The sequence below is a fragment of the Peromyscus maniculatus genome, chromosome 17 (assembly GCF_049852395.1).
Source record: "Peromyscus maniculatus bairdii isolate BWxNUB_F1_BW_parent chromosome 17, HU_Pman_BW_mat_3.1, whole genome shotgun sequence".
Lineage (NCBI taxonomy): Eukaryota > Metazoa > Chordata > Mammalia > Rodentia > Cricetidae > Peromyscus > Peromyscus maniculatus.
Genome location: NC_134868.1, coordinates 63057624 through 63129712, shown reverse-complemented (window position 1 = coordinate 63129712; position 72089 = coordinate 63057624). Strand labels below are relative to the sequence as shown.

General features: G+C 37.4%; 1 long non-coding RNA gene across 1 annotated transcript; it reads left to right on the top strand.

Moving 5' to 3' along the window:
- The first annotated feature begins 36334 nt into the window (after nt 1-36334).
- LOC121823444 (uncharacterized) lies at nt 36335-56976 on the top strand. Its single transcript, XR_006064920.2, has 4 exons — nt 36335-36419; nt 37449-37514; nt 39917-40010; nt 56839-56976. It is a non-coding gene; the product is annotated as an uncharacterized LOC121823444 (long non-coding RNA).
- The last annotated feature ends 15113 nt before the right edge of the window (nt 56977-72089 follow it).

Sequence of the window (72089 nt, the reverse complement as noted above, 5' to 3'; positions counted from 1 at the left end):
ATGCCCCCAAAACAGCTCCTCTCTTCTTCTATAGAACTCATAACTTCTTCTATAATTATTACTGTTACATATAGATGCATGTATATGTATACATATATATATATGTCTGTGTGTGTATATGCATAAATACACACACACACACACACACACACACACACACACACACACACCCTGTTGAGTCCAATCACTGTTGCTCATACATACCTGTATGTAGACCTGATAATTTAGGATTGAGAAGCCTACCAATGGGCTCATCACTGGAGAAAACTGAATCTCCTTTCCTCAGGATCCTTTGGTTGCCCATATGTCTTCCTCTAATAGTGGGGTCTTAGGAAATTTCCCTCACCCGGGTTGATATGTACGTTTGTGTGATCACTGTGCAGATTCCATGCAGGCAGTCATACTATTGAGATTTTGTGGATGCAGCTTTTGCATCATGCTTAGATGAAACTAAACCATAATGGTGGTCTTGGTCTTCCAGCTCTTACATTATTTCAGCAACCTTTTCACAATTTTCCTTTTTTCCCTTATGTGTAGGGATTGTATTGCAGATGCCCCATTTGGAACTGGGCACCTCACTGTCACTTATTCTCTGCATTTTTACCAATTTAGACCTCTGCAGTAGCCTCCCTCTACTACAAATAAGAAGGCAATCTATTTTTAATCTTCAGAAAGAAATAAAATAAATAAAAATATTTATAACTAGAGAAAAACCCAAATTCCCCAACATGGTTTAATATAGATAATTGTAGAGTTAAAAACATAATAAAAAAGGTTTTATTAAAGTTAGGATGTAGTATCTGTAAAACATTGTTTCCTTATACTTATCTACCATCCCCGGGCCTTACGATCTTTCTATCACTCTTTATTGATGATCCCTAGATCTTGAGAGGAAGGAATATGATATAGATATCCAATTAAGGATTGAGAAAGCCACATTGTCTTATTTCTTCACCTTAACTACTTCTTCGTGGTCCATTGGCCACCGGGCAAGAGGTCAGAAAGCATAGAAGTCACAAGCAAGGCTGTGTCCAGCCTGGGATAAGACAGAAACAGCCTTCCAGGAGACTACTTCAGTGTTATAACTCAACTTTTTCAAGAGTAAGGGTAGATATATAGGGTGAGGGCAGTGGCTAGGGCTCAATCTAATCTGTATTAAGCAGTAAGCTCCTATCTTAAAGCTCCTAGCACCAGTCTTTGTTATCATATGTGGAAACAGGTTCCTAACATAAGGCTCCTAGCACAATGTCTAATTACCATATGGGCAGCAGGGGAAAGCTTTTGCTGGGAACTGTGTCAGGGGTCCCACTTGAGACAAGTCAGGCATCTGGGCCTAGATACATCCTCCGAATAAAGTCAGGTAGAGAGCAGGAAGCCTCCAATGGAGTAAGGAGTGTTCTCCATGTTGTGCCAAGTTCAGAGAGAAATGCCAGGCCATGGTAGACTGCAATCTCTGACCAGCAGGGCCTCACAACACTTTTCTGTATCTCTGATAATTGTCATCTACTACAAGAATAAGCTTCTCTGATGAGTGCTAAGAGAAGTGTTAATCTGTGGATTTAGTGATGTGTCATTAGAAATTGGTTTAATATTAAGTTCATATAGAACAATAATAGTTTCAGGCTGTCCCTTAGGACCTATGAGATGTCTAGCCACAAGTTCTTAGCCTTTTAATGGCCTATAATTTGAGGTTCATCCTGTGGAAATGGCACTAAATCGACTCAGAAGGTAGTTGGTTCCTTCCATAACACTCATGATTACTCTTGCAGCAGTGGGCATATCTTCACTGGCAGGTCATTATAGCTTTCAGTGGTCACAGACTGGTTAGATTGATGCAACAATTACTTTTATCCTATAGCAGTGTGCATAGCAGTTTACAGTACCATGAAAACCAGACAGTCAGAATGAAGCTTTTCAGATCACTACCATGTTAACTTTTCTATGTTCCATGATTCAAGTATAAGACCTCTTCACTAATAGGATCTAACCATGAATTTCTGGTAAACAAACATACAAACAAAAAACCATGAGCAAAGGCAATAGCTTTTCATGTGTGAGTGTCTATTGAACCCCACTGACAAACATCTTGAAAATAGCTAACCCATTCTGGGGTGTTGCAATATGAACTCATGGCTACTGTGATGGCATGCATAAGACCTGTGTAAGCTCAAGCCAGACAAATCCCATCATGAAGACTGGAGGTGGGCACAAAATATCACTCCATAACTGGGGACTTGTTGGCAATTGGTAGCTGCTAGGAGATAGCATTATTTTTTTAATATGCTATCCTTGGTAAATCAATCAAGCTCCTGAGGATTGTCCCCATACCCAAGCATGTTTGTGAAACATAAATTTAACAAAAATAAAAAAAAAACCCACAAAAGAATAAAACATGAAGGTGGTCAGGTACAGAGATGAGGTGGACCTAAGAATTGAGAGGGGGGATTTGAATATAATCAAAATATGTTGTATAAAATTATCATATAATTAATAAGATATCACTTTAAAAATAGAACTGAGGTATAGGAAAAGTATTTTTAAAGACTGAAGTGATGACAATTTGAGAATAGGATCCAAATTCAGAATAATGAATAATTTTAAATGGGGCCAAAAATTGAATTAATTTCAATGTGAACAAATTAGTAAGGCATATAAACAACAATTAAACAAGTCACTTCATGAAGTTTATTTAATCTCCATAACAACTTTGTGAGGTTGACATTTACTATTTTAATCTCAGTTTTAAAAGCATCAAAATGAGCTTAGGGGAAATAATAAAAAAAAAATATATCCGTGTGTTTAAGATTAGGGAAAACACAGATTCTTGACTAGCCTAAATAATTTGTTTATTTAATGATATGCACTTGAAGTCACTTTCTGACTTTCAACCATAAGGAATTATGCCTGGGTTGTCTTGTTTCACCCTTATTGGGGGTCCTTAGTATAGGCATAAAAAGACACTAACTTATATCTGCGATGCTTGAGAGACCATGTTTGAAAAGACATGTCCCCGATCTTCTATCCAAGCCTACTAACATCCTCGCCTGTGGCTGGATTGTCATTGCAATCATCATGGTCATCTAGGACAGCCTTCTTTCACTGGTAAATTTTGGAGAGACCTCTACAAATGTTCATGTACCTGAACAGTCACACAAGTCAGTTTTGCCTTACCCGTGAACAAAGAAAAGTTGCAAGGTTGATGTTTCAAGCCACTGATTATAAATGGAAGATAGTAGAATAGTTATAGATAATTCCTTCACCAATAGAGAAGTAGACTCAAACCCTACTACTTCACAGAAGGATACCTTTTCTTCTCTGATACCAACACACTAAATTCAAGAAAATGTACAACAATGTCATGAGTTGGTAACAAGTATCATCATGTGTTCCTGAAGTTTTCCCTGCCCAGCCCCACAGACCCCACAGCCACTTATAAAATAATCACTCAGAAGCTTATATTAATTAAATCTGCATGGCCTATTGGCTCAGCTTTCTCAATAGCTATATCTTACATCTTAAATTAACCCATTTCTATGAATCTATACTTTGCCACATGGCTTGTGGCTTACTGGTATCTTTACATCTTGCTTCTCATGGCAGTGGATGGCAGCATCCTCTCTGTTCTACCTTTCAACTTTCTCCTCTCTAGTTGGAATGTCCTGCCTAATCCTATCTTGCCTCACCATTGGCTAAACAGCTTTATTTATCAACCAATCAGAGCAATACTTTCACAGCATACAGAGCAATACCCATAGCAATCATGAGCAAACTTCAGATGAGTTAACATATCAAGACAATATCCCGAAAGAAATATAAGATATTGTGATATATAAATACCAATGCAGTGTGTTAATGCTAGAATCAGAAGAAGAATTACTAAGAAATATATTTGAGAACTTCAGAGGAAAGAAATTGACAGTGTTTATAAAGCAGAAACCTTGGGAGACTGATATTTGAAATCATGGAGTGACCCTAAAGACAAGTTCTTCAATATTAGAATGGAACAGAGATTGAGCTCCCTCTCTCTGGGAACTCTTTAAAGGGGATTCGTCTCACAGGCAGCCCTGCAGTAGGTAGGTTGGTTCTAAATCAAGTCACACCAGGCAGTTAGCTGAGGCGTTAAGCAACTATTGAACTAATTTTCACCAGAAAGTCAAAGAAGAGGACTTGATTCTTAGAGCTTAAGGAAATCGGACCTCGTTAGACATATTCTCTTCTGTTTTTCTGTGGATTGTGATTACAGCTAAGGCATTTTCCATGGACTAGCCCTCAAGTCCAGAGGCACAGGAAGATTGCAGGGAGAGTTCAGAGGAGAAATATAAGTGGGATAAAATCATATTAGAATTGAAATATTGCAATACGTTTTGCTACAAAACACAAACAAAAGGAAAAGAAAAGAAAACACAAGCATAATAAAAAACAAAGTCTCAGAAGCATTGCCAAGCATAAGGAAATGTTGTTCATGACTCTGCAATGGTCACTTTCTCAGGAAAAGCCCAGAAGACAGTTCCCAAGTGAGGTTGAGCCTGTGGCCTCCAGTTCTGGGGTAAAGCATCAAGCTCCTTCACATTACTGTGGTCCAAATATCAAGAGCGATTTTTCAGGAGTTTAACTATATAGATAATACAAAGCACCACCCATCTCTTATCATCTTTCCCCAGTTTTGATCACACCCTTGGCAAGGCACAACAAAGCAAGGTTGACTCTTCAGACCATGGGAAGGCTCAAGTAAGATAATTAGGTACAGCTCTTGCCACAGGAAGACACCAGTTCCCACCCATCTCCACATCAATGTTAGTTTTATGATAGATACAGGGCCAGGACAATTTGTTTATGTACTTTACTGTGTTTTTATGATCTGCCTTTGGGATTGATTTCCAGCCCCCAGTTGTCTTGCTGGTATGACTGTTAGCACCCCAGTAGGTACACTGAAATAAAGCTTTGAGGGACTCACTGTTCTTATGGTTCTTATGGCCAGTGGTAGCCTGAAAACCAACTTGGCCACCTCCCGTCTCTTCCAGTAGTTTCTGATGATATGTCTTTATTTTTGTCTCTGTTCAGTACATTATCTACTCAGTCAACAAAACCCTTACTCTGTCATCCAAACAAAAATTAACACATCATTGAGTAAATAAGACTGAAAAATTACCAAAGATTGTAGGACTATCTGTGAGGTAAATTATTCACATTAAATCACGTAATCTAATTTGAAAACAATAAAAAAGCACACATACTTTTTTTTGCTTGTTTAACCAAGTTTCTATAAGTAAAATCAGAGGTATGATAAACTCCTAGCTTTTTATCCATATTTAAAAGTTCTTCAAGATTTTTACTGGAAACATCATTGTCTAATTGAATTTTCAGAGGGACTGTTCCATTGAAATTTCACTTAGTGAGTCCAATCAGAATAATATATCACGTTTTGGCTAATGATACTATTTTCCAGATATTCATCTTTTCCTTTCATTGGAGAATCTTTTACTCCTCAATGATATCTAACAAATCTGGACTCAGTAACATGAGCCATACCAGGAAGTGGTAAGTGGTTAAGGATGGCAACATACGTAGATCTTGACATGCTGTTCCAGTAAAGTACTGACTCGAGTCAAAGTACATAAGCTGATTTGAGGTTGGCAGAGCGTAATTTGGAAAATAGTAACTGGATTCGTATTTTAGGAGAGAGAAGGATTAAGGATGAGTACCGAGTGGGGTCAGAGTCTCATGATTTTGCACTTGCATTATACACACACACACACACACTCACACATACACACACACACACACACACACACACACACACACACACACACACACGACATGACTTTTGCGCTAGAAAGAGGGTTGGGAGAGCCAAAGCTAGTAGAAAAGGCATAGATTTCCTTATGGTTTGAGAGAGTTCTGCCGCCATGAGCAGATTTCAGCAAGAGCAGGGGAGGCTGTTTGATGGTAGGAAGGGAATCAAGGAGAGAGATGGGGCTGCAGGAAAAGCAGGAATTGGGGAGATGAAACAGAGTAAAGTCTGTGGGCAGCTATGTATGAAAATGTCACAATGAACCCCATAGCTGTATATATGCTGAAGAAAGAAACTGAATTTAAAATGATTATGAAAAGTTGATTTTCCAATTAAATTTGTTTCTAGAAAACTCTGATGATGTATTTCATCCTAAAAACATCAGGTAAACAAATAAATAATTTTAGAAACAAAGGTTAACACAAACATTGCAGTTTGCTCTATTCATAGCTTAAATTGGGGAAGATTATTCAAAGTTGTTTGGATTAGAATGAGCTCTTACTTTTTTGAAACAATCTTATTACACTAAACAATGATTGTAACTTTATTTAATATGCAACCATGAATGTAGAATATGTTATATGATTATTCTTAAAATATACATTTGTTCTCTTTGGAGACAGGGTCTCACCATATATCCCTGGCTCATCTGGAACTTGCTATGTAGACTAGACTGGCCTCAAACTCATAGAAATTCCATGAGTTTCTGCCTCCGAAGTCTTGGGATTAAAGGTATGTGCTGCAATAAATGTACTTTTTAAATTAACTGAAGTAAAATATTCTAAGCTTTCATATGTCTCTAAACTACAAAATAATCAGGAAGAATAAAGTCTAAAAGTACCAACAGTGTTAACAATACATTTCACCAGACAATTTTAATTTTGGCAATGTCACATACAGATAATTTTAAATTTTCAATTTAGTATGTAGTAATACTTTGATTGTGTCTTTGACAAAATACATTACTCAAACTGAAGGGAGAAAAGGTTTGATTTCTACTCACAGTTTCAAGAGGCCTCTGTCTATTACGGTGAGGAAGGCATGACCACAGGAGCAGCAGTGATGGGATGCTGAAGGGGTTGTTCACAGCACTGCAGGAGGAAGCACACAAGCAGGTTGATACCCTCCCTTTCTCTCCCCAGGTGCCTATGTCTATCAACCTTGTTTCACCTCTTCAAAGTTCCACAACCTCCTCAAACAGCCTCTAAGCTGGAAAGTACCTAAGTCTATTGTGGGAGAAGGGGTGGGGGAATCCACATGCAACCCATAACTGAGGGAAGACTTAGGATTACACATATCAGTGATTTTCACTGAAGATTTTATGAGTACACATTTGAGGGCAGCATTTACTGTTAACCAATTTGAAACCTAGGTACATGGTACCTTGTTTATATCAAATTGGAAATATTTCTCAAAAGGGAAACATTTTAAAAAATTTCCTTCAATTGCTCTGATTTTTCCCAGAGCCCACCTACAGAATCTTCTGCAAAGTCATCTTGGCTCAGAAACTACATCAAGAAGAAGAAAAAAAAACATATTTTCCCTGACATTAATGGGTTTATTTTTTTAAAGGAGAAATTAGAACACTTTCCAAATACGTAGAAATCCATTCAAAGAAATGCATGGTAGCAGCGAGACTCACTTTTATAGTGTGGCTTCATTCTTCTTGGCTGTTCTCACCATAGAAAACTAATTTCTAATTAGACTGAACACAACACAAGATCTTCAGCACATAATGACTACACCACTTCAAGTTTGCCACCGGCGTCTTGCAGCATATCTATCCAGGATAAGGAAGCAGGCAGGCCCAAGGCAACTGCAGTCAGTGGAGCTTCATTCTAACACCAAGTGCTTTCAAAATATCCTGCACCTCTAATGCCGTAGATAAACATTTTATCTCTCCACTTTTGATGGCATATAATTTTCAGCCTTTGATCTCACGTAATTTAAGGTGTGGTAAGATGGATTTTGGCAGAGCAGGCAAGGGAAAAGCAAGGTTTAGCACTTTTGGTTCCTGGAGATTCACATCCCAGACATGGGCTTGGCAAGCCCCAGGCCTGTGTAGCCAGTTCGGCTACAGGAAATAAAAGAGGTGCTATTTAAAGGAAAGAACTCGGGTTAGAAAGGAATCGCTGTTGTAAAAGATGTTCAACTCACATTGCCATATGGGGCTCTTGGAACATTTCCCATGTATATTAGCTGTATTCTTGGCACTTGGGGTTGCTTTTGGCTCCATGACATGCAGTTGCTGCTTTGAAGCTTGAAGGTATTGTCATATAGGCACACCTTTGCAGGAAAAAAAAATCATTGAAAACTTCAATAATAGGACTTGTTTGAAAAGCTCAGCTGTTTCATCTGTCTTGGAGTTCCAGTCTATAAATACACATTCCAAGACAGTTGAGCATGACTAGAACTTGAGACAGGGGCTTCCATTAGATTGCATAAGCATTGAAAAGAAGATTACATTTTGGAAAATTTCATAAAACAAACAATATCTATCAAATTCCAATGAACTGGAAGATGATACACTATCAGGTACAATTCTGTACAGCCACATAAAAATAATTTCTCAGTGTGTTCATTATCCTATGGCAGAACAAAACCCCTGAGGACAATATGCATAGTAATTCCTTTGTGCATTCATCCACTCATTCAGAAAATTACCAACCTGAGCCTGCAATGTTGTGACCACTTACTGCTCCCGCAGAAGAGGCAACATTGGTTCTCAGCACCCACACTGCAACTCTCAACCTCCTATAACTAGTTACCGGGGATCTGATGCCCCCTCTTGCCTCCAAGGACATAGCATATACATGATGCAGATGCATCCATGCAGGCAAAACACTCACGGGCAAAATAAAACACATTAAAATCTAGAAAAAAAATGTTTAGAATGAAATAAAATACCAACCAGCATCCATAGACTAGGCACCATTTCTAGTTTGGGGGATTATTTTACTACTTTTAAGTTATGGGCAATAAATATACAAACTAGATATTTTATAAATTATGGAATTTTCATTCTTGTTTCAGAAGCAGCAGAGTCCAAAATCAAGGGGTTGGCAGATTTCAAGACTAAAGAAGGTCCATCTTGTAAACTGCAAACTCACAGGGTCAAAGAGAACTCTGCTGTCTTTAACTCTTATAAGGGCTCCAGCCATGTGAAAATTACTACCTCTTTATCATCCAGTCACCTTCCCCAAATCCCAATCTCCTAATTACCATGGTCATTGTATTTCACTATCTGAATTTTAGTTGTATTTTTGGCACTTGGAGCTGCTTTTGAATCAAGGATGTGCAGCTCCTGCTCTGAATCTTATTTTTTTTATTGAGAAAAATGCTTTATTCATTTTACATATCAATCAAAGATCCCCCTCTTTCCTCCTCCCGTCCCTTCAGCCTCCCCCTCCCAACCCACTCTCCATTCCCTCTTTTAAGAAGATATGGCCTCCCACAGGGAGGTACATTTAGTAGAGGCAGGTCCAGGCCCCTTCCCCTGCCTCAAGGCGGTGCCAGGTGTCCCATCATAGGTAACGAGCTCCAAAAACCCTGCTCATGCACCAGGGATGAATTCTGATCCTACTACCGGAAGGTGGGGGAGGGGCTTACCCCAACTGTCATCATAGAGCCTTTCTCCAGGAACTGATGGAAGCAGATGCAGAGACCATAGCCACACACCAGGCCAAGCGCCAGGAATCCAGTCAAAGAGAGAAGAGGGATTCTATGAGCGAGGGCATCAAGATCATGATGGGGAAACCTACAGAGACACCCAAACTAGTGGGAACTCACGAAATTTAGATCAACAGCTGTGGAGCCTGAATGGGCCTGGATGTCCCTCTGCATAGAGAGATACTTCTGCTTCGCATCTTATATTTAATTTTTAATTTTTTCCCTCACTGAAACATGATCAGTGCTTCAGATAGTAAAATAACATTATTCTTTTCATATTTTATTTTTGTATTATATAATTTATTCAAAATTACTATCTGCCCTTATATAAATAAGATAAACAAAAAGAGTGCATTTTCCTCTTCTGTATTTATTACTATTGATATTTGATAATTAGGGATTAGCTATAAGGCATGAGGTAGGATATAAAATACATTTTATCTTCCATAACCTATATGATACTTATTTTATGATTTCTTGAACAATAATTTTTTAATTTTTCAAATGCTACAATTAGCTATTAATAAATTACTCTGTATTCAAGTACAAATTTGGATTTTATGTGTGTATAGCTTTACTTCTTGTATATTAATACACTTGAACATGATTGAGGTAATTTAATAGGATGCTCCATTTTCTAGAATGTAGCTGGGGATATTTTCCTTATTTAGTTTCTCAACTTTTTTTTGAAATTTCATTATTTAAAATATATTTTTATATAACATCATTTATACAACAATAATTATAATATTATGTATATAACATCATTTGAGAATTTCATACTTGTATTCAATATATTTTGATCATCTCTACCCATCACCCATCCAACACTTCCTTGTTTCACCAGTTGGCTCCTGTTATATTTGGTATTTGGGGGGTCTGCCACCCAGTTCCCCAATAAATCTCCCACGAGGCTTATTCTTACTTATAAATGCCCAGCTTTAGCTTGGCTTAGTTTCTAGGCAGATTTCCTTAACTTAAATTATCCCATCCACCTTTTGCCTCTGGGCTTTTCCCATTCTCTTACTTCCATAAATCTTACTCTTACTCAGTGGTTTGCCATGTAGCTGGGTGGCTGGCCCCTGGAGTCCTCCTCCTCTGACTGCTAGATTTTTTTTCTTCTCCCAGATTTCTCCCTCTATATATTCTCTCTGCCTGCCAGCCCCACCTATCCTTTCTCCTGCCGTGCTATTGGCCTGTTCTTTATTAGACCATACAGTGTTTTACACAGACACAGTAACACAGCCTCACAGAGTTAAACAAATGCAACAGAAAGAAAGTAACACACCCTAAAATAATATTCTACTACAAACTCCCTACTTTTTGTTCTCTTTATTTTGCTAATAGTTACTCAGGTTTAGGTGGGACTCCATGATCACTCACCGATCCAAGCTGAAATTTGACTAGCTTGATCTTGGGCAAGTCTTGTTCATGCAAACATTACTGTTTTCTGACCACAAATGCAAAATCCCTATCCAGGAAAAAATGTTTCTCTGCAGCAATACTTCCCAATTTCTGGCACTTATAATCTTTCTGTGTCTTTTCCTTCATAATGGAATATAGGTTTGCATGCATTTTCTACCAAAGTAATTTTGCACTTGGTAAACGAGGAAAATGACATTTCTTCTTAAATTTCGTACATTTTCTTTTGCTCATCTTTAGTTGTGTTTACTGTCTTATAATATTGAACATAAGTGAATTTGCCAATGTTCTTGTCCTGTTAATGATGCACAAATGATTTAATTTGCTAGGTCTAGATTTACTCACTTTGTATACATAGTAAGACTAATATTGACAATAGATTTCCTTTCTTCTACTATTTTTATAAACAATTGACATAATGAGGTTGAAGCAGTAGCTCAGAGGTTAAGAGCATTTGCTGTTCTTGAAGAAGACCTGGTTTCCATTCCCAATACATGCAAGGTGACTCACAAAGATCTGTATGTCCAGTCCAAAGTGGTCTGATATACTCTTTGACCTCTTTATGGTATCCATACATACAAGCAAGACAAACACATTTACAAATTAAATAAAATCTTTAAAAAATAATATGCATAAGATTGTGCCAGACATCAAAATTCTGCAAAGTTCTCTATTCATTAGTATGTATATAATACAAATTATGTGCATAGCATATACATAGATACTTAGTATATCTGCATATATACATATGCAAGATATGATTGTCTGCAAGAAGCCTTTACAGAAGGCACGTAGGGATGATTTTACCCAGAGAAGATTTTGACTACTTATGTAAGCTTTTGAATTGGCATGAGACTCTAGTTTTCCAATATGTCTTGAGTAACATATATTTAGGAATTCATCAGTTTAATCTAAAGTTTCAAGTTTATTGGCATAAGGTTTATAAAAATCTTTATTTTCTTTCTTGAGCGCACAACATTTAAGTACTGAGTTTTCTACTTCCAAATATTTGTGCATTTCTTTCTCTTTGTTCTAACTCAACCTTCTTGTGCCAATTCTGAGTCTTTTCAAGGAGCCAACTCTTGTTTTAATTGGTCCTTTCTAGTACAAGTTCTAGTTTGTAATTTAATGAAACTTTGTTCTTATATTTACTATTTGTTCTGTAGTCTTCTGATTTGTAGGTTTATATTTTATTGTTATTTGGTTAAATTCATTTACTTATATTCTTGTGCCTGTATAGGTGTAGGAGAATGTGCTTGAACACATGTGATAGGTATGGAGGTTGAAGGAGAGAGTGCAGGAGTTGGTTCTCTCCTTTTAGCATGTAGATTCCACAGATTGAACTCTGGTCATCAGACTTAGCAGCAAGAAGCTTATATGTCCAAATCCCTTCCTTAACTCTTCCCAGATCCACCCCGACATCTCTGACATCAGTTAGGAGATGGGGGAAAGCTCACGAAACCCTCCTCCATCCATGCCAAGATGTTGACTGGATTGATATTGTACAGGTTGTGTGCAGGTAACCACAACTGCTATGAGTTTCTAAGTGCTGTTAGATCCAGAAGACATTTTATACTCAGATCTTCCTAAACATGTGGATATTAGGCTCATTCTCCTCTATCTTCCTCAATGGTCCTTGAGCCCTGTAAAGTGGGCGTGGTATAAATGCTCCATGTGGAACACTCCCCAGTCATTGACTCTGTGCACTTTGACGAGTTGTGAGGTTCTGAATTAACTGTCACCTACTGCACAAAGAAACTTCTCTGATAGGTTTGAGAGTTGCAATAATTTACTGGTGGAGAGATAAGAATTTTGAGGACACTTTGACACTATGTCCATTTACCACAATAATAGTAATAGTTTTAGCCCCGAGAACCTTGAGCTAACGAACATTTTTAGAACCAGCATGTGTTTCTTCCCGTGGAGGAGTCCTTACATCAATCAGAAAGTGGGTGGTGACAACCATAATATTTATGCCATGATTGTACTCGTTGCATATATGGCTTTCTCAATCATTGTTGCTGGTCATAGGATTCACAGTTGGATAAGACTGTTGAAGACTCCTCCTACTCCTAGCAGCGTGCATCACACCTTCCAGTACAAGGAGAACAAGCCAGAAGAAAGAAGCTTGCTCATCAGTATTTAGTTGATTTCTTTGTGTTCCATGACTAATATATGTGGTGCCTTCAGCAACTGGGCCTTACCATCAAGTTCTTTGGGGCAACCAAGAGAGATGGTAACAGCCCTGTAGTATTCGGGGGGGGGGGGGTTCCTAGATATCTTTGACCAACAAATGGAAAGGAGGTAACCCACAGTTTTTATTTAGTAATGTATGGCTTCTGAGATTAGCATTGTTCCTTTTTTAGATTAAGTGCAATAATTCAAATAAACTTTTTTACTTGAGAGATAGACAATAGACAGATAGAGAGATAGTTTAGGTACTTGACAAAATAGTATGTGTTCATAATGAAATTTTCTGTGTTGACTTTGCTAAAACCCACTGAAAGACAATCCCCAGAATTTGTCAGAATTCTCTTTACCACAAATTTCTAGTAATGGTAGATTCTCCCAGCAAGTTCTAGTGTCAATTTTGCAACATACACACCCATTGTAGCTATTTTATAAAACTCTAATATAGGGTTTTTTCTATCAATGACATGCAGGATGAATTTCCTCAAATAAGTTGATTTTTGGATTGATCAGATGGATCCTGGTTAATAGTGAAGACCCTCTTTCAAATCAGGTCTAAGTGCCCCTGAACATCAAGCGATGAGTGGCTGGTGGGTCTGCAAAACTCCTTGTTTCTTTCCTGACTTTCATCTTGAATTAGAAACCTCAGTCCATGCTGTCTGAAGTTCCTGCCTGTTCCCTGCACTGCCTTCTTTTGCTGGTCTCCTAGTCTGCCTTCTCTAGTGAAAAAAAAGTCAATATATTTTAAGGGATCATTTCAGAATTATGTTAATATTCTCTATTCAAAGTTCCATGACTTATACTTAATCTATCCATCTAAAATAAACTAGTGTCTGCTAGGTGGTGGTGTCCCATGCCTTTAATCTCAGCACTAGGGAGGCAGTGGCAGGTGGATCTCTGTCAGTTAGAAACCTACTCTAAGTATAGAGTGAGTTCCATGACAGCCAGAGATACACAGTGAAATCCTGTCTCAAATAAATAAATAAATAAATAAATAAATAAATAAATAAATGAATAAATAAATAAAATTAGTGTTGTTCTGAAAATATAATGTCATAATAACTATATTTTCTTTTTTATAGCATTCACTTCAATTAGATATTGAAGTGGAAGATATTTTAATTGTATGTTTTGTTTGTTTTTATTTTTCCCATGAAAATTACTATTAACACCTGAGTGTAGAAGTTCATTGTTTTTCTACTGAATAGTTGACAGTTTTATTCTAATAACTGGAAACAAATCACCATTTTGGGTAGAGCCATAGGCTCATAATTACAGCAATTTGGTGATTGAAGATACTAGTACATTCTATTTAGGCTTATATGACTTCTCATTAGAAATTAGTGATTAGAATACTTACCATCTTCAGTTAAAATTTTCTAATACCTTTTCAGTTCACTGGTTACACTGTTTCCCACATTGAAACAATAACAAACTGTTTCAATATATATCACAATTCACTCTTTCCTTTGTCTCCGTTACTTCCTGTTCTGCTCATGTGTAATTTTTTGACCTCTAACTCATTACTTCCATCTTCGTTCATTGCCCGGTTCTATTGCTTTCACCTGTTTATCTTTAGAATTAGTTATGGAAATCTTATTAATACAATTCCTTTCTATCAGTTCCAAATATCTTGGACCATCCTGTGTGTAGTTTCTTTTTCTTTCTTTCTTTCTTTTTTTTTTTTTTTTTTTTTTTGCATATGACTCCTCTTTCCTAAAACCCAGTAGATTGTTCCTAGACTGTGTTGATTCTACTGTTGAAGTTGTTGAATTGTTTTCTAGGTTTCTGCTCACAGAAGAATCATACAAGAGTTGTCTCCCTGTATCTCGTTAAGTTGCAACATAAGCTGCGTCTCATGCCTGAAAACAAAGACTAGGGTGAAACTGCCCTGTTTTGGTGAGTGATGGGTGAGGCATATTATCAAACTGAAATCATCTTCAACAGAAGGTCAAGGATTGAAGGAAGACTTGAATTCCAAAAGGCAATGTGCACTTGGTCTAAAAATCTCTGCTTTTCTTCTGGTTCAACTTACCTGGATGGGAGATTCCTACATTTTTCAGCTTAACTTAGATAAAGTATTCTATTATGTTACTCAATTCAGAGGGCTTTAGGCAATAACTTCTATCCTTCAGTCTGATAAATCACTCAGTATAAAAATTCATTTTTTCTGAGCCAGAAACTAACCTCCAGACAATTTCTATCTTCAATTTTCCTTCAATTCTAGTCTCATAATTCCTTCATACCATTCTATCTTAAACTATTTAAAGTGGAATATCATTCATATTTCATAGCATGAATACTTATGAATATATAAATAAATAAAAGCAGGATTACAGGGTGAGAAAAGACAGAAGCAGTCTCTATAGGTAACACAGAGCTCCATGTAAGATAGTCCAACACAACCAGTTACATAATGCAAAGATATGAGAAAGCAGAACATGAAGAATAGCTAATTTCCTAAGCCAATGGGTACAAATATACATTCTAGATTTTTGAAATCTCTTAATGATATAAAATTGTATGTACTGCTTATACAATTTGGAAATTTTCTTATTTTTGTTATATCTACTACATTATCTATTCCAACACTCTCACATCCTTGATTTATATAAAAACTTATCCATGGAGGAAGCACTTGAAGAAACACTAGATATGAAAAGTGCAGTATTAACCACTTTATGACACTTTCAGATGTACGCCTCAAAAGATTAATTTCTAAGTTGCAGACAGATCATTCATAAATCAGACAATTAAACGGAGCAACTAGGGCACTATGTTTTAATAAGCTTGCCAATATCACAACTCTAATAATTGTAGTTATTTTTGAATCAATAGGAAATACTGGATCTCTGTCACTGTGCTAGCAACAGCCAACACAATATGTAAGATAGCTTCTAAATGAGCAATGGTAGAGTAACCTACACACATTGGTATGACAGAGAAAAGGACAACTCACATCCTGAGTGAAATGTAATATCATAGTGTAGGACTCTATCACATATAAATTAAAACTGAGGGATTCTTTGTTTCTCAAATTCTCCATTGATATTTTTTTTTCAGACCATGACCTACAATGAGTAACTAAAACTCAGGAAAGCAAAAACTTGGCTGAAGCTGAACTACCATTATGTGACTAACAAAAATGGGAAGAAGACGTTATTTTGCAAATATTTCCTGTATCATCTTGAAAATACAAATTTACAATATGTAAATATTGAAAATAAAGACAAATAATTGGAGAGTTGACCTCCTTTTCAAACACCCCTAGAAAAGTGATCACATTTATTTTCTCTCCTTTTCTTCCCTTCCTGTCATCCATGCAGAAGCTGATCTCAATAGATATGTTTTAGGATCCCTTCCCCTCCCCCACAGAAGAGGGCTGATTAAGGTTTATGTATTGAAAGGAAGCTATGTGTAAGCAGAAGCTGATGGAAATCTCTCTAGACTCACTACAAAATCTTTTTGTAAGGTCTTGACTTTATCCTCCATCTAGATGTTTGTCACCGACAGGCTGCAAGACAGAATTCTTATAGTTGAAAGGCTGTAGACTTCGGGGAAACTGACTACTGCCATTTTTCCTATACCAGTGTATTTCCTAATTGTAGTCTAAATACTTATCCTTATACTCACAAGTAAGTGCAGCTGTCAATCCTCATAAAAGAAGTTGACTCAATCTTACCAGAAGCAAATCTTAAATTAAATCTACAAATTTAATGCAATCCCCATCAAAATTCCAACACATTTTTTACAGATCTTCAAAAAAGCAATACTCAATTTACTATGCAAAAAAACAACAACAACAGAATAGCTAAAATAATCCTGTATAATAAAGGAACTTCCAGAAGTATCATCATCCTTCAAGCTCTACTATAGAGCTGTATTAATAAAAACAGCATGGTATTGGCTTTAAAACAGACAGGTGGATCAATGGCATTAAATCAAAGACCCTGATGTAAATCCACAAATCTATGAACACCTGATTTTTACACTTGATCTTATCCAAAAGGCCGAGAAGCAATGAACACCTGATTTTTGACAAAGAGGACAAAATTATAAAATGGAAAAAGAAGAAAACACCTTCAACAAATGGTGCTGGCGTAACTGGATGTCACATGTAGAAGAATGCAATTAGAACCATATTTTTCACCCTACACAAAACTCAAGTCCAAGTGGATCAAAGACCTCATTGTGAATCCAGTTACACCAAACCTGACAGAAAAGAAAGTGGGAAGTAATCTTGACTGCATTGGCACAGGATACAACTTCCTGAATATAACACCAGTGGCACAGACACTGAGAGAAACAATTAATAAATGAGACCTCCTGAAAAGATACTGTAAGGCAAGGGGCACTGTCAGTAAGACAAAACAGCAGCGGACAGAATAGGAAGAGGTCTTCACCACCCCCACAACTGACAGAAGGCTGATCTCCAAAATATATAAAGAACTCAGGAAACTAGACATCAAAATACCAAATAATCCAATTAAAAAATGGTGTAAAGATTTAAACAGAGAATTCTCAATAGAAGAACCTCAACGGCCAAGATACACTTAAAGAATTGTTCAATGTTGAGGATGATTGATTGATAAATAAAACACTGGTTGCCCAGTACCCAGGCAGGAAGTATAGGCAGGACTAACAGAGAGAAGAATTGAGAGAACAGGACGGCAAGGAGGGACACTGCCAGCTGCCGCCATAAGAAGATGTTAAGATACCAGTAAGCCATGAGCCAAGTGGCAACTTATAGACTAATAGATATGGGTTAATTTAAGATATAAGAACTAGATAACAAAAAGCCTGCTGCAGCCATACAGTTTGTAAATAATATAAGCATCTGTGTGTTTATTTTATAAGTGGGCTGTCAGACTGCTGGGGCTTGGTGGGACCAGAGAGGAAACTCCAGCTACAGTTTAATATCCTAAACCACTAGGGAAATGCAAATCAGAAGGACTCTGAGGTATACCATCTTACACCTGTGAGAATGACTAAGATCAAAAACACTAATGACAGCCTACGTTGGAGAAGATGTGGAGTAAGGGGAACACTCTTCCACTGCTAGAAGTACAAACTTGTACATCCACTTTGGAAATCAGTAAGGTGATTTCTCAGAAAGCTAAGAAACAATCTACCTCAAGATGCAGCTATACCAATTTCGGGCATATACCCAAAGGATGCTCAATCATACTACAAAAACATTTGCTCAACTATGTTCATAGTAGTCTTATTCATAATAGCCAGAACCTACCTAGAAACTACCTAGATGCTGCTCAAACAAAGAATGGATAAAGAAAATATGGTACATTTACACAATGGAGTATGACTCAGCAGTAAGAAACAATGACATCATGAAATTTGTAGGCAAATGAAACTAGAAAATATCAACCTGAGTGAGGTAACCCAGACCCAGGAAGACAAACATAGTCACTCATAAATGAATATTAGCTGTAAAGTAAAGGATAACCAGGCTGCAATCCAGAGCCCCAGAGAAGCTAGATAAATGGAGAGCCCAAAGAGGGATGTATGGATTTCTATGGGAAGGTAAAATAGATGAGATCTCCTGTGTAAATTGGGGGCAAAAAGGGATAGGAATGGGGAATGGGAACATGAAGGTTTGGGTTGGACTGATTGGGAGTGATACGGAGGGAGAGGATAATGAAGGAGATATCTTGATGGGGGGGGGCATTTGGGAGTTAGGGAGAAACCTAGTTCCAAAGAAACTCCCAGGAATATACAAGGATGAGTACAGCTAAGACTCCTAGCAATAGTGGAGAAGGTACCTGAACTGTCCTTCTCCTATAATCAGATTGGTGACTACACTAATTGTCATCATAGAGCCTTCATCCAGTATGATGGGAGCAGATACAGAGATCTACAGCCAAGCACTGGGTCAAGTTATGGGAGTCCTGTCAAAGAGAGGGAGGATGGATTGTATGAGTGGGGGCAGAAAGGGTCAAGGTCACGATGAGGGGAACCCACAGAGGCAGCTGACCTTAGCTCCTGGCAGCTCACCGACTCTGGAACAACAGCAAGAGAGCCGACTTAGGCTTTCTGCATGTGGGTGACAGTTGTGTTGCCTGATCTGTTTATGCAGCTCCTAGCAGTGGGATAAGGACCTGTCCCTGGTGCTTGAGCTGGCTTTTGGGAACCTATTCCCCATGCTAGGATGCCTTTCCCAGCCTTGAAGCATGGTGAAGAGCCTCAACTTGATATGCCATGTTTTGTTGACTCCCATTGGAGGCCTGCCCCTTTCTGAATGGGTAGGGAACAGGAGGAGAGGAGGGAGGAGAAGTTATGGTAGGTATATAAAATAAATGAAAATTATATATAATATAATATATTACACATATATATATATGTATGTATAATATATATATGTATATATATGAAGACATTGCCTCCTTCGGCAAATAAAGGCTCCTACAGAGACCTGCAACTGGTAAAAATAGAGAATAAGAAGAGAATAATGGACCCTGAGGTTGCCAACTCTAAATGAAATATTTACATCTCAAGGAGCTTTGTGAAATTAGGGAGGTGGTTTCATAAGAGCCAGAAAACCAGGATACCAGTTTTGAGCTAACATCTTCTAGGTATGACAGGAAGGCTCTGCCCATGATAGCTCAGCAATATGACTGTGTGCCCACAAATCACCTACAGAATGACCACACCAGTCAACATGTTAATGTGCACAGGGAAATTTTACAAGGCCCCACCCCTAGATGAAGAACTACAAACAATCAAGGGTTGCTAGGAGAGGAAGAATCAGTTGTAACCATGGATGAGCCACCAGATAGGTCATTCAGTCTCAAATGGTCAACCTCAAATAGATGTTTATATAAGCAACAGTGAATGGATTCAATAGGGTGTGTGTGAATGCACGTGTGACAATAATTCTTCTAGAAGAGGCCTTAAATTTGTGAGAGGGTGGAGGAAGCCCATGGAAGTTACAGGGGAGAGGAAGGAGTGAAAAAGGATGTAAATACAGTATTCATAAATTAAATTCTCAAAAAAATTAAAATTCCAATTAAAAAATTCTCTGGAAAATTATTAGGTAATAAAATGATATTTACAATGCCTCTCTTTTAGAATTATTCTATCTAGCCTCACGTAAAACACCTTGTGTTCACCTATTACCTTCACTCCAACCTCTTGAAGAAAGACTTGGCACCTGAGAATCTTGCACAATGGTATCCAGCTGTGAGGATTTCAGTTCAGAATGCACATCGAAAGAACAACTCAGAATCTGAAGGTGATAGGAAATCAGATGTTACAGTAAGATAACCAGTCATACAAATTCTGTTTCACATCCTTCTAGGCTTCAATGTGCGGCATGTACAAGTAGTCAAAAGAAGAAAAAGTGTGCAGTGCAGTGGAGTTAGCATTTTATCCATTTTGTGTGTGTGTGTGAGTGTGTGTGTGTGTGTTTAATTCCTTTCATTATCAGCTTACGTATTTGTAATAAAGAAAACAAATTTGAAATTTCTGTAGACCTGGAAATGGCAACTATCAATTTTCAGTCCTGCATAATATGAGTGCCTGAAACACACCTTGGATCAACTCCATGATATTCACATCTTAGAGGATTATCTGAGCACATTGATCTTCCTCATAATTTTGGCAAACCTTTCTCCATTATGAAGGCTGAAAACTGTATCTTAGAATCACATTATTTCACCACAAGGTTAATGCACGCCATGTTTCAGACTCCATTCCTGGCTCCTCACTGGGAGTGGATGAGCATTTGCCAATGTGCCTAGCAGGCTAATATTGGCCATGTGTGCTACTTAAGGTGGCTTTTCAGAACACTAACTCTCCCACTAGTTTTCTTTCCTGTGTTTACACTGGCAACTTTAATGTTTCTTTATGCCATTTTTGCATCTAATTGCTAGAATTTTATATCAAGCACAAAATAATTTCCCTGAAAATATGCATTCAAAATATATGGAGAGTGAGATCATGCAGTAAGAATTTGCAAAGGGTAAGAACAACTTCAGCACTTAATGCTTAGCTGTGTTGGATTATATTTTCCACTAAAATGATGGTCCCCTTATGACTAATTGCAATTCCAGTTAAAATATGTTTTACTAAATGGACTTTTGCATATGTTAGCACAGTCTTTTTGAAGAATCAAATGTCTGTTCCTGATTAAATTTATTTTGGAAATAATATTGAAATTTTCATGTAACCAAATCAGAAAACTGAAAATATTTGAGGCTTTAAAAATCTCTCTGCTAATTTGTTTGTTTAAAAACATCAACAATTATATACTAAGTAACATCTTTTGGTTCTCAATTATAAATAAATTTCATGGAAAACCACTTGATTTGGGGGCAAGCTTAGGTATCAGTAACTAAATGGTCTTCAAGTGGCATAAAAAGCCAAAGCTGACCCAAAATTAGAGAGATATCAAGACAGGGATGCATTAGTCTTGTTAGAGAGTAGGTATGCCTACCACATTTATATAAAAAATAATCTAATGACTGTTAAATCAACATCATGCTTACACACTGAACATGAAGTGTATGCAAAACTCGGTGAAGTTCAATTAGCTTACATTTTTACAAAATGAAATTTATTTTCCCTAAAAGTTATTGAAGGAAGTTCTGGGATTTTTTTATTTTTTTATTTTTTTTTTATTTTTTTATTCTAGGTGTGTGACAAAGCTCAGAAATTAGCATGGTGATTATTCTGAATCACTGCAGTTGTATGTAGAGTCGTTGAAGTTGACATTCTACTTTCTACAGCTGTTTAGTACGGATGGAAGTTCCACGGTGTTTATTTCATGGCAGGCTGTGAAATGAATGAGTTTAATTTGCCAACTGCATTGACCAGGGTTCATATATTAAATTGACAATAAAAAGAGGAATGCCACCTTGGACACTCTGCCCGTACTCCAGTAGATGGCCCTGCACCCATGCATTCACTGGAAGCACTAAGTGGACTCAGTGAGCATGTGAGCACATGAAGTAGGGTGTGGGGGTAGTGGAGGATGTATTTCATAAAAAAAAAAAAGAAAAAAAGCATTGTATGCATGTATGAAGTTCTCAAAAATATTTTTAAAAATCAGTCAAATATTCTGACTACAGGCTCAAAAATCTACTGCCTTGCATTCTTTTAAATAAGGAAATAGCACACACATGCATACACATACACAGGTGAATACACACACATACAACTCCACATATTGTACCATTGATCCATGTCTATTGGCTCATTATACACACAGGCACACACATTACGTCAGTGGCCCAAGTCTACTGGCTCTTTACACTCAGTGATGAGAAACTCAACTTGTCTTCTCTCATGTGGTTCACTATTAAAGAGCTTTATGTTTTATGATCCCCTTTGTGTTATTCCACAGAAATAAAAATTATGTCACTCATTTGAGAATATATTATGCCTGTAAATTTTCAACAAGCAATCTGCGGCTCTGTTATTTCTGATCATATGAGGGAAATTTTAAATGGTCCTTATTCAAGCACATAAAGAATGAGAAAATAGAATAAATTACATTATTCCCACTGGACCAATAAAGTCTACATTTAGAATTTAAGTACATATTCTCACTTCAACTAACTTTACCAGGAAAAGACTCAACAATTTTGAAGGAAGACTGGCTAGTGTTTTTCTTAAGTTTCGATTATCCATAAAGTATGGAAAAACTAAGTGGGGTGAAAAAGAATCTAGACTTTTCACTTGTTCACTGACACCTTTTTTAAATATAATGGGAAAAGGGAGACAACCTTTTCATCCAACCTGAAATAGGATCCAAGAGCTCCAGCAAAACTCAGTTCGAGTCTGTACTTGATTCTTGTCATCTCTCACCCATCTGTGTGGCCACTAAAGGTCCAAGAAACAGTTCTAAAGACTGAAGGAACAGACTTTTGGCAAGGGATAGCGACAAGGATGGAAAGGTGATTTTCCTGCCTGTGTCTCTATTCATGTCTTCTGCACTCCGTCTTCTGGTAGGAAAAATTTGAGGCTGAACTTCTGGAAGATAGTATTAGGGGCTCAACTGTGGGAGCTCACATCCGGAGGGAGCTCACATCTAGAGGGAGTTCTGTGTTGGAGAACCTGCCACCCAAATCTCTTCTTTTCACACTTTAAATAGAAAAGCTACCTTTTTGTGCGTGTTGTTTATATGTTAGGGTTCAAGAGGACCTATGGCTGGCAGAAATTGTGCAGGTCCTCTAAGACTGAGAACACTCAGTTTCCCATGAAGACACCCTTTGCTCACAAAGTAGGTCTTCTGTCATCACTTGCATACGTTTTCTGTTTGCTATGGGCTTCATGTCTCAAGTGTGTCAAATGAGTGAATATCAGTGGTCAATCTGCTTCAAATGTATCAACAGTAAGTTCTCATTTTATTATAGTTCATAGAGTGTTACACAAAGATCTGCTTTTCCTGCAAACTTGTTTAAAAAACCATCTGTTCTCCATGTAAAACCACAAATGGTTAAGAAAGCATATAAAAAATGGAAAGTAAAAAACCCTTTTTATAAACAAAATACCCAGAGGCTTAAGAATTTAAATAAAGGAAGTAGGAAAAGCAAACAAACAAAGACCAAAGTACCAGGTTTTTAGACTTCCCCATTGCAGAACCTGAGTAAAGGCTTTCAATAAATTTCTTTTAGAATGTGTGGCTTCAGATTAAATGTGCAGTGAATATTTGGAATGGTGGAAAGTTGTGCTTTCTCTGAGCTCATTCTTTTATCTCTAGCTGTGACTCTGTATTGTTCAAAGATGATGTTGTGTAGGATAGATTGGCTGTGGAAACACAGAACAGGCCTGGCCTGAGAATTTATTTGCTGCAAACCTGAATTCTTGTAATGTTTCTGCCGGTGCTTTTCAGAATCAAGTGGAAACAAAAACAGCAAAGTGAGTCACTCTATGATAGATGAATGTGCTCAAAAACATGAGCCTGTAATGCCAGCCAGGATTACTGGTGTAGTCTCCTCAAAAGAAAAAATAAAGAAAGAAATGGAAAAGGGTCTCTTTCAATGCCAATTTAATCATAGCTGCAAACATGATAACAAGAACATTTGATGGGAAAAAAAAATGAAGATAGTCTGTTGTTTTCCTGATAAGAATGAGGCAATGTTTGGAAGAAAAGTAGACTCTAATTCTTAAAAGCTATGAATCTGTGGCCACATTGATGACTTAAGATCAGATCAGATGTTCCAAGTAAACCAAAGTTCTGTCACTGGGGAGAGGTTTAAATGTATGGTGGTTTGAAAGGGAAATGTCTCCATGTATATAATCTTATATTTGAACAATTTGGTCCCCAATTGGAGATATGTTTGGAGAAGTTATTGAATCTTTATGATATGGAGGCTTACTGAAGGAAGTATACCAGTAGGTGATGGTTGTCAGGGGTTTTATGTAGCCTTTCTTCACTTCCTGTTTTCTCTCTACTACTTCCTGTGTGCAGAGGAAGTGCTACCAGCCATCTTCTGTTTCTGCTAAACATGTTGTAACTCCTCAGACTTTAAGATGAATCACACCATTGTCTCTACTAACTTACATTTTTGTAATGGTACTTTACACAGGAAACAGATGCAATTTGGCCTTTGTGAAATGAAAAAAGTCATTGCTACACTGCATCAATGGAGATCAACAGGATTTTAGGGATCATCCTGGGGGAGGTGAGAAGATTCATCTCTAATATTACTCAGTTAGACCCAAGAGAAAAACTCCATGTATATTGATTTTAGTTTTGATTGAAAGAGAGGTCTCAATTTCAGACAAAGAAAAGGTCTGTTCAACTCAGAAGAGAGCTATCACAGTGGTGGAATTGGTTGGTGACATTCCTTGCAAACTTTCAACCACCAGTCGAGAGAAGGGGTGACTTGAAAGTTTTCAGGCATAATTTTCACAGTAAATATTTAACAGTTTCTGGCAAAAGTGCTAATTTAGAGTGTGGGAGTTTCCCTCATCTGTATAGTCAAGGTCACATGTCATTTAACTAGTTAGCTATAGGTTTTCAGGAGCCAACAGCATCTCTTGCCTAAATCAATCTGTTTGGATAGAAATATCAAAGAAACAAGGCTTTGTGGAACCTGGGGGAGCTAGGAGAAAGGAAACTGTTATCAGAATATACTGTATAAAAAATACATATTTTCACTAAAGGAAAAAAATGACTGAAAGTAGGATGAGCAATGGAAGTCTGTGTCCAGTTGCCTGCTTGCTAAAGAATCTGAAACTCTTGGGTAAATGGATTGAGCCAGAAACAATACTTCAGTGTAAGGCAGCTCAAACCCAGAAAGGCAAATGCCACCTGTTCTCTTTCACGTGTGTGCACTGGCCTCAAATCCTGAGACATGTGTTTATGTGCCAACTTAACTCACCGAGGTCCCCTTGGGTGCTCCTAATGTTACAACTTCATTAAGTTCCATAAATAAGATTTCATTTTTATTTTATTTTATTTAAATAACATTTTTTTAAATTTATTTTACAAACTTACTGCAGTTTCCCCTCCCTCCTCTACTCCTAGTCACTCCTTCTGGACCCCCTCTCCTACATCTACCCTCCTCACCTTCCACTCCTACTCAGGCTCCATAAGTGCCAGGGACAGGTCCTGATCTCACTACTGGGAGCCTTATGAAGAAACCAAGCTACACACCTGTCAAAAATGTATTCTAATGAGTGAAAGTAACGAGATCACCTGCAGCCAGGAGAAAAGAAATTAATGTTTGTCCTTCAGCCCATGCCACTCTTTGGGAAAAGTAGGTGTGTCTGTGTTTGTGTGTTTGTGTGTGAGGGGAGAATTTGTTTTGCGTGTGTGTGTGTGTGTGTGTGTGTGTGTGTGTGTGTGTGTGTGTGTGTGATAGAGAGAGAGAGAGAGAGAGAGAGAGAGAGAGAGACTTTCTGTTCCATAAAGGGTTGCAGAAATTTTTCAGAGCTCACACAGTGCCTCGGTAAAAGTAGGAACTCACAACAATTAGACCAAGAGAATGAGTGACTCACTTTTGCAGGTACACATCTCACATTAAATAACAAATTGGAAATTAAGGCACAGTCAAGTTTATTTGTATCTAGTTTTTACAAATGTTGCTTTGAAATGAAACAAAGAAAAGTTGTATTTGTATAAGTTGAAATGAGTGTAATGTTTTCACATAATATATCTTTGATTTGTACCAACACATGATTAGGTGTTTCTAACAATTTATATAGCTAAAACTTTTATATGTCTAAAAGTTTAAGTTCTTAGACTACTTATAACACCATAATATATGGCTAACACATCAGGGAGGTGGGAGGGAATAGGATTCAGGTCCCAGGCAAGGGGAGTGGGTGCATAATTAAGGTCAAATGCACTGTATGAAATTCTCAAGATGTAAATAATTAATAAAAATAGATGAAAAGCATATATTTCAGAAGAAAGGAAGCTAATAAATAAGAAGTAGAGAACATACTGCCATTTGGCAACTCGTAAAGACAGCTGATTTTCACAGAGACTAATTAGAAAATGTGCTTGTTAAAAGTTTTCAAAAATAGTGTGCTTGTGCTGCTGCAAGTCAATAACTCTCCAAATATGTACAAACACACACAGAGGCACACACAAATGCACATGCATGCATCTATATTATATCACATTAAACTGCATGTCTATATTGCGGGCATATGTGGCAGTCAACTGTAACCAAGCCATCAAAGGTAACATTGCCATTGTCATGTATGAAAAAACATGGGGCCCTCGGGGCCCCAACCGCCCTGACCTAACAAACACACAGTATCACATATGTGCCATATTTACCAGAAACATTTTTATTTTCCTCTAAATGCAAAGTCACAGTGAAGGAATGCAGAATGGAAGATATTCTGAGTTGTTCACAGCTTCATTATTAGGTTAAAAATAAACCAAATTATGCCACCATATAAACAAACAAAACCATTCCCCATCGACAAGTGCTAACATGCACACACACACACACACACACACACACACACACCACAAAGAAAAGAATAAAAAAGTTGGGAAATACATTTGAATAATTGTATATATTAGGCAATGTAAATAAATTAGTGCAAATTTTCTTACATGTAAAATTTTTTAATGTTATGATTTTTTTATTTAATTGAAAATAGTCTTCTCTCATATAATACATTCCAACCACAGTTTCCTCTCACTTTATTCCTTCTAGGCCTCCCCCAACCAACCTCCACTCTTCCCCAGATAGAGTTTCAAAAAGGAGCAGGCTTGCAAGAGACAACATCCAAACTCAACAAAGCACGAAACAATGATACAATGAGACGAAACAATGATACAATGAGACGAGACAAGACAAAAGCCTCATGTCGAGGCTGGATAAGGCTACCCATGAGGCTGGATAAGGCTACCCAATGGGAGGAAAAGAGTCTCAAGATCAGGTAAATGTCTAAGACACACACAAGATAAAACTGTAATAAGAATTCTAATAGGTCTTTTAATACAAAACGTGGAACCAGATATTGGGGTAAAAGCTGAAAGATCAGAGAAGCAGAGCAAGCCACAGCCACTACCTCTTACCTCACCATCTCTGACTCTTAATCTCAGGGTCATGGGTTTGAGCCCCACATTGGGTGCCATAAAACAACCTTGTTTGTGTAGTGCCTGTATGTATAATACAGATAAAGATACACTGATAGATGGGTGCATGCATACATTCATACATACATATATACTAGATAGAAGATGGATTGATAATAGAAATAAAACTGTAGCCAGGCAGTGGTGGTGCATGCCCAGCACTTGAGAGGCAGAGCCAGGCAGATCTCTGTGAGTTCGAGTCCAGCCTGGTCTACAGAGTGAGATCCAGGACAGGCACCAAAACTACACAGAGAAACCCTGTCTTGAAAAAAAAAAGAAATGAAACTATAAAGATGCTGCAAGAAAGAAAAGTAAATATGCTAAGATCACAACTGATGAATTTATATGATGGGTTCAGTGTATGTTTGTTTCAACGAGTCAATAGATTTGAAATTTTTCAAAACGAAAGTGTTGTACAATTTATAACACTATCTTTTTCTTTTACAATAAAATGAGGGAAAACAAAAATGATATATCCAAAGATAAATGAACTCAAACCTGATATTTTTCTGAGTGTCCTCAAGGCACACCATCTTTACATTTTCTTGAAGAAGAGACACAGTGAACGAGGTGACAAGTACTTCACCAAAAGCTGTCTGCATCTGTGGATGATAAAGTGAGCACATGATATGAGAAGAATTGAACTTGGGGTTAAAGTGGAGCCTTCAGAAAGCAAAGTGACTTTTCATAGTGCATTTTCATCACCTCCATGTAGACAAGAGAACTGCCAATTGGTATATAGAAGTTATTAGCAATATTGACATGAGCAGCTCTTATAGAGAAACAGGTTAACTCACTAGATTCAGCTGATACCAAGCCAAATGTTCACCCCAACCATCCTCATTAGTGTGTTGAAAGGCCACTATCCCAAAATGGTCAAAAAGTGCAACAGAGGCAGTCATGTGTCCATTATTGTGCCAACACAACAAAGGCTGATTTAAACTATGCTGCTACTGTATTTATTATTTTACAGGAGCAAAATATGCTGAAGAAAGGAAGTGTTTTAGCCATTGTAGGTGTGGAAGAATCTCTGAGACGTGGATTATCCATCAATTCAGCACCATCTTTCAACTCATCGCCCCAAATTAAAAATATACTCAAGCCCATAAAAGCTGGAATCAAGATAGCAAAGGCCATTTGCAAAGGATGTTATTCCTTAGAATTATGTTGACATTTCCATCAATATACAAAGTGGCTTATATTGTTATCAAGTTAATGGGGAAATTTACAATTTTAATGGTCATTTTGGGTCAGATCCAAACACTTAGGCCTTCTTAAATTTCATTTATCTTTCTTGTTGTTTTGTTTGTTAGAATTATACAAGTTGATTAGCAAAGGTTGTTTACTCTTAGTATAAGTTGCCCATTGTTGCTGAAAATTCCTTACCAATAGTAGTTATGAGTTGAGGCCTCATAAAATAAATATAAATGACAAGTTATCAATAAAAATCAAAGAACAAGCAAAAGTTTCTCAAAACAAAGTTGCATCTATTGAGATGGACCTTTGCTGTGTATTCTCCAGACACAGTGTCCGAATGCCATGGATACGCACTTTATCAGCATCAGCATCAGAATTCCCAAAGCAGAATGCTCTTTGCTCTTTCTCTCAAACATCAAGCCAAGACACTGCTTTCTGATTTAATGTCATACACAAAGAGCATTAAAAATACTATATATTTCTGGCTCACAGAAAAGAAAAAGACATAGATGAGAATATCTAGCAATTGGCACTGGTCCTTCAGTGACATCAGACATATACCTGGATTTCCCAGAAGTACCAATTAAGCGGGGTCATTTTTAATTCTTTATTTCATCTAGGTATTTTACTTTACTGGGATTCATTAATCACTGGCAATATTGACTAGTTTTCTTCAGTGTATTTAGAACTATTGCCCAACTCTGAGGTCATGGTCCATGAGTATGCTTCTAAGAGAGAAATCTATTCTGAAAGCAGAGTAAACATTGCTATCTCCATTTTCTTTGTTGAGATACCTCAGTATAATATCAATGAATTCATAAATTTTATTATTCCCAGTTAATATGCAGACACTATACATTCCTAAGTGGCTAAACTAACTCTCTCTCTCTCTCTCTCTCTCTCTCTCTCTCACACACACACACACACACACACACACACACACACACACACACACACACAATCTGTATAATGTTATTAGTATGCATGTTTTTTCAGTGTTGATCATTTGGGAACTAACTGGCATGTTATTTCCTACTCCCCACTTCTCCTACTCCCCAATTTCCTTAGTTGTCCATGAGTCTTTGTGGGGCATTGAGGTCTCATGGGCTTTTTACAGTCCAGTTTATTGTGGCCATTGGTGTCATCTTTGATCAATTCATGTTTGGACAGTCATATTAGTAAGACTATCGTTATAGCTTCTGTTATTGCTAGCACATACAATTTCATAGTAAACTCCCTGATTCTCTGGCTCTTCCAATCTTTCCACCTCATCTTCTGCAATGTTTCCTGAGTCTTATGTGTGGGGACTTAGCAAGTTATATTTAGGAATATGTATCTATATACATATACACACGTGCATGCAATAACAATTTACTTAAAAGGGGCACATGAATTTGAAAGTGAGTCGGGAGGAATGTAAGAGGGGTCTTGGAGGGAAGAAGGTAAAAGGAGAAATATAATTATAATCTAAAAAATATAGTGTCAATAAATGTAATTATGTTCATAAATAAAAAAGAAATACAAAATACATACAATTTCAAATATGTAAAATAAAGTAGCATAACAAATCAGAGATGTATGTTATAACATAAACTACAGAATATTGAGTATTTTTAAAAACTCACAGAGAAAAATGTAGAAAAGGGGCTAAGGTGGAGTTTAGTTATAGAATTCCTGTTGAGCATGTGTAAGATTTTGGTTAAGGTTTCAGCACCAGGAATGAATGTATAGATAGATAGATAGATAGATAGATAGATAGATAGATAGATAGATAGATAGATAGATAGATAGACAGATAGATAGATAGATTAATTAATTAATAATAAGCAAGAAGAACAGATAGATGAGAGGACAGGACAGAAATACAAAAGTCGCTGAGCCTTGTGGGAATTTTCACTATCAGTCAGCCTAACCCCTTAGCTCATGTGATTCCTATTTGCTTTCATTTGACTCAATCGACTCAACAGACCAAACTCACAATACCCATGAACCTGAGTCTTCATTAAGAGAGTAGAATGTGGCCTTTACCTGCTGTAGCAGGGCCTTCCCATACTGCACACGAGTCTTTCACACATACAGTTTTCTGAGTAGACAACCCTTCACTACTCAGCCTCCGTGGCATAGAACAAAAAAGTATACTATACCTCAATTCAATGATTAAAAGTCTTTAAATTTACATCCAAAGACCTAAGTATCTCCTCACAATGAAAGCTAGCTTGTCAAGTGAGAAGTGCTTGTCCTCCCCCAAAGGAAGAGACTGCTACCATTAAGTTAGTGTCTTTCCCTGGGATCCTGAGAAATTGTGGTGAGAACTAGATTTAGGTTCTACCCTTGCAATGTACTCAGAGAGAACTTGTACTCCTGGAGCCAGACCTACTCTCAATATACTTTGCTGGGTGTGTTTCCAGTACTTTCCAAACTTTGTCCTGGGATCTCAATCATTTTCTTCCCCAAAGCTCTCTGGTGTCTGAGATCCTAACATCAACACACACACACACACACACACACACACACACACACACACACGCGCGCGCGCACGCGCACACGCACACGCACACGTGCACATGCATACGCAAACACATATACCACATACACGTGCACGCACACACACACTACACATACACAACACACACACACAGCATATATGCATGCACACACACAGTACACACACTACACACACCACACCTGAACACACACACCATACACACACCACACACTATACACACCCCACATGCACATACATCACACAACACACACACAGAGACCACGCACACATACAAAATGCATGCACAGACAAACACCACACACATACACACAGACACCACATACACACAACACACACACTACACACACACCATACATACACACAATACATGCACAAACAGGAGGATTAGATCTTTGGATCTTTCCTCTTCCAGGCTCCTTTTAGAGGACGTTGTTCCCATGATTCTCCTGGCACAATAATAATAAAAATGTGTTAAAAGGTGCCTTGTTATGTGAACCTTTTAAGAAGTTGCAGTATTTTTCATAAATTCTGTTTCTCAAGATGTCCAATTATTTAAAAGTAGAAAAACAATAAATCAGTGGTAGAGTTAACACCAAACATTATTACTGAATGATGCTGTACAGCTGCTGGAACTACCCTAAGAACAGGAAGCCCTCATTTCCTAGAAACGAAACAAGGCTACTCATGCAGTAAATCACAAGTTTTGTGGTGCGGTGAAAGAGAGCTATTTTTTATTTTAAGAATAGTTTTTCCTTTATAATGCTGATATGTTTATACACATGGGAAATGTGTGAGATACAGTGGATAACATCTTTAAGAATTCTTTCCCAACAACAGCAAAATGAAATGAGTATAAGTTAACACATTGAAGAATAAACAATCTTAATATTGTATCCATATCAGAGGCTGGGATTTCAAAAAATTTGAAGAATTGGAAAATTCAGTCTCTTAAAAATTAAAAATTTGTCCTGACACAGATTTACCTATTCTGGTAAGACAGAGCTAGCCTTCTGGATCAGAGATCATGTTCTTAAACTCTGATTCCTACATGGCAAACAGCATCAGATGAAACTAGCATTCAAGAGGTCTGGATTCCAAGAAAGAACCCAAAGACCAGATAATCTTACCATCCCACGAAGGCAACAGGCCATCTCTGTGTGTTGTTCCACCAGAGGTGTGATCTCTGATCTTTAGTGCTGTTTGCTGCATAAATGTCCTGCCAAAGACAGACTCCAATAGCAAGCCATCTGATGTAAGTTGTACAAAAATGTAAGGGACCTATTTTCTCCCTAAAGAGAAATGCTTATAACAAATTAAAAAAAAGCTAGAGAAAAAACTTCATACAAGGAAAGAACAGGTAAAGGAACAGCCTAGGGGTGATGAGAAAAGTAACTATTTTAATTGACTGAATATATGCAAATATGTTTGAAAATTATGCAGCAAATTAATGACCCACAATAGTCTTATTCATAACAAATACTTCTGTTAGCCGGGCGGTGGTGGCGCACGCCTTTAATCCCAGCACTCGGGAGGCAGAGCCAGGCGGATCTCTGTGAGTTCTAGGCCAGCCTGGACTACCAAGTGAGTTCCAGGAAAGGCGCAAAGCTACACAGAAAAACCCTGTCTCGAAAAAACAAAAACAAAACAAAACAAAAAAAAAAAAAACAAATACTTCTGTTAACTTATAGTATTTTAGACTGATCAATGTAGAGATACCACCTCTCTTAGAAAGTAAATTAAATGACTCGCAGCCAAAGGCATTGTGACACTGTCTGAAGATCTTAAAGGTTCTTGCAATGGGGTGCTACTGATCCATAGTACGTGAAGAAATGAACCCCCAACATCCTACAGTGCAAATCACATCCTCCTGAAATAATAATAAAAAAAACCCTCCAAAGTCAATGGTATAAAGATTAAGAAATCTTAAAATATTTACCTGATGTCCGTAGCTTTACCTGATATCCACTAATCTGGAATAGTTTTGTTGACATGACCACCGCAAAACTGTTGATGCAGAGGACTCACACTGGTTTCCAGAGAGGAAACAAAACTCTACATTATTCCTCCATTTAATCAAAACATTATTTTTATATGACCTCAGAAATATTTTATATGTTCCTATCATACTAATTTAAATGCAGGGTATCCCTCAATTCACATTTGGAGATCCTGTCAATAAAATGCACATTTCAGAAAGACTAAAATAGATTTTTCTCTCCATCTTTGGGAGAAAGAATCTAGAGCTGCCTCTTGGTAGCATCACAGCAGAAATGAAAACGGGTGATGTTCTGACCCCGACGCTCTGGGCTTTTGAATGGTATGATTATAACATGTGATGTTCACATTGGTTCCTTAATGATATTATGACAGCTAATTGACATAATGGGCTGATAAAAAAATACTTTTTTTTTTTTTGGATCCAAAGCAAGTAATTCAGCTTGGGTATGAAGGGCAATGTTTTCTGTATTCTTTCTTTTTTTTTCCCTTGATATCAAAGAGACAGTAATGAGAAATGGCCTATTCTCCTCTGTCAGGTCATTGATTTCTGAAGTCCTCAAGGGTTTTAATTGGTACTCTTTTTTCATTCTTCTCCAGTGAGCTTTAGTTCACCATATTTTGAAGGCCAGGTATGGGGAAGCACAAATGTCAAAACCTGAACAGTGTTTGATGTATCTTCACTGCATCATGTACATGACACTTCTGAGTGCTGACTTGGCAAGCTTTTCAAAACTGGAAATTTTAAGATTAAACATGCACTGAAGCCTGCTTGGAAAAACAGAGGTATATACGTCATTTTCATCTGCTTATGAAATCATTCTTTTCCTTGCATTCTGACAGAAGCGGCATCCTGAGCATTCCTGGATTTGATTAATGAAATGGATCTTGCTCCAATCAGATGTTTACAAGAAGTAATGGTAAATCCTTTTAAAGGTGACTTTAAGGTCATGGCTGAAATATTAAGTAAGGGGTCGAAGCACAGGACTGAATGCTGTGAAACCTACCTGAGCTCCCTTAGGTGAGATTCCAGATGCTCAGCGAACTTTCTTTGGTCTAAATAAATGATTCCTGTTCAAGCTTGCAAGAGAAGAGTCTATTGGCTTGCCACAAATGTCTGTGTGACTTATGCCAGATTATCACACAGATTCTAGAAGTGTCTAAAAGGATTAGAGGGTTCAGTTTTTTAGAATTACTTGCCAAAGAATCCACTCATCCAATTTATTTCAAGAATAGCTCCTATCCCATTGTTTACTCAGTGGAGGGCCCTTGCAAAAGTAGTAAAATGTAAATATAAATACCACAGCAAGAGATTATAATTTCCCAGTATAGGAATTGAATTTCCACAAATCTCAGACTACAATAAGACATTTTGAGTCAAGAGCTATATTTCTATAAACTACAGAATACATTTATTTAGACTTCTGGGTACTTAGCAATTGATTGAGAATATTTCTAGAATTATAGGACAGAAAGAAACAGTTCTAAAAGGTGTAGACACCTTTCTCATATCATCTAGTCATGAGTTTATAGTACTTATATTGGGTCAAGTTAAAAACAGTCGACTATGAATTGGCCAATATACTTTGGATTATGGAATCAAAATGAACCCAAATATTAACAGATAATATTCTAAAAATAATAATAAAAATATTGAAGACAAAGTTCAACACTACTCTTGCAGAATTCTATTACTTCACCTTGGAAAAGTTATGCTGAGTTTGAATTGTCCTTCCCACAATGTCATATTTTTTCTTCCAGAGGTAGGTTCTACTGTTTAAGGTCAAAAGTTTCCATTAACACATGAAAAACGTGCTAGCCATACAAAGAAGAGTGACGTTTATTTCCAAATGTCTTATATAGACACTGTTTTTAATAACTATTATTCATAGGCACATATACACTTAATGTGCTGTGACTTTGTGTGTGTGTGTATGCACTTGTGAGTGTGTGTATGTATGCACAAATGCTCAAGTGTACACGTGAAAGTCAGAGAGTTTGGGGTTGGGGAGGAAGTAGTCCTTTCTTCTTACCATGTAGGCTTAGAGATTAAGCTCAGTCATTGGCTTGGTAGAAAGCACCTTTACCTACTCAGTCACCCCTCCAGCCCCTTTGTACCTTAAATAGGTAAAAATAGATTGTTTTATTTTATTTTTATAGATTTGCAATTTCTGAAAAAAGAAACAGATCAAAAAGAAATAAAACCTTGTCTACTGTCTAGATGGACATGTGGTAAATTCAGGAGCATTAATCCCCAAAGAGGACCCAGCCTCTTCATCTTCATTGTGCTGTTTCTCACATGGATGATATGAGAAACCAGCAAAACCTCTAGAAATATGGCCTTAGAGCTTGTTCTCTGTCTATCTATCTATCTATCTATCTATCTATCTATCTATCTATCTATCTATCTATCTATCTATCATCTATCTATCTATCATCTATCTATCTATCTATCTCCTTCCCCTCTCTCTCCCTCTCTGTCTGTCTCTCCCTTTCCCTCTCTCTTCCTCTGTCTCTATATATCTGTCTGTCTCTCTCTCTCTTTCCCTCTCTCCCCCTCTCTCCCCCCTCTCTCGTCCTCTCTCTCTCCCTCTCTGTCTGTCTGTCTGTCTCTCCCTTTCCCTCTCTCTCCCTCTGTCTCTATCTGTCTGTCTGTCTGTCTCTCTTTCTTTCCCTCTCTCTGTCTCTGTCTCTCTGCCTCTCTCTCTTTCTCTCTCTCCCTTTCTATCTGTCTGTCTGTCTCTCTCTTTCCCTCTCTCCCTCTCTGTCTCTGTCTGTCTCTCTGTCTCTGTCTCTGTCTCTATCTCTCTGTCTCTCTCTGTCTGTCTCTGTCTCTGTCTCTGTCTCTCTCTCTCTCTCTCTCTCTCACACACACACACACACACACACACACACACACATTTCTCTTGTTAATAAGTATGCTCCATGTGTCTCCATTATGAGGCATTGTGATGTCACAGACCCAATGTGACAGAAAATATCTCTGGTAACATGGGCCAAGCAGACCCTTTAGATATTTTTCTACAGTTCTATAAACATGGCTACCACAACCAAGGGTATCACTCTGAGGCCTGGGCCTGGTAAGATCCATGAGCATGACTCTATTCCAACACTGGTCTGGATGTTCTTGAGATACTGAAAGCAGAGGAGAGCACTCAGAGCTCAGTTTTGGCATGGAGGGAAGAAGGAAGTAGCAATTTTCATGCAGCTATTCCATCACTACAGCACTGAGCATAAAAGATTGATAAAGTAGAGACATACATAGAAGATATAAATACTGGGAAACATTTAAAGTCCACAGGTTATAAATTAAGTGCTTCCAATGACAGGTGGGCTTTTGTCAAAGAACGTGATAAAGTGTGGGGGAACATATCAACTTTATCCTTTACCTTATGTTGAAACTACTATATGTAGCTTCTTTCTGAAAATAATGTTTTATTCTTTGGAAGTCTCATGTTTACACAATGTATATTTGTCATAATTACCTTGAGCTGTCAACTTGACAAAACCCAGAGTCACTTGGGAAGAAGGAACCTCTGAAGAATTCCCTCCATCAGTTCATCCTATGGGCATATCTATAAGGTTTTATTAATTGTTAACTGCTGTAGGGAGAACCAGCCCACTATGGGTGGTGCCATTCTTGGGCAGGTGGACCTCTGCTGTAAAAGAAAAATAATTGAGTAGCCCAGGGGGAATCAAGACAGTTTGCGGCTTTCCTCCATGCTGTCTACTTCAGTTCCTGTTTCCACATCCCATTTCCCTCTCAGCTCCATGTCCTTTTTAGTGTTTTCTTTTTAATATTCCCCATTTATAAATTAGCACTACCCGTGTGTGTGTGTGTGTGTGTGTGTGTGTGTGTGTGTGTGTGTGTGTGTGTATTGGGTCATGAACAGCCTACCAGTGGCCAAGTCCCCAAGGAAGAGAGATTCTCCTTTCCGTGGCAGCCATCTGCTGACAATCTATTTTTCTATAGGTGTGGGACCTCTGTGGTCATTCCTCTCCTTTCCATCTACCAGTTCTTACCAGTTTTCTGTTTCCTCTTCTATGAAGTTTCCTGACCCTTACATTGATAACTCTCAGTTGAACACCGTGTCACCTTTATCTTGCAGAGTCTCTACGTTACCCACTACCCACTGCAAACAGAAGATTTTCATCTATCTCCTGTCTTAGCAGAGGTAAACCAAATAAGAAATAAGTAGTGGTCATTAGGATTGCCTAGCAACTTCTAGAAATATATCACTTATTTTGTATTGCTGTTTATTACATCGAATGCATTACCTAATTATACATATATGCATGTTGAGATCAGATAATCCTGCATTTGAATTTAGTTTATTGAAAAGTATTCTTCTCTGAGGCTCAGCTTTGTTATCAGGGAAAAAAAATGAGAATAAGTATCTTTGCCTTGAAATACACCCAAGAAGCTTAGAAAACAGAACACACACACACACACACACACACACACACACACACACACACACACACACGGTGGGGGATGGGGGTGGGAAACAGATCAAATAGCTATGCCAATACCGTGCTTTCATTTACACTACATTGATGATAAAGTCTTGGTGACTCGTACCTTCTAACCATGGTAAAGAGAACAGCACAGAGTATGGTAACACTGTAGGGCATTGGCTGTTGGGTTTTTAAAGCCCAAATTAAATTTGAATGACAAGTGTAGTCTTGAACCCAGATTTGTTTCATGATTAATACATTGCAGTTTCCTTTCCTTCATTCTTTGGGCATTAAATGAGTTTGATTTAATCTTAATGTCTAAATGGAAGAAAGTGAAATGATGATAACCTTTAATTACAATGCTATTTTCTAAATTAAGAAAAAAAGAATAAAAAAATCCCCTAGACCTTCTGGAAGGTCTTTAAAAATAATTTGCTTTCAATTAGCTCACTGCAGCTCTGAGCATGGTGTAGGCTAAGCTCTCTGTGTCCTGCCCAGAAACAAGCAGGGCTAATGCTCCTTTGCAGTTGTCTTCCCCCTAGGGACCACTCTAAATTCTGAAAACACAAACGCATTTTGCACGTGTGGGTGTTTAGTAGACGCTATTGATGATAATGGTGATGATTTCCTGAGAGCAAGGGTCTCTCATCAGAGGAATGTGTGGTTGTTGGAGGCTTTTGATTACTTCTTCTCTTGATCACTTAAAAATAGGCTGGATTTGCTCATCTGTTCAGGATGGTTAAAGGGTCACCTTCTCTAAAGGCAGAGGAAGCCCAGAATGACATCAAGGTCCCTTCTAATTTCAAGATTCTATAAAGCAGGATCATTTATTCGAAAGCAGCAGCTCTAAAGGTTAGTGCCTAGAAGATGGTGACCAGCTGCTTCCCTCACTGATTACAGAAAAGGAAGCATGTTTAAATTTGATCATGGGAGATTGAGGCAGTGAGGGAAGAATTTCCTAAAATCAAGGCTACGTCAAAACCAAGGGCAAAAGCAAGCCGGAAATGAAGTCAATTCGCTTTCCCAAGTATCTCTCTACCAAAAATGGAAGAGAACCCTGCCACAAGGACAACTACACCTACGTTCCATTTCTCTTCCTGTCTTCCCCCCGACATCAGTCTAGCCTCTCTTTAAGACAAGTTGCAGCTATGTGGCTTAAACATAGGGATTTCTGGTAAGCCTAGAACTGTCTTCTGACATCTAGAAGTCTAGAACCATAATTCCTATTTTTCATTTGTTAGAAGTTACCCAAAACTTGGTTTTATCAGCACAGATTCTCTAGAAGGTGATCTCATGCTCTCATGTTTCTTTGCCTGCAGCTCAACACTGACCATATGTTATGAATTGTACCATTTATTGAATTCATATGTACATAGTAGACAGTGACACGTCATACTGAAGCCACTGCTCTCCTCAACCAAACTTCCATACAGAGTTAAATTATACCAATTAGTAATTTAAATAGTGGTTTTGCTTGAAATTTTTCATAATTTTACTCTGGAAATATTTAAGAGAAAAAAATCAATTATTGTGAAATTATACAATTGTATTGTTAAAGAATACTCTCAGGTTATGTCAGCAGATGACTCCATATTAAGATAGTGAATACTTAATAATCACTAAAAATTGGTGATTATAAGATATGAAACACAATAGCAAGTAATAATATATAAAATCCCTTTCAAGAGTTGATTATTTGATTATTTTCTCCATGCTGAAAACCCAAAAAAATCTACATGATCAAAACTATGTAAAATATCATTCATACTCATATTCTAGAAACTACACACATTTACTATCACAATAATTGTATTCATGCACTTATTGTGATATGAAATTCTTTATAAAAATAAGGATGACATATTATCATTAAGATACAACACAACATTCTCCCATGTAAAGTCAATATTAGAAAACTCATGCACAGAATAATCTTTGAGATGCTGCAGCACTCATGGATGATCGAGTCTGGGTCCTCACACATGTGAGCATCAGATCTTCCACTGAGCTACACCCAGCATAGGCTCCTACATTTTAACCACAAGCAAACCCTGCATGTGATTTGAATGGACACAGGCTTCAGTGATACTTAAATGTGGCTGTTTTTGTTGATTGACAGACACTGTCACAGGTAAACTGAAGTGAATGTGCCTTACCTCATCACCAAGAAGGACCAGGTGTGTGGATTCCAGGGTGTGCTCTCACTCTCAAAGGTAAGCTGTCCTCAGGTTCCCACAGGACTCTACTTCTTCCAGGCAACGTGTCCCTGTCCTATATTTTAAAAAGGAAGTTTTCCTGGCATGCCATATGGCACAGTCCTTGCAGAAGCTACTAGGATGATCATAGCTGGCTTTGGGATTTGTGGATTTACCTGATGGATTGTAGGACATTATACATAGTTATTCTGTGGAGGATGTCAAGAAGACAGAGGAAGTTGAGAGGAGATAACCAATAGAGTCTAAAATATGCATAAACCCCAAATACACATCTTCTTATTTTACTCCTAAGCCACACCATAACAGAAATGTCACCCTGAGTGCATGGCTTATACTGAAATACCAAAATACTTAAAAAAGTCGTAGGCATCACAAAGACACTCCTCTACTAATAATTCACAAAAAAGAACAGATCAGCTTCTCTACATGCATTTACTTAGCAGCACCCAGATGGAAGTTGCTTTTAAATTATGCCTGAATTTTCAAACCAGTGTGTCCACATGCACTTACACATTTTGGATATGTTTGCACCGAAGAGCAAAAATCTTGAGTTAAATCTTAATAAAAGTCATATTTTTATTATTTACATGTAAACAGTTAAGTGGAAAATAACCCCTTAATAACAAAAGCATTCTTGCCTTTGGATGTTTGTCTAAAAAATGGGCTCTTAAATTTTAATACTTCCATTATTTAATCATATGTTGCCACCGTAAGATTGTCACTTTTTAAAACCTGATTAAAGATAATTTTCCTCTTTTTTATAATAAAAACGGTATTGTTTTATATCTATGAGTGTTTTGCTTGCATGTATATAGGGACACCATATGTGTGTCTGGTGTCTTCAAAGGTTAGAAGTCTTCAGATCTCCTGGAACTAGAGCTAAGGATATTTGTAGGCTACCATGAAGATTTTAAGAGTCTATCTTGGGTTCTCTCCAGGAACAAAAAGTGTCATATTTCCAGCCTAATCATTTGGTACTTAATGCACTATATTCCAGTATTTTTTTCTCTAAAACCAAGTAAAACAGGTTGTTTATAGGACATTCAAATTTGAATGAACTCACAGTGTAGCTGTGAGGTGACTGGCTTTAGTGTTTCCTTTGAGGTTTCAACAGTATTAGTTTCTCTCATCTGTGTATTAAAATACATGGGAAGAAAAGGGAGTACTGAATCAAGAAAAGAACACTGGTGGTTTTGCTACTTTCAAACACTTGTAGTTGTCATTAGGAAATGCATAAAGCTTATTTTTTTTACCTGAATGAGGGATAATGCAAACAAAAATGATAGGAAATTTAAGAGTACAATAACAGAGTTTTTTAAAGATTATTTTTTAATTAATTATGAGTATGTGTGTTTATCTGTGGGTATGTGCATACATAGATGCAGTACCCCCAGAAGCCAGAGGAGGGCATCAGATTCCCTGACACTAGAGGTACGGACAATTGTAAGCCACCTAATATGGAAATAACACTTGGGGCCTCTGCAAGAGCATTATGGGTTCCTAACCAATGAGCTATGTCTCCAGCTCCCTAATAGAAGCATTACAGAAAGAAAAGTTTGCGTGGCTCACCGTTTTAGAGACATTTCAGCCCATCATGGCAGGGAAGGTGGACAGAGTAGCTCTGTAGTGTGACATCATGTTTGTTAATCTTTCCTTATATGAGCTAGATCACAGGAAGCAGAGAAAACTGAGTTCAAACCAGAGGCAAGCACAACTTTCTTCATCTGTCCCTGATTACCAACTTCTTTCAGTCAGTGCCCTTGTCCCAAAAAGTTCTACATATCCCAACACAGTACCACCATCTGAAGGTCAGGTGTCCAAACACATGAGGCTATGGGGAACCTTTTGCCCTCAGGTCTTAACACAGGGTATTCTTAAAAGAACTAAGAATTTTAGTTAAATGTGTGCATAAATATAACAAAAGTTACAAATACATATATCAGGAATTCAAAAAGCTGTAGGAGAAAAATTACATAGTAAATTGTGATTATAGTCAGATGTTACACATGCTCTTTATTGGGAATTTATGCAACAATTAGATACTAAAACTTGATGGGGATTTAGAAAGTTTGAATAGTATTGGAAATATTAATATAACTCCCATACGCCCTATGGGATATCGAGAAATGGTAGAACATACACTATCACATACAAATATATATAGCAATTCACAGAACACTAATCCATGTAGATCACTCTCACTCATAAAATAAGTCTTGATAAATGGCAAAGAATTAAAGGAATTTGAATTATGTTTGCTTAGTACAATGATATAATAGGCTTGATAACATTATCTAGAATACTTCCAATATTATAAAGCAAATAATTAATTTTAAATAAACTATATGTAAAAGTTGATATCACAAAGAGAAGGTGAAGATAAACAAAAGTGAATGATATTGACAATAAGCCAACTAAAAAACACAAGGATGGAACTTGAAGGTTGCACCTGAATCACTTAAAAGAGGCAGAACTTTTAATGGAGCCTCTGAAAATAAGCAGTGAGAACCTGAGCCTCCATATCAAAGGGTATTTAAATTCAAACTAAAGAAAACAATACTGATTGACTTCTCAATGTCAAAAATACACTAATCACTAAAGAATGTTAAGAGTGTTTGTAAATGAGCCAATCAATAACCAACTACAGGAGCCTGCCATAGTGACATACCAAATTTAACATTTAAATTTTTTCATGCAATAGCATGTTTTCCCTTCCCTCAACTATTCCCAGATCCTCCCCATACATCTATCCACCTAACTTTATGCTCTCTCTTTTAAAAAGAAACAAAAACTAAAAAACAAATATCAAGACCAACGAAGAAAAACAATAAGACAAAAAAGAATATCAAAATAAAACAAAACAAAAACTACCCACAATACAAAACAGATCATTTTGTGTTGGCCATGGGCCTTCCCTCGAGTGTGATTATATATCCAGTGTTAGCCCACTGAAGAAAACTAATTTTTATTTTTCCTCCAGGTATCATTTGCAATAGCTTCTTGGTTGAGGGCATAACTTTGTGTCCACTTCCTGTTCTAAGTGCTGGGGTTCTGCCTGGTTTGGGCTTGTATAGGTTTTGTGTACGCTGACAGTCTCTGTGAGTTGTTATGGGTATCAGTCATGTTGTATCTGGAAAATGCTGTTTCCTTTCAGTCATCTAATACCTCTGGCTCAAAAGTAACTATCAATATTTGTATCAATAAGCTACAAACCCTGCTCCTACATCAGTAGCCTGCCGGAAAAATATACTCATACAATAATGGCACGAGTGTTATTGGAGTAATCAACCAAATTTAAAATTGGATTTAAGGTTGGTTCACTCCATGACATAGAACCCATATACAATAGTGATAAAATATCTGAAACTAGATAAGTCATGGACCCTAAGAGAAAATTTATTACTATTATTCTGCTAAAGCAACAAAGCAATAAAGTGATTCCTAATGACATATTGCTATACCCATTGATCAGGGCATGGCTCAAACCTCATCAGAAAAAGTGTTTCTTGCAGTAGATTTTGGAACACTCAACCCTAAATAAAAATGTCTATAAAACTCCTTCCTTCAAGGCTTGAGGATCCAATCAGAATCTTTAAAGTAGCAGAGAGTCTTCTGCTCAGGAAAAAAAGCAGCTTCTGGAACTCCACTCACAACCCCCTACCCTGCTGGTCATCTACCTCTGTTTACAAGTAAAAGCAAGCTCAACTTGATTTGATTAAATCTTGAGCCTTCTCATGGACAGAAGCTCACAGTCTCTCCTGTTCTATAATAAGCATCTAAAAGCCAGTGCTTCACAGTCATGAAGAAATGGAACAGGCTGCAAATGTACCAACATGTTTAATTCAAGGGGAGAAGGGGAACAGGTGCCTCCTCGTACACCACAGAGGTCATCTGGCTCTCCACTATCAGCAACAAAGCTGATGTATTAATGTCCATCTATGTTTTCTGATTCAAAGAAATGGAAGAGTTCTGATGTTAAGCCCAGCAGGAGATAATCCATGCAGAGCTTGACCCCTCTGCTCCAGAATTCTCTCGGCCTCTTTCATCTTGGCCCTCTGCTCCTCCATTCCAACTTCACTGATACTGCCTGACTCACACAAAGTTCCCTATGTCTTTTTCTGCTGTTTCTATTTGAACCGTCTAGAAAGGCTACTCATTATATAGGTGCAGAGGAGGATCAGAGGAGACCAAAGATACAGAAACTTGCACTTCATTGATGCTGTTGGCTTTATGAGCACCCTCCCAAGCTGTAGTCAGGACACAAATATCAGCTGTAGAGCTGGAGAAGGGAGGCTGTTCATGCTGTGGCTTCCTCTGTGTCTTCAAATTACCACCCTGCCACGGAGGCTGGTTTTCTTTTAAAAACCGCTTATGTTCTACCTGCAAGTGCTGCAATTGTAAATGACCTGGACTCAGAGAGCCTGTGATGTGGGGACACGCTGTGCAAATGGTCTTTGGAAGCCATGAGCCATCTCCAGAGGGGCAGCTGCAGCAATCTTAGTGATATCTGAAAAGCCAGTCAGTATCCTGGAACTGCAAAAAGTTAATGCCAACCAAGCATGATGGCATTCAAACCCCAATATTGAGAAAAACTTTCCTAATTCTGGAATATGCATTCATGATCTCAGGACAAACTTCAGTGTGTCCAGGAACAATGATTCTTAAAGCATCCTGCAAGTTACCTTCTTGGTGTCCCCAGCACATGAGCAATATAGGCTCAATAACAGAAGTGAATGTACTCTTCCTACAAGAGAACAGGTCAGGAGGTTGAGGTCTTGTTAATATTGATTTATTTAATTGTTTATTAGTGTCATCTTAGTGGAAAGGATAAAGCAAAAAAAAAAGACGTGTATATTGACAATGCAAAAGATAATATTTAGCTAATATAGATTATCACATGCAAAGAATAGGGTCACATGTGAGTGTTTAACCACCCGTTTCTTGTTTGAGAGTTAAAAGCATGGCAATGTTCAAAACAGCATAGCAAAGATTTTGGTGAAACTGACAAAACAAGGAAATTCAGAGTTAAGGTTGTCACAACATATTTAGATTCCCTCTGATATAGAAATGGAATAAATCCTCTAATGTTTGATGTCACATACTTGTAAATTATATCGAAATGCAGAATCACTCTAATGTGGGGGCTTCCATTCTTGCCTGAAATGTATTTTCCACTTCTTATTTAAGATATAGAACACTTTTATCGAGAGAGAGAGAGAGAGAGAGAGAGAGAGAGAGAGAGAGAGAGAGAGAGAGAGAGAGAGAAATCTTGTAAGCATAGGAAGCTTGTCAATAGTAAAGTTGAAAGGACTGAAGTTCCTATATTGTCTAAGCAGAATAGGCATGAAACAAACACATGGAAGTCATTTCCATCAAGTGGACAAGAAAGGTGTCCTTGGCTAAGTTCGGCACTGAGAATTTAGACGAAACACCAGGAAGTTAATCTCTGGTGCAGGTGTCTTTCATTTCATTTTTCCCAAGGTTAGGTCAGTTAGGAGTTATTGTATAATTCTGTTAAGGAATTAGGTTATTATGGAAAAAGAACACATCAGAATATACTACTTGCATGTATAAATAGAACAAAGGTCATTTTATAATTATAATATAAGCAGGATAGAATGGAATGTGCCTAATTATTCCCTTAAACACGTGTGAATATTGTTAACACTTGAGGGCACAATTGTCAACAGTAAAATCTTTCTATGCTTTATTTGCAACAAAGAAAAGTTGGGAAGTTTAGTACCATTATAAAAGACACAATAGTAACAGTTTCTTTAAAATGACTTCAGTCTGAAATAGAAAACTGTAATAAATAAGCACTGGCATGAACATTATCTACCAGTACTAACTTTATTGTACATATTTGTGCTGTTCACATACATGCACATATGCATGTGAGCATGAATACTTGTAAATGTGCATTATGTATGTGGTGTCTGTGATGCAGTATTTCTTTGGCTATTTTTCAAGATAGAAATCTAAACCTTGGATAAAAAGCAACATAAGCAATTGATGCTAGCTTTAGGAGAAGCGGGGTTTATCCTGAAGTTTCTATGGGTTGAATATCAATATCATTCTCAAATATCATTGTGAAATACAAGCCTGGAATTTGATGGTATCAGGAGGAGGAGAATTCAGGAAGTAATATGGGCCTGAGGACAGAGGCTTCACAAATGAAATTCCTGCCCTCAAAAGCCTAGAAAGCTTTATCCACCATGAGATATTGTGAAGAGAGGTTGGCTGTTGGCCACCCAGGAAAAAGAGACACCTAGAAGCCAAGGCATCTGCACCCAGACCCTCACTTAAGCCTGATAAACAATGACATAAATGCTTCTTTGAGCCACAGTCTACAGTATTCCATATTGCCAGTCAGAAAGGACTAGTAAGAAAAGGCTTATTTAATTCTCATGGGATCTGAAGTATTTCTTAAGTCTTCTTTCTGTATATTAAATATTTTATCCTGATAAATCTTTGTATGTTAAATTTCAGAATGTACGACACAAGCATATTACTACTATTCACTAATATTTTGTCCTTGTATATTGCCTAGATAAATAGGTGATGTGTTTAAAATGATGGACAAAAGAAAACAATGAAATTGAAACATCTTGATTGCTGTGCACCATCTCGTTTAGGAGGGCTATTTGGGTTTTTTGTTGTTGTTTTGTTTTGTTTTGTTTTTCAAGAGAGGGTTTCTCTGTGTAGCTTTGTGCCTTTCCTGTAGCTCTGTAGCCCAGGCTGGCAGTGAACTCATAGAGATTCACCTGCCTCTGCCTCCCGAGTGCTGGGATTAAAGGCGTGTGCCACCATTGCCCGGCTGAGAGGTCTATTTGAAGACAACTCAATTATCCAAACCCCCTCTCTATCTACTTTAAAACACAACTTCTTAACTTTTTTCTATCCAAGGCTCCTTTTGACCAAAGAAAATTTCATGTGACCCTGGGCACATAAGTAAATAAAATAGGAATAAAAAGCAAATATTTACTGAAAAAAACCATAAAGAAAATTTAAATAATTATTTAATGTACATATGCAATTTCTCTATTTGTTAAAATGAAAGCCATATTGCGTGCTAGAGTGATGATGTGTTTGTAAATTTTTTTTTTTTTTTTTTTTTTTTTTTTTTTTTTTTTTTTTTTTTTTTTTGGTTTTTTCGAGACAGGGTTTCTCTGTGTAGCTTTGCGCCTTTCCTGGAGCTCACTTGGTAGCCCAGGCTGGCCTCGAACTCACAAAGATCCGCCTGGCTCTGCCTCCCGAGTGCTGGGATTAAAGGCGTGCGCCACCACGCCCGGCTTGTTTGTAAATTTTTTTTTACAGAGAATTGAACTAATGTACAGAGACAACCTTCACGGTTTTTTAGAATTGACCAATATTTGGAATTTACAATACTGCCATTTCACATACATATATAGTACAAGCTGGCATAAGTAAAGTTATGGCCATTTCAAAAATTATTAGAAATTCTGTTCTAATCCCAAGTCATATATGTTTAATGGTTTTTAAATAAAACTCATCAGTTATTAAAACAGCAATTTTTAAAATCAAACAGTCTATTATGGTATAGTCCTAAAATACACTAATTTGAAATCTACATTCTGAGTAACAGTTGTAGAAAATATTAAAAAATCTTTATTTTGTGGAAATAAACTACTGTGTTCTTATTAAAAGAACAGAAAACAATATACATGGGGGTAAAGTACAGTTCATGACATGCAGTTGTGTCAAGTATGCGTGGACATGTTTCAGGTGGTCTACATTGGTATTGTTTGCAATGGGAATATGTCTCATGTGCAGTGTACATGCCCTGAATTCTGAACAAAGACTGTATTAAAGTTGTCACGCAACACAGGCCAGAACTGCCAGAAACAGCTCATAGCCATTATATATATGATCCATTACATATTTGATTTTAGATCAATTTTTGGTCATTGTGCATTCAGAAAGCTTTGACTGTTGCCATTTTTTCCCACAACTTTTTCTCACTAACCACCCTGATAGGGAGTCAGAGTCTAGTTTAAGCTGGACTCTAAGGCATGGGTTAGAAGAAGTGCCACAGCTGGTAGCCCTATAGTCACAGAGGACAACTTGTGGAAGACAGCCATCGCCTCTGAAATAGCTCTAAACGCCAGGCCGAACAGTGTGTGGACAATACTTATTTGTGTGTATGCCATGTGAAAACATAAAAATAGTATTTTTGTTATTGAAATGCGAGTTGGTCTTTTGTTGTTTTTTTTTCCTTTTAAAAAATATTTTTCAAATTTTATGTTTATACATTTTATTAAAATATAATCAAATCATTTCCCCTTCTTCTTCCTCCCTCTGAGACCTCCCATGCCCCCTCTCAAGTCTACAGCCTCTTCTTCCCAATTATGATTGTTGCATATGTGTAAGTATACACATGAACAGATAAATGAAGCCTGTGGAGGTGGGTTGTGTTGCTTGTGTGTATGTAGTTTCAGAACTGACCATTGTATTGGACAACTCATTGGAAGTCTTATCTCTAGGAGAGGCTAACTCTCCTCCTAGCAGTAGTCAACTACCAACAGTTCCTGGTCTGGGCACAGGATACTATAATGCTTTCCCCCTTTCAAGGTTAGCATGTCTATTGATACTGTCATTGTTCAGATCTTGTTTACGCAGCCATTTGTATGAGGTTTTCACAGCAGACTTCCTGGAATTCTTTCATTAACATTTCTAAGCAATTTTTCTCTATTTTTGTGTATGAGTGACATAAATATAACCTTAAAATGTAACTTTTTAAAAGCCAGCTTGAGACATTTTATAATAAAAGGCATTTCAAGTATATATTTGGTGACATTTGGCAATTGTAGACACTGAGATGATATGATATTTGAAAACACTGTCACCCAAGAGTTCTCAACCCATTTTTTTCCCTCATGGATGGTTCCTCAGTATGTCCAGGAAAGTTCATTGGTCTGCTTTTATTTGCCATGGGCTAGATTTGGTCTTTCTTTAGACATTTTGTTATTTGAATTAGTATGAGGCTTAAAAATGTATGGTTTGGATAGACCTGGAGAGGGAAATGTTATGACAACTTTGAAAGTAAAACTGTCTATATTTTAGCTTCAAAATAACTGTGTCTAAACCTAGACAAATGCATCCTTCTTCTTAGAAAATATTTATTTAATCAATGAACACAGAATATAATATGAAGTAAGCATTGGATACACAACTAGGTAGGTGTATCCTTTCCTTTTCCATTGTGTGTAGTTAGTAAATAAAGTGGAAATAGTATTCCTCACCTTAAAATGGATCTCTTTCCTTTCCCTCATCACCAATAACATTATTTTCACCATATACTTAATATTTATGTTTTAAGTCAAATACATGTTTGGTTACCAAGTTTTTAATATTTATATGTTTTTAATCAAAGACAATGTCTTGAATCAACATTGTGGTTGAATGTGTCCCTTTTCCATCTACAATAATATTTTTGAAAGCAAGAAGTACTTGCCTCATCATCATGTTATAGCTCCTGTCATGAATGCACAGTGTGTCAGAGTGAAGACCAGAGCCTAAGAACTGGGTTCAGATTGCTACCACAAGTTAAATTCTTGACTTTAAATAAATAGTTTAAATTGGGTTCTGACAAGGGCACATATTTGTTTAAATTCTTGTCTGAATATTGTGTGTGTGTGTGTGTGTGTGTGTGTGTGTGTGTGTGTGTGTGTGTGTGTATTCTACCCAGAACATATGAAGACATTATTGACTATTCTTTTTCTTTCTCATTGAATCTTCACATACCTACTTCATAAAAATGACTTTACTGAATCAACAAATGGAGTAACAAATAAATGAAATTAATTCATCATCATTTTTGAATCTTTATATTATTTATGTTATACTCATATTTATATTTATTATTATTTTCAAGATTAGATAAACATAATTTTATAGAAGAGAAAGGTCATCTTCAATGTAATCTATTGTCTTTTTCCACAAAATAAAATACATTTTATAAAAAGTATTCAGAATGACTAACACCAAGTATCACAGAAAAATGTCATCCCAGTCACATTTGTAATCTCTTAGTAAAAAAAGAATGCTTACCATCTATTAGCTATGAGCTCTTCTTATTTGCCCAGAGATTTTTTTCCCCCAAGACCTCCCTTATCCTCATTACCTTAACCTCCTTGACAGAAAAGGCTAGCCAAACTTGAGACGTTAAGCCTGGTGGAGCTGACGACCAACCTAAAGCAGCCTTATTTGTTTTGAAAAACAAAACTGGGGTTTATTTTTCCAAAGTCTCTTTTGAAGCAATGTACAAGCACTGGGTGGTTTACTGTTAGTGGAATACAGACAAGAGAACGAGCTGGAAGATGGACTTCTGGACATGCCTGCATGGATGGGGCGTCTTGATAGGTTAACTGCTGTGAGAAGACACCCACCAAGGCATCCACCATTCTGTGACATGGACTGTGTCACAGGTAGCTGGGCAACAGCAGGCATTCACAGCACTGCTTCCTGACTGCAGATGACATATGACCAGCTGCTTCAACCCCTTGTTTCCTTGTTTGTTGCTCTCAAACAATGAACCAACTTAGACCCCCTTCCCATAAGTCAGGTACTCTTGTCAGAGTATTTTATCACAGCAATAAGAAAAGAAAATAACACAGCTGTAAAAGGAGGATATTTAAGAGTATGTTTATCTTGATTTGACTTTGCAGGATACTTACTAGCTAAAATATCATTCCTTCTAAATGAACAAAACCCAAAACTCCATACACAAAGGTTATGAACTCAACGTTTAGCCTCTCTAGAGTTCAATTTAGCTGTTTCTTCACACACTCATATAGTCTGGGTATCCAAAGCATAAATTGTTCCATTGCTTCTTTTATAAATACAGTCTTCTAAATAATTTCATTCTAAACTAAATTTTTTATCTACCCATATTTTAAGAAATTTTGGGTGACCAAATATTTACTGAAGAAACTGAATCTTAGGAGTCAGTCACCAGTCTAACAGACTATTAGGGCCAATTACCACTAACTGGAGACAAACAACCATTAGGACCAATTCACACTAACTGGAGACAAACAACCATTAAGACCAGTTCACACTAACTGGAGACAAACAGCTGTGCTCAGAACGTAACCAGTGCATCAGCCATGCATGGACTGATTTTCAAGAGAATCTAGAAAATGCTACATTGCATAGGCTTTCCCCTGTTTTGAGCTATATGTCTGATGACCACTGCCTGAGCCACAGATTTATCAGATGCCTGTGGCTATCACTCTCATTCCTGTTATATGAGGTAGGTCATTAATAAATAACTGTAGCATATGTGAGACTCTGATATGAGTTTCCATATGAAAATCTTTTCCAATTAAAGTTCAAAGTTCTCACCTATGGGTGATTACAGTTGGATTCTGCATGAAAGTCTACTTGATATATGTGTCATCAATATTGTTTGCAATACTGATAATATATTTAAATATTCAGATTGTCAGTGGGATAATGTTAAGGTCCATATACCTGATCTAAAACAAACTTTATTGCCATTTTCTTTAGAACACATACAGAAATATGATTAAATGAAGAACACAACAATATATCTTAAAAGAATCAGCTTGCATGAACATTATCATTTAATCCCATTTAGATGTCTAGTAGCTACAGTTCCATGATAAACTCCTTTCATTAAAGTAGAAATTTTCTAGACTATAGTTGTTTGATGCTACATAGTTCCCTAAGTTCATGGTACTTCAAAGTAAAGTTCTCTTGGTAGCACATATCCTCACACAAATCCAAGAACTCAGTGGAAAGGGAGGAATCTCTTCTCATGGCCTCATCATCTGTCCTCAAGCACATTAGCAACATTTCCCTAGTTGTTTGACCTCAACGCAGCTGTTACAGAAGTGAAATATTATTATCAGACATACCATGGTAGAAGACTACTGGAAAAAGTACTTAACAATAATGTAACATTAAACGAAAAAGTACACATAGGAAGGTTGGGGAAAGAGACAGTGATCTTTACATTCTCCATCTTGATTGATACTTCATCAGAACACTAACTTGTAAGTTCACAGTCATTTTATAAATTGTTACTTTGTGTTTATTTTATCAAAGCTTCTGCTGTATTTTCCCTATTATCTTTTTAAAAGAATTATGTAGGCAATGAGAAGTGTAATTTTTATGTTTTTGTAGAGAAATTTTTTTCTGTTAGCTTTTCCCAATTAAAAATGCACATTTATTTTTAAGGATCAAAAATATTTATTAATCTGACAAAGTTGTATGTATTGCCATGTGCCTGGTTTGAAATACCTGTATATGGTAAAATGGTTGCTAGAGTAGAAAAGTGCATGTATTATATCACAGGCTGAACGTGATTCTAATGAGAGCAGTTAGGACCTGCTCTTAGCAGTTCCCAGCAGAGAACACATAGCTGTCACCTATTGTCACTATGCAGTCGGTCTCCTGAGCTTTGCCTCCTGCCTAAGTGCAAAAGAATGTGGATTTTTGAAGTTTCTGTAATTGTATTATGTTGTGGCTTTGTCTGAGTTAATTCTCATTCATGTTTCTTAGGACTAGGAATCTCATTCAATCTGGACCTCATTCTTCCCTTCAACTACAGAACATGTCCCTCCTTTCAATTACCAGTTCTCCTTTATTCTCTTTATCCTCTTTATTGTGAGCTTCACTGGGAGATATTGGAGTCGCTAAATCTGTCCTTTATATCTGAGAACCATTCTTTTATACATTGTGTGTGTGTGTGTGTGTCTATGTGTGTGTCTATGTGTGTGTTGTATCTGAGTCTGTGTGTCTATGTAGTAGTATGTGTGTGTCCTCCTGTGTGTGTGTGTGTGTGTGCACATGTGTGCAGTTCACTACTTCCTGCAGGTAAATCTTTTCTGATTGTTTCTATTCCAAAAATAATTTATGAAGCATTTTATGATCTCTCAATTTTGATATTGTTACTTTATTTTTCTTATAGCCATCTATTTATGCAAGTGTCCATTGTGTAAGCTGTCATGTTCTTTGTATGGTTATTGTAGCAGGCAGTTCACTGTCCTCAGTTACTGCCTGGTCTCCTGGAACATGCAAAAACTCCAATTCCAAAACCAGTAATTACTCTGTATGATATTTAAGGCTGAGAATGTAATCAGGTATCCTTACTTGATGGAGACAGAGCAAAGTTTATGAAGGCTTTAAGAGGCAGGAGAAGCCAGGAACAGAGGCATACAGGAGTCTGTAGATTATAGAGTATAGAAGCAGAAAAAGAATGTGTTTCACCTACCCAGAGGCTCTCAAAAAAAACAGTTCTCCATGGCAACACCTTGATCTTTAACTGTTCTAATCTACCATACACTTACAAATTTGTGATGATTTAGCCACCAATATTAAGGCAATTTGCTGTTGTGTGTAGAAAGGTAGGAGTGATTCTTCCCCTTTTAAAGGGTATGAACTTATTAAGAGCTTTTAGAGTCCTCTTATTTATTCTTCCATGGTTATTGTATCTGGAGTGTTACCATATTAAATTTCCCTTCAACTTTGTCCTTTCTCCTTGGAGACACAGACCTATGGCCTGGCATTTGCCTTCACACATTCTGCCCTGAAGTCTCGATCCTTGATTCAGCAGCAGCAGTAGCAGCTTCTACATAGTGGCCCTGGGTTAATGCTGACCCTATAGAGTGCCCAGCAGCCATAGTGACCCCATCACAGTTTCACTGCAGTCTGCTTCCCCATCTTATTTTGGCAAATGTTATAGCTTAAGCCATCTCCCAGGCAAAGATCGGTAGCCTCTTTTATCGGCAGTGTTTCCAAGCTCATTGCTACTTACTTTGAAGAGTAAAACAATACTGAAGATCGCTAGAGAACATGGCCTGTCCAGAAACATAAGCACACCTAATTTTTTGGCAATCTTGTATGGTCTGATAATTTTAACGCAAGTTGTACATTTGAGATATGAATTTATTCAGATCTTCAAAGTGAATTCCTATTTTTAAATGTGCCTTGATGTGATACATGAATGTATATACTTTAGTTGAAAATACATGTCCATGGATTGGGGTTTTAAATAAGTTGGTAGAGTGCTTGCCTAGAATTCATATAGTCCTGGGTTGATCTCCAGCACACCATAAAAACCAAGCATTGTAGTCCACAATTGTAATCCTACCATTCAGAAGCTGGAGGTAAGAGAACCAAAGATCAAGTCCATTCTTGGTATTCTAGTGAGTCTGAGCTCAGTCTAGGCTGCATGAGTCCCTTTATCAAATTCAAAAGCATGTCTATAAAGAGGCAACAAAATAGCAGTGGGCTTATAATTATTGACTGTCTAATCTGGTTTCATGGCAAGAACTGTTAGCTGTAAAAAGCACATGAACACTGATTTCAAACAGAAAAAAAAATTACAAATGTCTCCTAACTGAAATGAATATTGATTATAAAATATATCCTGGGTTGAAGACTTCCTTGACAACAATGCGATCAGTATCATTTCTATTATAATGAATCCTTTGATGATAATTAAATATATAGAAAGATACCAATGTCCATTCATAACTCATACAGTGGCACAGGAGAAATTTTAACCACTGCTGTAAGCTAAATCTTTTAGCCAGCCACTTTATTTTTAATTGTAAATATCTTCATGGTATTTAAAAATGAAATGTATTTATTCTGTAGATTTGACTTTTATATAGCAAGAGTCCCAATAAGCCTCTTTAGGACTCTTGTTGGTTAAGCAGTATCATTCCTGCTATTCTTTCTCACATATACAGTCTTGCAGTGGTCACTGACTTATAGGGGACATTGATTTATTCCATTTGATTCAAAATCTATGCTTTCTTTTTGATTTTATATGGTTTCCATACCATAAATGTAGCAGGAAGTTTGTCATTTCCACTTCTAAAATATGAATGTAAGGCACAAAGAAAGCAACATTTGCTCTGTCTTCTCTCACACAGATTAGTTTTGCTCATCCAGGTACAGACACTGAAAAGCCCTAATCACAATGTGAGGTTTGGTGTGCTCTCTTCACAGATTGCTAAGGGCAAAAAGGTAAGACTGTGGGTTTAAGAGGGTATCAACTTATATCCTCACAGAGACTTTCTCTGAGTTTGACTAAGATCTCTTCAGTCTCACACCACTTAGAAGGAAAATTAGGGTGACATTCTACTGAACATGGACATCATCCAAAATGACGGTCATGTCAACCAAGCACATATGTAATGCTACATTAAGGAACTCACTTTCTCGCCTATTGATTTCACAGCACATGGCACTGGCCCATTTGTTTGCAAGGTCCTCTAGAAGAATCCGTGTTACAACTCTAGGGGCTAATAGCAGGAGAAAAAAATGACATATTCTCAAACACTAATGATGTCAAGAGTTGCAGATTTAGGTCAAGATCAATCCAACAATAACTTCTTCAAGATGTTGAGGCATCAAAGACTATCTTTTTGAAGAAAGATTTGCCTCTGCTCACCACACTTTCTTCATTTCTGTTCTTAGTGAGAAAGCATGCGTGTCAAAGGAAAATGGATTTGGGCCTCATATAGTAACCACTTCACACAGCTCCTGTGTTAAAATGAATCAAGCCACTGCAGAACTGGCTTGATCTTGATGTCTGTTCCTTTATATCTTTTGTGCTAATAAACGTTCAGCTTCATTTTCTCATAAAAGGTACAATTCTGATACAGTAAACAATACCTGGATATCATTAGTTTACAGTATCTACATTTCCCTGATTTTTAGGGTTAGTGATGTTCAAAATTAATACCATTCACCTCTCTTCTGCTTTAAAACACTGTTTCCACCTCAACAAGGAAATATGATCCAACTTGGAAAAACATTCATGAAACACTGAAGAATCAATTCACCATTTCTACATGTAGAGTTGTAAGTTCACCATCATATAAAGGGAATAGAAAGGTCTATTTGAGTGCATCCAGCACACATGAGAATGATTCAGTATTGCTCCTGCATATTTAAGAGTTTGCATATACATGTCTGGTTTGGAAGAATCCAGCTTAGTTCAGCATCTATGCTGGGCCACTTGTATGTGCCTCATCAGCTATTCTTATTAGAAAGAAATAGAGCTATTCATATGCTTGAACCTTTACTAACTTTGAATTACTTGATGACATTTTGTGTGTTTGAGTTCAGAGATGTTACTTAAATTGCATTTTGTTTTACATATTCTTGAAACAAATGCCTAATTTTCTGTAATGAATGGTTGGGGTAAGTGAAATTGTGTAGATGAATTTCTAAATGGTTTTATTAAATAAGAAACACGGAGCCAAATATAGGGGTGAAAGCCTTAGAGATCAGGGAAATAGTGAGAGCCACCAGCCAACCTTACCTCACCATGTCACCGAAGCTTCCCCTGAGAGAGCTACTTCCTGTCTACTCAAGCTTTTATTGCCTTGCTGTTCTGCCCTCTCATTGGCTCTTAGTCCAGCCACATCACTTCCTTGTCACTGCCTGTCCATACAGACCTCCAGGTCTCTATGGTTGGTACTGGGATTAAAGGTGTGTGTCACCACACTCGGCTGTTCCCTAGTATGTCCTTGAATACACAGAGACCCTGCCTGCCAAGTGTTCGGATTAAGGGCATGTGCTACCACTGCCCGACTTTTGTGTTAATGGTTTGCTATTACCCCTGATCTCCAGGCAAACTTTATTTACTAACATACAAAAAAAAATCCCCACATTTCAGCACAAATAAAATATCACCACAAAGTTGGTCAGTGGGTAAAGTTGCCTTGCCACTAAGTCTGACTACCTGAATTCTGTTTCTGGAGCTAACATAGTGGAAAGAGAAAACCAATTCTTACAAATTGTCCCCTGATCTTTACAGGGATCACCAATTTGGGGTAAGACAAATTGTGCCATTTACTCAGGACCAATATATGCAGAGCACTGAGCTACTGCTATTGGAGCCATGGGCAGCTCTACAGGTGCAGTTTTAGGACTTCAGAAAATCAGGAAAAGAGGTACGTCAATCACAGATTTAAGATAAAAATTATATACATATGAGAGAATTGGATGAAGAATTCACCAGTGGCTGTTTCCATTAACTGCAGCAAAAATGGTATGCCAAATGTTAGTTAAGGTCAATGGTCATAGCCACAGCATTTATTTGATATCGGGCATATTTGTGTTTTATAAACTGAATTCATCATGCTTATCTTGCTTATTATCTGTCACTCTAAATCATTTGGATTGTTCCAGTCACAACAAGAGCCCAATGACCCAATAACATAACTGTAACTCCCTGCTGAGACACAGTTGGGTATTTATTGCTACACTTTCCAAGTTCTTGTCAGTACCTAAGTTTTCTAAGAGTGAATATTTCCCCCATAAACAATTACAGCTATCATAACATCCCCCGAGGTGCATAATTTAGGATGAGATGTTTAATGTTCTTATACAAGAACTACTCTAGCATGTAAATTTTTTTTCCAAACAGAAAGCCAACTTAGTATTCAATTCAATCCAGAATGGTTACTCTTCCCCACAAAGCATTTAAAATGTCATTTTTCACATACATATGGACATGCATCCTGCTGTACAATTGCCCTATAGCAATTACACTGTATGGAAAGAAGCTAAATTGGCAACAGCATTATAAAGAATTTGTTATAAAGTTTTATTTGAGCTCTTGCCAATGGAAAAATCACGAGTTTTTGAAAATAATAATATTGATGCTAACGCAAGGAAGAGGTCAGCCCCATGTAAGATGGTCTGCAACAAGAAGATCAGGGAGTCGGAGAAGAGGGCTGATAAATCTCTGAGGGAAAAAAGTCTCATCCTTCCTAAGAGATTCTACAAATCCATTGGGGATGATGACTTGAAAGCTAGTAAAAGTTAGTTACTGTGTGTGTGTGTGTGTGTGTGTGTGTGTGTGTGTGTGTGTGTGTGTGTAATACTCATAATTCATGTAATGTAAACTCAGTGCATCTGAAGATATATGATCTATACCATATTTTATACCATATACGCAAATAAATGCCTTTAGGTTGTTGCAACTACTCAGCCTTTGTAAATGCCACTATGACACAAAAATTTGGCACAATCATATTGGTAGTAACCCCTAACAAAATGTCACACACTATGCTTTTTCTAATTGCTCCTTCGAAAGCAGTCTCAATTACCCTCTTTCACATCTCATCACAGCTGAAGTACAACAATCTCTTTATCCTAACTTGTGTTCTCTTGGAAGATGTATGACACGAGAGCTACACTTTGAAGCATGTGTATCCTCATTGCTTCCACGCTTGGCAAGGACAGAGGAAGCTAACTATAGCTTGAAAACTTAGGGTAGACACAGTGTTACATAGAGAAATAGGTAAGATATGGATCACTATGCTATGGTCCCATATAAAAACATAAAAATTTAAAATAATGTTCTGGGAAAAGAGTACAATTGGTAATAATAGAAACCCATTTTCACAATCAGATAACCACAGGTAGACCCTCCCAGATGTAACTCTTTGGCAACTCTGGAGTTTCCTGATGGAAAGTTTCTGTGAAAGACCTCCTAGCACAAATTTCAGCAGACTTGGATCATAGACTTGATTTGATTTTGGTCAACACAAGATTTAATCAAAGTGGAGCTACCCGTATGTCTTCTCATAACTGTTGGGCATAGAACTGAGCACTTGCCCCTGAAGGAAATACTATACAGAACACAGGAGCAAGGATAGAGGAAGACACCTTGGTCCCTAAGTAGCTAAAGTATCTGAGACTTGTGTTCAGTTACTAATACTTTTGACCACAGACAGAGGAAGCATATGCCATCATATCGTCCTCACTGGCACAGACCCCTAACTGCTGGCTGAGAGGATTTTTAGGACAATTAAAATGTGCTCACCTACTTTTTTCTCCCCTTTTCATTTTTTTTTTCAATTTATCTCCTTGAACACAGATGTTGAGAACAAAACCTTTGAAGGTCAGCTGTTTACAGAAGAATAGTTAGAAAGTCACCTTCATATATAAAAGGAAGATGTAAGGTCAAAAAATAGGGTAAGGGAGTGTCACCCACCAGGCTAAAACTAATATTAGGCACCAAGATGGTCTGCACCCATCCAAACAAAAGGCAAAAATTGAAGACAAAGCCACCAACTGCAGAGAAAGGGGTTAGTCTGACTTCTACAGCCCCATAATCAGACTCAGAAGTCCAGTATTCACATCAGAATCATAAGGCACACACAGTGCTGAAAAATGTTGTCAGACAAAAATACTATATCCTGTATAACTGTTCTTCAATGTCAGGAAAAGGAAGACATTGGCAAATAAAAAAATGGAGAATTTTGTTACCACCTGATTTCCCCATAAGAAATGCTATAGTGAGTCCTTGTTGAAATGTGTGTTAGATTGTAACTCAAAGCCATATGAAGAAAATGAGATTAAGATAAAGGGAAACCAATGAATAATCTAAAATCTAATATTAGTGTAGCGTCATGCAACTCTGTCTTTTGTATTCTATATAAGACTAAAATGTTAAAACAGATTTGTTCATATAAATATAGATTGTAATATCACATTTTGTTTTCTACATAATTTTAAAATTAGATGTAGAAAAAGTATCAGTCGTTATTTTGGGACATAAAATATACAAAGACACAATTTTGTAGCATGGACAACTGAAAAGGATAGAAATGAAGCTTTTAAAGGAAAAAATAAGTTTTCTTTATAGTAGTAGTATAGTCTTGCTGGTATTCATCCCAATTAAACTGTAACTTGTAGCTATATCATATTAAAATGTAATTACCATGGAAACCACAAAAATAGAAAACAAAAAGAATATACAGGAAAGGAAATGAGAAAAGAGTTTAAAGACTTCATTTTAAAAATCAACTATGCAACTGAAGGGATGGCTTAGCAATTAAGGGCACTGGTGCTTTTTCAAAAGACTCAGATTCAATTTCTAGCATCTACACGGTGGCGCACAACCATCTGTAACTCCAGTGCCAGGGGATCTAATTGCCTCTTCTGAGTTCTATGGACACCAAGCATGGGTGTAGTATTCAGCCATACATGAAAGCAAAACATCCATACACATCACATAAAAATAATTTTTAATAAACCAACTACACATGAAAGAAGGGGGAAATGCAGTGAGAGCAGCAGAAAAGGTGATAAGGCACGCAAAGTCAAAAAACCCTGCAACTGACTAATAGGTAATTGTGAATACATAGATTAATGTTGCTAATCAAAAATTGGAGTTCAGCAGACTGGATTTTAAGTCATTTTAAATTACTCTATTTACCAAAATATAGCCTCACCTCCAAATGAAAGACACAAAAAAAAATTGGAAAAAGAAATTTCACACCCAACAAAAGCAGAAGTTATCATAATATCAAACAGAAATTGACTGTAAGAAATGAAGCATCAGATGATGATGAAAATTACATATTAATAAAATGTCTGGTGCAGATATCATGAAGGCACAGAACTATAAACACACACACACACACACACACACACAAATCAACAATCACAGTCCACCATGGCAGGTGAGAACATCATTAATTCTATCATCTACAATGAATATCAACTAGGAAGAGAGAAAATAAGGATATTAACAGAATCAACCAAGAAGATATAAGGGATATACAAACAACTCTTTACCAATGGCAGATGTATACTTTGCTGTTGCTGAAGTTTTCCTGTGTCCACCTCACTCCTGCAGCTGCTTACACCCAAGTAAACACACAGAGACTTATATTCCTTATAAACTGTATGGCCATGACAGGCTCCTTGTTATCTAGTTCTTATATCTTAAATTAACCCATTTCTATTGGTCTATAAATTGTCATGTGTTTTGTGGCTTACTGGTACTTTTAAATCTTGCTTCCTCTGTGTCTGGCTGGCAACTCCTGACTCAGCCTTCCTGTTCCCAGCATTCTCCTCTCTCTTTGCCCTGCCTATACTTTCTGCCTGGCTACTGGCCAATCAGCACTTTATTTATTAACCAATCAGAGCAACACATTTACAGCACACAGAGCGATATCCACAGCACTTCCCCTTTTCTTTTTTTTTTTCAAAAAGGAATTTTTCTTTCTTTCAAAAAGGAAAAAAATTTTCAACAATTTACTGTGTTAAATTTTAAATTTAACATAGTAAAATTACATATAACAAAACAATTATCAAGCAAGAATTATAGTTATAATATAGTCTATTTGTATTTGGCAAAATTAAAGAAAATATCCTATCTATCCTGTATTCGAGAGTTTAAGATTTCATATCTAATTTATCTTTTATCATGACTAAGGAAAATTATAACTATCTAGTCTTTAACTACATCAAAGGCCTCAGAAGGACATAATATTACTTGAGAAATGGGAAAAGAGTACAAGCAACTTTCCAGAGTCCTAAAAGAGTAGACAGAGACAGGTGGCAACCTGGACAGTCATCCAAAGTTCCTCTGTAAAGTTGGGGCATCTGTCTTTATCCCACAGGTCTAGAGTCCCTCAGTCACTTCTCTTTGTGTCCTGTAGAATGTCTGGCAGTTTCCTCTGCAAAGCAGGAATCTGAAGGACCATTTCACCTTGCAAATTTCAGTGGTCACCTTCCTATAGGTCCTGTATGTGCAGTCGATACATCATTTTGTCAAGCAGTCCAGGCAAGAAAAGATTCTTGCCCAAATGGCCATTTTTGCCAAGAAGAAAATAAACTCCATATGGAGTGTCTTCAATGCCCATCCTCCTCTCTGAAGTAAATAGGTGCTTCCAGGAGCAGGCATGTATCACTATGCAGAAAGTCTAAATTTTTAAAACATTTTAAATGCCATATTCTGTAGGTCTTTGAATTGTTTGAAGATTACCCACCTAATTGAATTATACTTATGTATACCTAGAAAACTTAACATGACTATAAGTTTGACTATCATAGAAGACTAATTATTAATCTGTATTTTTAAATTATCCATTACAATCTAAATGAGTTACATAAACATAATGTCTCAAACAAGAGTAGAAATATATATACAATATAACAAAATTAAATTTAAACTTGTATCATTAAACTAAAATCCATAGCAATGTAAAACATTTCTAAACAAGTTGTTGCTCTTTAAAAGTTGGTTCTACCCTTACACAGCACAGTGCACAGCTTGGAGACATCACTGTGTAATGTAGCATAGGTCAAGCCTGAATGCCATGAACCTGCCATGGAGTAGCTCAAGCCTGCATATTGTGGTGTCTCGCCACCCACACGAGACATGAAGCAGGAACGTGGGTGGAAACTCAAGCTGTTGGGCGCCATTTGTAGTTGAAGTTTTCCTGTGTCCACCTTGCTCCTGCAGCTGCTCAGACCCAAGTAAACACACAGAGACTTATATTCCTTATAAACTGTATGGCCGTGGCAAGCCTCTTGTTATCTACTTCTTATATCTTAAATTAACCCGTTTCTATTAATCTATAAGTTGCCACATGGCTTGTGGCTTCCTGGTACTTTACATCTTGCTTCCTCTGTGTCTGGCTGGCGACTCCTGATTCAGCCTTCCTCTTCCCAGCATTCATCACTCTCTTTGTCCCACCTATACTTCCTGCCTGGCTACTGGCCACTCAATACTTTATTTATTAACCAATCAGAAAAACAGATTCATAGCCCACAGAGCGATATCCATAGCACTTTACAAGTGTCCATAAGACACTTTTCATAATACAGCATAGGCAGACCACAAAAAATCCTTAATGGTTTTGAAAAGATAGATGTCATACAATATATCTTCTCCAGCAAAATGAAGTCAAAATAATAAATAAAAAAGAGAAAGTAGAAACCTTACAAATTTGTAGAAATTAAATCATGTTCTTTTAGCAAATGGTAGATTAAATACAAAATCATAAAGTAAGAAAAAAAGTGGATAAACCAATAAAAAAGTCTATTGTGTCAAAACTTACTGGGAAGATACAAGAGATGAAGGGCATCTGGGAGGAAAGAGGGGGGAAAGTGGGGGTGGAAATGATCAAAATATAATATATGAAAATATCGGTGTCAATAAATTATATAATAAAATGTTTCAGATACAACAAAGGCATTTCTAACAGGAAAATGTCATACATTGTAGAACAAGAAAGATAGGCTGGGAACTTGTCTCAATGCAGAAGAGAGGGTATGAGCTGAATCATCAGAACCCACCAAAAAGCCTAGCATGGCTTGAGTCTCTGTGACCCTGGCATTGGAGGGCTAGAGACAACCAGACCCAGGGATCTTGGTGAGAGCAGCCTAGCTGAAAAAGCATTGTCTTTCTCTGCCGTTGGCATGTTCCCAGGTTATGCAGGCATATATACATGTATACACATACACACACACACACAAACACACACACGCACGCACGTACACATGCTCGCACACACGCGCACACACACACAGCTGAAGTCAGGACAAATGCAGGACACAGGAAAACATTCAGACACACACACACACATACAGTGTGTCTATACATATCATATATATAGTCCATATTTTTATCACAAACAAAAATCAAAACAAGAAAGACAATGTCACCAATCTAACTTGGAAGCTTTATGAGCTGAACAAAGAACAAGAAATGAAACACACACTTAACAGAAGCAATGAACCATGGAGAACCGAGCAGAGATTTCTGGAATTGAAACAGGAAAATCATAAAGAAACCCGATTTTATAGAAAGTTAATTAATAGCATTTATTTTTAAGATCCTCAACAAAATACTAGCAAACTCAAATCACTAACATATTAAAAGGATTATACACCATGACCAAGTACAATTTATTCCTGGAAAGTAATATGTTTCAATACAAAAACCGAAATTTATATAATATACCACATTAACAGAATGAGGGGGAAACAATACACAATCATCTTTATTGATGCAGAAAAATCATTTGACAAAATTTAATATGCTTTCCTGATAGAAACACTCAATGGAAGTGCTAATAGAAGGAAATTACATCACCATAACAAAACCCAGATGGTGACACACAACAGGAATCACACACAATGAAGGGAGAGAGAGGGTTTCCTGTAAGAATAAGAGCTGGTCAGAGATGTTCATTTTGGTGACTTCTTGGCATAAATCTGGAGTGCCTCGCCAGACAGTGGACAAGAAAAAGGAGTCTTTCTCAGAATCAGAAAAAAAAACATCAATTTTCACAAAAGATCACATATATAGAAAAAATAGATTTCTTAAGAAAAAAACAAACAAATTCAGCAAAGTGATAACAATATGAAATCAACACAAAAAATTCAGGTGAATTTTTGTATATGTCGTACTAACAGTAAGTGTTTGAAAGGGGGTGAATTTAAGGACAGTTTTACTTATAATAGCATCTTGAATCATAAAACAAAGTAGTAAGTGAGTGAAAGATTTGTGTGACAGAAATTCAAATATTTCCGACAAATCAAAGAAGACATTGATTGTGAGTCAGTGTGTGGAAAGACAGCACACACTTGCCAGGGGGAAGACTTGATAATATTCTTATGCACAAGTTACCTGAAGTGATTTGAATGTGGATTAGCCTTCCAAATCTTGTGGACTCAGTGGAAAGTGGGCCAATCATGGGACACAGCTGGGAAGGAGATCAATACTCATCTAGTAAGGGTGTGTTGGGTTTCTGCATGTGTGTTACTCCAGCTGAGAGTAGGCTGGCGGGAAACACAACCACAGAAATGGTACCTTCTGCAGGTGGCTGGTTCCTTTTTTGCTTCTGTCTCTGTTCTAATACTGGCAAACATCCTACCCCACCAAATGCTGGCGTCATTCACCAAAATCACCCAAATAAATCTCAATTACCTGGGCTCACACATTGTGTTCTATCAACGTATAACAGGGTAAGGCATTATTCAAACTCATCACCAAATTTAATGAAATTCCTGTGAAAATCTCAATGATTTTAAGAGAGAGAAATTCTCGTCCTAAATTTCTTAAAATCTCAGGAAATCCTTCACAGTCAAAACAACACTTAAAAAGACTAATTTGGAGCAATCACACTTACTAATTTCAGAATTCACTGCAAATCTATGATAATCCAACAGTGTGGTACCAACATTAAAGCAAACAGCCCAGTGGATTGCAATGTGAAACCAGAGTAATCCTCTCATTATATGCAAGTGGTTTTGACATGTATGTTAGAAATATTTAATACTGAGAAGAAAGTGATTGCAACAAATATTGCCGAGGAAACATGATGCTATTGGACTCTCACCTAGTAAGACACACAGAGATGAACTTAAAATGGATTAAACAACTAAATGTGAAGTCTAACAATATGAAAGTGTTGTGGGAATTCATTCCACCAATTGCTTTGGGCTACAAGCCTTAGGGCATGGCTTCTTGTCTGCCTAAGTGACCATTTAAAAGAGGAGATAGCCGGGCGGTGGTGGCGCACGCCTTTAATCCCAGCACTCGGGAGGCAGAGGCAAGCGGATCTCTGTGAGTTCGAGGCCAGCCTGGGCTACCAAGTGAGTTTCAGGAAAGGCACAAAGCTACACAGAGAAACCCTGTCTCGAAAAACCAAAAAAATAAAAAATAAAAGAGGAGAGAGAGGGGGCCACACTCTTTTGGGTGGTGGAGACTGAATCAAGTGGCATGGAGCAGTGTGTGTGTGTCGTTCCCCACCATTCCTGGGCAAAACAGGAGGACTCTGCAACTGGATCTACCTTATCCTGTATCTGTGAGTCTGTTTTCCCATAGTACCCATTAATAAAATGATCTATATTTATTTTAAATAGTCTTATTAATAAAATCAAATCTGAGGCCAGTTATTGGGGTGAATGCTGGACAATCAAGGAAGCAGAACAAGCCACAGTTACCTCGCCTCACCAATTCCTCAGCTGATCCTGTTTCCTCTGATTGGAAGCTTCTGAGTCCTTATCAAAATGAATCTCAGGTGAACTGCTTCTTAAAAGCCTGAATGCTTAACCAGCCTAGTTCCTGGTTTTCATGCTTTATGTACCTCTCTGCTTCCTGCCATCACTCCCTGGGATTAAAGGCTCACCTTCTGGGATTAAAGGTGTAAGGCACCATGCTTGGCTGTATCCTTGAACACACAGACATCCAGGTGGATCTCTGCCTCTAGAATGCTAGGATTAAAGGGGTTTGCTACCACTGCCTATCCTCTATGTTTAATATTGTGGCTGTTCCGTTCTCTGACCCCAGATAAGTTTATTAGAGTGTACAATATTTCGGGGAACACAATACCACCATATATATTCATATATACACCCTTTTGGTTCTTATTTCAATGAATGTTTAGTCGATATCTGATTTGACATAAGGTCCACTCCACAACATGGAACCCATAACCAATACTGCTTGGGTGACCAATACCTGATACTAGATAGCCCACAGACTTAGGGTAAAACCAAACACTACTGTTCTATAAATAAATAAAGAAACAAATGTAGCAATAAAGTCATCTCTAATGATATTCCATCCTACTCATAGATAAGTGCCTTAGTCATCATCAGAGAAGTTTTCTCCTGCAGAAAATGGGAACAAATAGAGAGGCCCACAGACAAATATTATGCACAGAATGAGGATCTTGGAACACTTACACCTAAAGGGAATGTTTCCATGAAATCCCTCCAGTTGTGTCTCAAGAACCCTAAAGAAGAGGAGACAGCAACAGTGTAAGATCCAGAAGGGATTGAGGACATACATATACACACACACAAACCCAACATGATCTAAGCTCATATGAAAACACAGAGACTAAGGCAGCATACACAAGTGCCGTGCATATATATCATGCCTTCCAGTTCACTGTCTCTGTGAGATCCCTAGGAGTATGAACGGGTGGGTCTCTGACTCTTTTGCCTTCCCTTTGACTCATCTCCTTTTGTTGTTTGTTTAGTTCGATTTAGATGTGTCAATTTTTGTTTTTTATATTATATTATTTGATATTAATTATGTTACATTATTATCCCTTAGAAGCCTTTTTTTTCCTGAGAGACAGAAGGGGAGTGCATCCAGGTGGGAGGGGATATGGAGAGGAAATGGGAGGAATAGAAAGAGGGGAACCTCTAAATTAGAATATATTATGTGAGAAAGCTATTTTCAATAAAAGGGAAAAATAAACTATATATATATTAAGTTTTTTTAAAAGTACGATATTGCAGGTATAAGGAATCAGAGTAAAAGTGAGACAAAATGAATGTTTTAAATTTGTCTTATTAAAGGTGAACATCAAGTGACTTACTCAAAAAACAGAAACTCACAAAGGAGAAAAGATGTAAAGAGCTGAACTCCTGAGCATGGAACCGTGTTAGTCTGTAAAGGTGCAAGCCTGGCAACTTGAATTAAAGTACTGAAACCCACATGGTGGAAGGGGAAAACTCTCCCTTAAGTTGCTTTCTGATATATATATGTGTGTGTGTGTGTGTGTGTGTGTGTGTGTGTGTGTGTGTACACACAGATTGTGTTAAATGTGCAAGCACACACGTATGTATGCACACACACACACACATACACATAGATCAAATAAATAATAAATAAATGAAGTAATAAACTTGTAACCTTGTCCCCTGAAAAGAGAAAAGTACATTAGTACAGTCACATTAGAGAGTAGTATGGCAGTTCCTGAACAATTCACAAAAGAAAAAAAAAGATCAAATAAATCAATTCCATTTCTATAGATATACTTGAATGAATTGAAAGCAATGACCCAATGATATAGATAATATATGCAGGTAGATAGACAATTGAGTGACAGATTGATAGATAGATAGATAGATAGATAGATAGATAGATAGATAGATAGATAGATAGATATCAGAAAGCTTAGAAGACAGACAGATACATCTCTGAATTTAGTCAAATAGTTCTGTGTCATTATCTAATGGTACATGAATAAAAAGTAAAATATGAATATGAGTATATATGATATTTTAGAGATTCAGTAAAATATCATTTATCCCTAAAATTAGACCACTTTTGAAATATGTTACAACATATATACAATTTAGGAACTTAGGCTAAAAGTAATGCATTAGTCACAAAAAGAAAATACTGTCCGATTCTGCCTGTACAAGGACACTGGTGGTAGGACAGTCAGAGAAAGAAGTGTTTACCAGAGGATGAGGACCAGAACATAGTGTTTGGTTTAATGAGTCTAAGATTTAATATTTCTAGATGAAGTAGCTATGAATGTAGATAATCCGTATAAAATATCAATGTGTTCATCATCACTCAAAAACACATAAATAGCTCTGGTAACAGAGTTTGCCACGTACGTTACCACAACAAAAAGAAAAGCTAAACTAAAAAGATGCTCGTTTGCTTTAATTTTGTGTTTTTATCCAACATTTCAGCTGACCTTCATAAGGTCAGTTCTTGAACCACACTGAGAAGTCCTTGGAAATGCAAGTGGTCACTTCAGATACCAGGGATTCTGAATCTTATTTATTAGCACCTTGGGCTAAAGCCTTGAAAAGGTTTAAATGCAAATTAAAAGATTACTATCATCATCCATTTATAAGCATTAACACTTTTTATACTTAAGTAAAAATATCTTGGCAAGGATGTCTCATTTCTCCCTTACTATATGACCTCTCATATATTTATTTTATTTCTTTAGGTCTTCTCTGAAACATCTAAATTTTATAGATGCCAGAGACAACATTCTTTCTCTTCTCTCTCTCTCTCTCTCTCTCTCTCTCTCTCTCTCTCTCTCTCTCTCTCTCTCTCTCTCTCTGTCTCTGTCTCTCTCTCTGTCTCTCTCTCCTCTCTCTCTGTCTCTCTCGTCTGTCTCTGTCTCTGTCTCTGTCTCTCTCTCTCTCTCTCTCTCTCTCTCTCCCTCTGTCTCTCTCTCTCCTAGCTCTGTGTGTATGTCTCTGTAACATACATACTCTTTGCCTTTAACCTATCTCTGAGCAAAGTATTTATGGCTTTGCTTGTATCTGACCTAGCTGTTCACATCACACACCTTGAAGAAACAACATGAAAAGACAAGCCCGCCCTTCAATCACATGCTTCATTGTTTCATGGGCCCTTGATGGGTCCTGGAAGTGGAGTGCTCTAGGAAAGAAGCAGCCGGCCCTTCCGCATTTATCATGGAGCCATCACACAAAAACTAGAAAGGAGTTGGGGGAGCGAAAGGAAAGCGTTGAAGGGGATAATCAAGTGTAGTGAATAGTTGCAATTACAAATTAGGTAATTGGGCATGGAAACATTTGCTTTAATTTGAACATTCTGCTGTGAATTCTGAATTCACTGCTGTCTATTTGTGTCAGTGCTTCCCTATTTCTTGTTTCTTAGTTACTTTAAGAAATAATTATCTTCAGCTGGAAATAAAATATTCTGTGTGGCGCAGTACATAGATGAAGCCCCATGCTACACCCCTGTTCAATGACAACCCTTTGTGTGTGGATCATCAGATATCTTACAAAGTCTAAAAATGGAAGAGGAACATACAAATCCTGACAAAGGAGCTGATGACTCTGGAAATGAAGGATACACCTGAAACCTGGAAGCAGGAAATGTGCTCAGAGTTCCGTAGGTCCATGGCAGCTGTACTCTAAAGTGACTCCTTCAAAACCAAATGGGAGAAATTAGTTTTCTCAAATGAAACTGAGAAAGGAAGGGGCGCCAGAAGGGTTAAAGTTACTCAAACAATAACTCCACATTAATAATTATAGCACAACGTTCCCCCGTGGCTTCGAGAGTAAAACATGTTTCACCCACAAATCCCATGCTCAAGCAAAGTGTTTCCAACCAATCTCCGTCAAAAAGTGTCAGGAAGCATGACTACCAGTGCCAGCAATCCTCCTCTTGTTAAGCCTGAGCCAACTAAACTGTAAGGATATTTTGGGCAACTGTAATCAGTATGATAAACGTGGTGGTTTCTCTATGGCGAGTCGCTGTTCAGTAGATACCACATATTCTGTAAAGGCTGTTCACAGTACATCAGGAGACTTCAGTGACCTAACAGAAAGATTGTCGTACTTCAATGGTTTTCCCAATATACCCATTAGAACATAACAAGCTAAAAAAATCACAGAAACAAAAAATAAGTATTAGATCACTGTAATTTATCTAATTTTATTTTTTTCACAGATTACTTTTTCTTTATAAACAATGCAATAATACAAGTAAAAATACTAGCCCATGGACAACCATTTTAATACTACTTTGGTTAAAGTGAGGGCTCTTGGAAATTTCAAACATATGGAAACAACTTTTTTTTCCTACTTTCTCAGTCTAGACTAAACTCTGAAAAAGAATACATAGGCAAGAGTGGAGGGAGTCTTGAGTGGGTAATTCTTATGACTCAGGCATCCCTCTGCTGCATTTAGTGCCTCTGTTCAGTATGCTGTTCTCATCAGTGTCAATATCATCCATCTTGATCCACCAAGCAAAGGCAGGCAGGCCAGTGAGTGCTGTCTACCGGTTCATCCTAATCTGAAGTAGTGTATTCAAAAAAGCAGAGTGCATTGCCTGGAGAAATTGCAAAATTTCTAAAATCACCCATGCCGACTTTTGTTGTGGGGTTACTATACATATTTAAAAATATAATTTCCCCAAATTTCCTGCAATAAGAAAGTAAACTAGGATAGTTAAAATTTTATGATTATTACAGCAGTTAATAAGCAAGGATAAATAGACATAAGGTAAGACAATGATAAATGCCTTATTAGAGAGAACACTTTCTGTAACAGATGGTCCTTGAGCATGCAAATTATCTGAAAAACAACCAGTGCCAACTATATTTATAATAAAAATTTAAATAAAGAAAAAAATCCTATATTACAATTAGGGAATTTAATTGTCCCAAATTTTTGTTCACTAATCACCAAATAAAATAAAGCATTGTAAAAGATCTGTGCCTCCTTCACTGGCCCTGGGAAAGCTGGCCTTGCCTCTCTCTGGACACTACAGCAAGAGAGCTCACCTGTGCACTCAGAAGAGAGGGCCCCCACCCCTCACAACAAGCCAAGGTGAACCAGCCCTGAAGGTTGTAGGGGAGCTGACTCCACCCTCTTGCCCGAGGTAGGTGGCCCCAGGGGCTGGGACTGACCATCTTGGTTACTATCCAGGCCCATAACTGTGCCTTGGTTTGACCCACTCTAGCATCTACCCCACCTAGGACCTGCTGGAGCTGGTAAAGGAACTGTTCCTGTGGAATGATACCAGCAAGATCTCCAAGACTTATGGCAGTTACAAGATATCCCAGAGGAGTTCTGGTGAGGATCCAGTGATGATGGTGTACCAAAAACCAGAGGCCTTGTACCAGACCAGTGAATCATTGCAATCATCATTTGCCAATAAAACTGATAGGACAAAGAGGTGTACTATAGGGCACACTGCAGCCTCCATTGCCACCAGGACAGATGAAGAGGTGTCATAGACACAGAAAAGAAGAAGCAAACTCATTTTTCCTGTTGTGGTTTTCATTTGTTTTGTTTTGTTTTTCCTTTTACTTTTGTTTGTTTGCTTACTTTGATTTGTTTCCTTATGTTGGAGGATGTGGCAGGGATGAAGGGGAATATGGGGGGATCGGAAGGTAAACAGAACCTGGGGTGTATAATGTGAAACTCCCAAAGAGTCAACAAGGAAGTTAAAAACAAAAAAAGATATGTGCCTAAATATATGTTTCTTGGCAAAAAAAAAAAAAAAAAAAAGGAATGGTTTCTTTTTTCCCTAGACCCTTCTTCAAACCAAAATGTCCTATGTATGCTTCAGAAGCATCTTAAGGTCAGGATGATGGTCAGCTAGTAACACCCTTGCCTTCCAGCATGAACGGCTAAGTTCAATCTTTAGCACTCTGCAGGTGTGGTCACACATGCCAGTAATTCCAGAGTTGGGGAGTGGGACAAGTGATTCCTTGGGGCTCATTGGCCAGTCCAGCCTACTTAGTAAGTTCCAGCCTAATGAGAGGATCTGTTTCAAAAAACAAGGTGGGCAGCATCCCAGGAAGGACAACCAAAGCTGTCCTATGACCTCTACATGCACATACTTGGACACACACACACACACACACACACACGAAGGAGAGAGAGAAAGAGAAAAAGAGAGATCTTAGCACAGTCAGCTTAATTTTACATGTATTTTCAACTCGTGCTATAATAATGAAAATCACCAAATACTAGTGTTGGCTTTTATATAGCTTTATCAGTATGTGG